This window comes from Amblyomma americanum, chromosome 5 (assembly GCF_052857255.1).
Source record: "Amblyomma americanum isolate KBUSLIRL-KWMA chromosome 5, ASM5285725v1, whole genome shotgun sequence".
NCBI classification, from domain to species: domain Eukaryota; kingdom Metazoa; phylum Arthropoda; class Arachnida; order Ixodida; family Ixodidae; genus Amblyomma; species Amblyomma americanum.
This window is the reverse complement of record NC_135501.1, coordinates 73,886,673-73,947,620: the sequence shown is the minus strand read 5'-3', so window position 1 is coordinate 73,947,620 and position 60,948 is coordinate 73,886,673. Positions and strand designations below refer to the sequence as shown.

The window sequence follows — 60,948 nt, the reverse complement described above, 5'->3', positions numbered from 1 at the left end:
TTGTTGTGTCACAATCAGAAAGATGAAATTTTTGCATCCAATCGATGTGCGTGACTAACAAGCGCGAAGTTAACAGAGACACTAAGTTTGCTGAGACGCATGAATTAAGTATACCAACTAGAACAACTCTAAATGCAACGGGACGAAGATCTCAAATATAGGGTCTCTCGTGACTCCAACAAATAAACTTCTTTTTTCCTCCTGTTGTCAGAGGATGCTGTGCATTTTTTCTATAAGCACATCTGAGTATCCTGTTACTTGTCCGGAACTGTCCAGAAACGTACGACAGATCAGTAAATGTGGGGACAGAGGTAACTGAAATTGGTATTTGGCGCAGCGACTCTCCTGTTTTGACCATACGTCTGCAGAATAAAGATTCCCGGCGTTAAAAGTGCTTCAGGAAATCAGTGCAGGTAGCACCTTTTCGTACGGCATATTTTATTTCCAGCTTCAAATAATTTATTTGAATGCCGCGGAAGACCATGGAGCACGTCTTGTCTGTTGCAAAGTTGGTGGCCAGTAATTTGAAGATGTCTCGGCAGGAAGTCTTCACAGCATATTGTGCCTAGCGAAAAAAAAATCAATATATGTAACAATGCTTAACAGGAAGGCAGTAAAATGCTAAAAAATTATCATTGTAACATCCTTTAAAAACCGTTTGGTATGACCTTGGCTATTTATTCGCTATCTTCCAAGGAAAAGTCTAGAAAAAGAGCAATCTGGGGCACACTGTAGTAATTCGCTAGTTAGGTATGCATAATATTTTCACGCTAATATTGGAGCACCGTGTAACTCAGTCTACTTTAAATTTTGCTTCATGCTCCAAGCTACACAAGTCCTGATTATGCACTGCGTCCTTGAAACACGTTGTACCGGTATGTACACTATATTAAACTTCTACTAAGGGCTATATATAGGCTGAACAAGGTCTGATAATGAACACTTAATTGTGGTTTCTAAAGAAACAAAATTTGTAAGCAGTTTAACAAAATGCACGACAGTTTTAATTTCCATTTTTTGAGGGCAGTTGCTATATAACCACATTTTGGTACTGTTCAACAAATGTCGTTCTGCAAAGAATCACCGGACCTCTATATTTTGGAGGGATTACGTATAATTAGACCAAGAGGAATATTCAAAGAATAATTTTTACATTTCACTCCTATTATAAGGGTCCAGCTAATGTAGGCAGCGCTCACTTTTCCCGTGGAAACGCAGCCCAGAAAATATATTGCTTCATGTCTTTCTGCACGCACAGTGCATTTTGTGATCACGTACGGTCCTGATTTACTAACATACAAAATAACACCGTGTAGTCCAGCTATAAAGCAAATTTTGACAAAAAGTGCATTTGAATACGGCTGAATGCAAGATCGCTCTTTTGTTCGCGCCAGATGTGCGTTCCAATAAACCAACCTACAGGGGAGGAAAAAAATAGGACCTCGGCTGAAAACGAAGAGAGGCCTTAGGAAATCGCTTTAGAAGACGTACATGCCAGAAGAATTCAAGTCTATGACAAGAGGATGAAATACTTCTGAGCTGCATCAAGCTCCAGGAGGCAGTAAGTTAACAGCCGCAGCATTATACCTTCCTAGTTGTCCACGAGCGTCATGCAAAGAGGGTGTCGCAAACGCAGTCGACGTCAGTAGGCTATCGTTTAGGAACTAGACTGCGTGAACTTTAAATGTAGTTTCTTCCGAAGTGTAAAAGGTACAGAAAAGATTCGTAGTAAATGGATTGCTTAGCTCCCTCAGTGTTCTCAGCTCAAGGAGCTGTAACTGAGCAGTTTGGGAATTTGCCGATTTATGTATGAGCGGTCCTGCACTTCGCCCGATTTGGGCATACTAAGTAATTTAAAGCTTGTCTTTTAACTGTCACCCTTTCATTTCTATTCCTTAAGAACGAAGAATTTAACCGGCTCTCAAAGAAACACTGACGCAGAAAAGGGCTAAATACCTCAGTCCCGATTTTGCAAAATGTAATAATTTTTAGCAAGAGGAGACCCTGGACGAGCGAAGAGATTTCTTGGAGCGTGAGACTTAATTAAGCGATGCATTTTGTAAAATCCGCTAGAAGCGTTGCATAGGGTAAATTTTCCGCAACCCAAGATTGGCTCGCCGCTCCTCCACGGAACATTGTTCTACACGGTTGTAAGTAGCGTTGATAGTTGAATTTGTAGCGGGTGATCGGCATAAAGAGAATACGAAGCATCGCTCTTTTCGTATACCCCTGGTCCGGGCAGCTGAAGCCGTTGCGTGCAGCAATTCTGAACCGCAAAGAAACCGCAAGCTTTCAGGGCACTTCACGTTATTGTGCAAAACAAGTGGTCCCCATTCCCAGAAAAGATGCTAACTTATGTTTCATAGCAATACCCTGTCTATGATGAAAAAAAAGCTGTTTTCAGTTGTGGTTTCTCATCAGTTCGGATATTCAGCGCTTGGTCTAATAGTCGAACGGCCTTTTTGTGACCTAAGAACTTAAAAAAATAATTAAATTTTACAGGAGAGATGCTTTAGAACCAGCACTATTAAAGACGGGCTGCTGAGAAAACGCTGCTGCTGCTCGGAAGGTCTAATACCTATATTTCCACATGCTTTGCGCGCACAGTGACATCCGCTTTTCTTCCTCGTTGGAAGCTGATGACTAGGAAGTGTGTGTGTGTGCCCTGACAACTGCCGAGTGTGCGCTTTACTGTGCAAAATTTTATTGAAGAGACGCAGCGACTCCCAATCTCATTTTTTTTCATCCCGCTTTGAGTGACTACGAAATTGACAAATTACACGCGTTGCATACAATCTTCGCCACATCTTCGACCTCGAAGTTTACAGGACTCCTGTCATATCGTCTTCCAATCTGTCAGCCTATATAATATTCTTACTCCTTTTTCCCACCAGAAGTTCCTTTTTCCAGAAATTAACGTCCAGTGTCTTTGCCACTCCACCGTAGGGGGTATGTGCTAGCTTTATTTGAGGCCAACCAAGCAACTAACCACTGCCGAGCTGGTTGGTTGTGCTCTCATAATTCACCCGTGAAAAATTGGTGCAGGTCCCGTGTAGATCCATGCAGTTTGCCCCAGACGAAATAGACCAGCGCAACGAGGATATCGAGGACACAACCGAGCCTACAGCCTCTAAGGCCAGCCGCTGCCTGCATTGCCTTCCACCCGAGTTCACTCCGCATTTTAGACGCGCTGGCAGAATGCCCGTCACAACGGCCACCCAGGCTTGTAACCTTTCGGAAGCTGCTTCTGTCCCGTTCGTCGTTCACTCACCACGCACACGAAGACCTTTCCACGGCGACCTCTTCGAGGACATCGAAGATTGGCTGTATCACTATGACTGTGTCGCCACCTACAACGAGTGGAACGACCACCGTAAGTTGCGCAACGTGTACTTTGCTTTTGAGGACTCCGCAAAGACCTGGTTTGAGAACCATGAGTCGACCCTTCCGACTTGGCAAGAATTTTGTTGTCAGCTCTTGCGTGAATATGCCTGCCCCGAACGAAAAGAGAAAGCCAGCAGGCCCTTCAGTATCGGATCCAGAGACCCAAAGAGAGATGCCGGTTGAAGACGTGATTCACCTTTTTCGGCGTACTGACCCGACCATGGCCGAAACAAAAAAGGTGCGTTACCTAATGCACGAAGTTAAGGAACATCTGTTTGCGCATCTCTCTCGCAGTCCACGCAAAGAGTAGATGAATTTGGCCGCGAAGCTACTACAGTAGAACGAGTGGTACAGCAACGGACAACCCAGTATGACCGCACGCTGCAACTCTCAGCTGTCGATTGTCCTTACCTACACAGTGAGAACAGCGATGATGATCCCCAGGAGCTTGCGCGCCGTATTTTGCGGGAAGAATAACAACAACTTCAGATTGTGTGCCTTCAGGCAGCTCCCACCTCGTCTCCAACATTATCCGTGATGAGATACGGAAGGTGATGCAGCCACTAGTACAACAACGTCCCGACCCTCGTGTCTTGTCTTATTCTGAACACTGCACTTTCCTGTGCCTCCTTCCCCCAGCCGCTTTTCTCCAGAGACCCAACTACCAGAGCAGCACTTCTGGACCCTGCCCTCTGCACCCCGCGACCAGTACTGGCAGCACACTCGGAAAGCAGCCATCCGGCGGACCGTTATCAAGTGTCGCCCCCTCTGTTATCATTGCGGAGAGCCGGGACATCTGTATCGCAACTGTTCCTACCGCCGGATGGGCCTGCCGGGATTCACCCCTGACGCACCTCGTCCTGGTTATGGTAAACACCCGCTGCACATTCAGAAATATCTCACCTGCAGTTTTCCTTCCTCCAATTCGGCACAACGCCAGTCCCGGTCGCCTTCTCCTCGACGTTTTTCACCTAACCGTACTGTGTCATCAGGGGCAGCCAGGTCACCCATTCCGCGTCGCGGAAACTAAAACCAGCGACTTCCGGGGCTGGGGAAGCTGCTGATCGCATTTTCGAACATTCTCCAATGACGCTCCGTGCTACATCTGCCACACCGCCAATGTTCTTCGACCACACCGAATTCGTTTCCTCTGACCTCCCCGTGTGTTGACGGCCATTCGATACATTGCTTTGTGGACACAGGCGCCGATTACTCAGTTATGAGTAGGGGTTTGACCGCCGAACTGAAAAAAGTTATGGCGCCTTGGCACAGGCCATAGATTCGTACGGCAGGTGCTCATTCAGCCACGGCGAGTAGGAAATGTAGTGCACGAGTTGGAATCCGCGACGCTACTTTTCCGACGTGCTTCGTTCTTTAGAGTCAGTGCTCTCGGAAACTAATCCCCAGGATAGACTTCCTTCGCGAATATGGAACAGTTATTATCTTCTGGGAGCTTCTAGTTATTTTTTCTGTGGTTCGGGCGCTGCCGGGCGATGAAGATGAGCGGTCCGTCATGGCTTTTTGTATCTGCGATGCTGATGTCCGCTTACCTCCTCGCGCCAGCAAGTTAGAGTTATTTGTGAAGACGGCCGTACCACTCCGGGCATCGCTGAAAGAACGTATTCTTGGTGCTTGGGCGACATATGTGTGTAGCCCGAAGTATTACTGCGCTTCTTCAAGGGATTACACACCTCCTTGTTACCAATTTCAGTTCGGAGCAACATAGAATACCCCAGGACAGTACGGTTGCTCATTTAGAAAAGTTTGGTGCTCCCAGCGGGTGCTCCACCGTCTCTGGCCTGTCAGTGGGCGTCCCAAATCCGGTTTCTCCACTTACTGGCAAGCTCAAAGTTGACAAAAAGTTGTCGACGTCAGAGAAGTCGCGCCTTCTGGCCCTCCTATATTCGTTCGGCGACTGTTTCGCTCTCTGGTTCAAAATCGGTCAGACAGTCAACAAGCATCGGAAAGACCTCAAGCGTCGGACACGGGAAGACGTGTGTAACAGCACCGCTACCGAGTGTCTTCAACAAAAAAAGATGCGACTCGGAACCAGGTCCAGCAGATGCTTGACGATGGAATCATGCTGCCCTCAATAATTCCTTGGGCGCCTCGCGTTGTGCTAGTCAAGGAAAAAAATTGGACTTTGCGTTTCTGCGTCGACTACAGAACGCTGAGCAACGTGACAAAAAAGACGTTTATCCTCTTCCCCTCATTGATGACTCTTTGGATCGTTTTCGCTACGCATGGCATTTTTCGTCTATGGATTTTCGAAGTGGTTATTGGCAAATTGAAGTTAATGAACACGACCATGAAAAAACTGTCTTTATAACTCCGAATGTTTCATATGAATTTAAGGTGCTCCCATTCGGCCTCTGTTCTACACCCGCCACATTCGAAAGAATGATGGATACTGTAATCTACGGCCTCAAGTGGCAGTCGTGCCTTGTCTGTTCAGATGATGCAGTTTTTTTTCTGCGACATTTACGGAGCATCTGAACCGCCTTCATGCAGTCATTCAAACCATCCGTTCTGCTGGCTTGAGTGGCAGTATTTCGTTGTCGATTTGGATAATGCAGTTGTTTTTCTGAGACATTTACGGAGCATCTGAACCGCTTCGATGCAGTCCTCCAAGCCATCTGTTCTGTTGGGTTCAGTGGCAGTCTTGCCTTTTCTATTTAGATGATGCAGTTGTTTTTCTGAGAAATTAGCGGAGCATCTGAACCGCTTTCATGCAGTCCTTCAAGCCATCCGTTCTGCTCGGTTCAGTGGCAGTCTTGCCTTTTCTATTTAGATGATGCAGTTGTTTTTCTGAGACATTTACGGAGCATCTGAACCGCCTTCATGCAGTCTTTCAAGCCATCCGTTCTGTTGGCTTGAGTGGCCGTCGTGCCTTGTCGATTTCGATGATGCAGTTGTTTATTCTGAGACATTTAAGGAGCATCTGAACCGCTTTCATGCAGTCCAAGCCATCCGTTCTGCTGGTTCAGTGGCAGTCTTGTCTTGTCTGTTTAGATGATGCAGTCCTTCAAGCCACCCGTTCTGCTGGCTTGAGGGGCAGTCTTGCCTTGTCTATTTGGATGATGCAGTAGTTTTTTCTGAGAAATTAGCAGAGCAACTGAACGAGCCTTCATGCAGTCCTTCAAGCCATTCGTTCTGCTGGCTTGAGTGGCAGTTTTGCCTTGCCGATTTAGATGTTGCAGTTGTTTTTCTGAGGCATTTACGGAGTATCTCAAGCGCCTTCATGCAGTCCTTCAAGCCATCCGTTCTTCTGGCTTGAGTGGCAGTCTTGCCTTGTCTTTTTAGATGATGCAGTTGTGTTTTCTGATACATTTACGGAGCATCTCAATCGTCTTCATGCAGGACTTCAAGTCATCTGTTCTGCTGGCTTGAGTGGCAGTCTTGCTTTGTCTGTTTAGATGATGCAGTTATTTCTTCTGGGAGATTTCCGTAGCAACTCATCCGGCTTCATGCAGTTATTCAAGCCATCCATTCTGCTGGCTTGAGTGGAAGTCTTGCCTTGCCCATTTGGATGATGCAATTGTTTCTTCTGTGGCATTTACGGAGTATATCAGCCACCTTCATGCAGTCCTTCAAGCCATCCGTTCTGCTGGCTTGAGTGGCAGTCTTGCGTTGTCTATTTCGATGATGCAGCTTTATTTTCTTAGACATTTACGGAGCATCTCAACTACCTTTATGCAGTCCATAAAGCCACCCGTTCTGCTCGCCTGTACCCTAAGCCGAAGAAATGCCACTTTGCTCTTGAAGAGCTGAAATTTCTGGGAAAACCTTGTCAGCTCCAATGGCGTACTCCCTGACCCCGAGAATACGACTGCTGTTGCGGCGTTTCCGACACCTACCAACAAGCGCTCCCTGCGCCGATTTTCTGGCCGTTGTGCTTATTTCATTGGCCGTTGTGCTTGTTTCAGTCTAAAAATAAACTAGTTTTAGCGAGTGAAGTTATTTTGTTAGAAGGTCAGATAGTTGATATTGTCGGCCATCATAAATATCTCTGTTCATTTTTCTTCAAGATTAAGCTGGGACGTGCACATGGATAACCTTTCCATAAAAATTTCCTCAACCGCTGGTGTATTATCACGCTGTCGTAGGTTCCTTCCATTATAAGTCAAGCTCCAAATATATAATGCATTTAACTCTCATTTAACATATTTTTCTTTAGTTTGCAGCACAACCACGAGATCAAATTTAAACAAGCTTGCAGTTATTCAGAAGATTGTCCGTTGCTTCGCAAGCATTAAACCTACGTCATCTTGTGAAGAATCCTTTCCCTGCATTAACATTATTCTCATAGATAACCTATACGGCTTTTGTTTATTAAAGGCAGCCTGCTACTCCTCCCCACAACTAAAATCACTATAGCTCGGTTGGCCTCTTTAAAACAGCGCATTACAAATTCAAACATAAACCCAAGTAACACAGAAAAATGGGCGCTCCCGTGCTTTCGCACTTTCTACAAATAGCAGTCCTTGACCCATAACCTTCTCGTTGCGCCCAACAAATACTATTCTATTCAAGAATACAGTGTCAAGCAGCTGCATTCCTATTTTGCTAATACATGATTTCTACAGCTATTTTTGTTCTGTTAGCGATATTTCATATTGAATTCGACATTGATGTTATTAATCTTTTGTCGTTGTTTTGCTTTGTGTGAGATCACTTTTTGTGATATGCCTCACGTATGCTAAATGCTGTGTGTATGCTATGGAAATAGTAAAGAAAAATTTTGTTTGGAAGTTTTTGGGGGGATGTTTATCTATCTATTGTTTGTAAACACACGCTTTCGCCATGTATTGGGTCTCCTTGGCCCTGTCAAGCTCATAGCTTTCAGCTCAGGAGACCTTTCCAATTTCTGGAAAATAAAGTTATGTATGTATGTATGTATGTATGTATGTATGTATGTATGTATGTATGTATGTATGTATGTATGTATGTATGTATGTATGTATGTATGTATGTTTCGTTTATGGGGGTTTAACGTCCGAAAGCGAGTCAGGCTATGAGGGACGCCGTAGTGAAGGGCTCCGGAAATTTCGACCACCTGGGGTTCTTTAACGTGCACTGACATCGCACAGTACGCGGGCCTCTAGAATTTCGCCTCCATCGAAATTCGACCGCCGCCTTTCGGGCCAGCAGCCGAGTGCCATAACCACTAAGCCACCGCGGCGGCCGTATGTATGTATGTACGTATGTATGTATGTATGTATGTATGTATGTATGTATGTATGTATGTATGTATGTATGTATGTATGTATGTATGTATGTATGTATGTATGTATGTATGTATGTATGTATGTATCTATGTATGTATGTATGTATGTATGTATGTATGTATGTATGTATGTATGTATGTATGTATGTATGTATGTATGTATGTATGTATGTATGTATGTATGTATGTATGTATGCATTACCGGCGATTTGTAGCTAATTTTTCCAGTATCGCTGAGCCCTTAACCCGACTCAAAAAGGAAGAGGTGCCGTTTGTCTGGGGACTGTAACAACAAAATGCGTTCGCGGAACTTCAAAGACGTCTGCAATCGACGCCGATATTAGGTCCTTTTGATGACGGCGCCATCCCCCCCCCCCCTTCCCCGAAGTTGACACCGATGCGAGCAACGTCGGACTTGACGCGGTCCTAGTCCAATGGCAGGACGGTGGTGAGCGAGTCGTCGCCTACACCAGCAATATATCGAAATTGGTTGTTTCCCTTCGATTTCCTTTAAATTCATCGCATATCCACACAGAACCAAGTACTTAAAGTGTGTCATTGAGAATAAAATATTGGTTCTTGAAGTTGTGCAAATACCTCAAAAACGTTGTTTTCCAAAACGGCGAGGAGTTCTAGAATTCCTCATCACTTTTATTTTATCTTAGATTACACTGCTTTATGGCATAGTTCGACAAAGAGAAACAGACCCACATTGAACAGCGTAGCATGAAAGGCTATTACAGCGGTTTCGAAAGCGCAGCCTGGAATACAAAAGGCTTCTGACTGCAAAATTTGCGTTCTTCGAAAAATGGAGAACATACTTCCCGCACCGAAACACATCAACGTGTCCCGTCTGACATTCTACAGAACTGAATTTGTCGCATTTTTTCGGCGGCTGGTTCGCTACAGAATCTGTGAAACGGTGTTAAAAGAGCCAAGCGCGCAATTATAAAAAGGGGGTTGTGCACACATTCGACTGCATGTCATAGCAAATAGCCAGATCAGAACGCGGGAATTTTTTTCGAAGCCTGGCAGAATATATTTTTTCATAATAGTGCCCTTGCGACGAGGGTACATTATTACCTGACTGCTGTTCCTGGAGCCTGAAGAGCCGACACGTGTCATCCGAGATGCATTCGTTCATGCCAGTTCAGTAGTGTTGGAAAATGACGTCTCGGCTTTACACGAGTTTCAGTGCATCAAGTCGTATCAGAAACGCCTTCTGATGCTTTTCCTGCTTCGCAGAGCTCTTCATCTCGCAGTTTAAGACCTGTAGGAACCCGAATAGCGGTTTCACTTGCATCCCGAATGGAAGTGAAAAGCCAAAGACGCTGAGGTGTCGCTCTCGGTGAAGGCTGTATGCTGAAAAGCCTTGCATTTACGCACTCACGATTTCCTCTCCGCTTGGAAAGGTGTAGAGAGTGTCGCTTTTTTGCCACTGTTTTCATTTTTTCTTTCAAGCCACCCTTTCACGAAAAGAGCACACCCACGGACTTCGCTTAAACGTTTCACCTGTGAATCCATCATAGTAAGAAAAAGCAATGCTGCCTGACTGTCATGACGTAAGTATACGTTGTTTTGCAGAGCTTAACACTTCTTACAAGGATATTAATGTTTTAACTGCAGCACTTCAAAAAAAATCAAAAAGATTCTCTTCAGAATGCCTCCACAGACATGGCTGATATTTCCTGTGTGCCTCACTAGTGGTCTACATGATGTCGTTTGTTTTCAAGCTGTATATTGTTAAAACATTGCAGCAGGTTGCTCAACTGAGAGCACATATAGCAAATATTCGTTAACTTTCAGAAAATTGTTTAAGGGCTTGTGGAGCAGACCACCACCTCGGAATGCCTGCTCGCTATTACAAATTGTATCAACCAAAAACAGGCCAGGTGTATTTTATTACTACAATGATCGCAATTTTTAGGCAACGATAGTATCTGAAGCAATATGTTCATTGTAACGTGATTATGTTCGTTAATCCATCCTCTTCCAACACTTCGTAAACGTTCCTTGTGATGCGTTCCGCGCCGTCTTTTTGAGTACGCGGCGCAACCTGATTCGCTCGAAAGAGTTAGCTATACCTTGCACTACAAAAGCCGCAACGAAACAATTTTTGCTTTATTTGGCTCTCAGAACAGGGTCCGCGTCGGGTATCTAGAAATGTTTTAGTGCGTGGAAAATGGTAAACAATTCCTGTATGAAAATTGCAATGTTGCATTTGTCGCAATGGCAACCGATCTCGGTTGTTTTGCCCTGGATTTTGTAGACAGTTTTTCTGCGTGAAAGAATCTGCTTCATGCCACTATGAGGTACTTGTCGAGAAAATCTTGCACAATCAAAAGTCGTTAACGCATTTTAGAAAAAATTGCAAGTGGTTTGCCTCTGGGCTTGCATCCATGCAACACAGTCTTATAAACGATCTGTTGGAAGAGATCAATGTTCCATTCCCCGTAGCACATTTTTCTTCCAGCATCAGCGGCAGCGGATGTGCGTGGTATAAAGAGCCTTCACATAAAAAAAAAAATACTGCAGCGTTTGGTGTATCTACGCACTGGCACTTTTGATAGCGGCCTCTGAAGACTTAGACTCAGAGTTGTAGCCGGGATTCTGAAATAATGAATCACTGTCACAATCACTGCTTTGCCAGTCTGCTAGCATTTTCGATCGCCGCAGCCAGTATCATCGTCACTAAATTTAACCTTCTGTCAACCTCCCGCCTCTTAACCACGCCATGGTCTACTTGAATACTGGAGGGCTGGAAAAAATTCTTCCTCTACTGAAATATTTGTAAACCCACTGAAATACTGTTACCTTCTCACATAGATACAAATCGAAACGAAGCAAGTAAGTTTAGACGACATATTTTGCATTCACGGTTGCCTAATGATTTTACGCCAGATGGCAATTCGACCTTTTTTATCACATTGGCCCTTTTACCACCGGACAGCAAACCGCTTTCTTTGAAAGCGAAGAGGTTAAAAACAGGATCGTGAATTTGAATTGAAAATGATGCTCAAGGCCATCTTGTTTATGCATTTGCACAACACTGTGGAGAAATTGTCAGTACGCAGCACGACGAATTACACATTATTTTCTATAACATGCCCTGAATTTTCGCATAAAAGGTAACGCCAAATATGAACAGTCTGCGTAACATTTATGTACACCGTGCGAGAAGTATGCACCAGGGAATAAAAATAATTGAGCGACGACTGCGCGTCCCAGTAATGCGATTTTTGAGCGCAGCTGCTGCGGTATTTGCACAGTAGGTGACCGCAAACGAAACATGTGGTGCCGAATGAAAGCGGCTCTGGGCTTCAGCTGGGCAGCAAAAAGCTCTCCGCCGCAGGTCAGCCTATCCTTCAGCGAATGGACGACGGCGTGGGCATTCAGCCGCCATCTCTTACCTGGTGCCCGTGTTCTAGTTGTCGCCGTAACCTGTTCCCCCTTTATCCTAGCACACTCTCAGTTATAAGGGCGTACATTTCCGTCCGCTGTGCAACTCATTCGCTCTGCCGATTACACTGATGCCGAAGGCGAGGGACGCCGCTTAACCGGTGAAGTGGTTCTTAAGACCTGCACTCTAAAACTGAATGATGGTGACGATGATGAAGATGATTCTAGATATCCCTTTGCATCGGGAGATGAACGGCACGAAAAACCGGATTAAGACAAAAATGTAACAAAAATAAAAATAAAAATCTTCTAACACACGTCCATGGCACGTTTTGGGGCTCCCTGAACCTTCGAGGAGCGTGACGTTTCCGTGTGTGCCACCAGCTTCCATTGCGGATGCTCGTCGAGTCGAAAAAAACTTAGCGCCATCGATAGTGCCCCGAGGATGTTGGACCCGCCGGTCGCGTAAGGCGGTATATGGCCAAGTTAGGAACTGTCCCGTGCATCCGAAACCGACGGGTGTAGGCGTGTACATTCCAGCACGACGTGTGTGACGGTTTCCTCAGCGCTTCCGCAAAGTTCGCACGTCGTGTTCATAGCCTCCTTGTACTTTGCCCGTAGACAGCGGGTGGGGAGCACACCGCTCCTAGAAGTTAGAAAGCGACCGATTGTTGCCGGCCAAAGAGCAGATGCCCATATTTCTTGCACGTTTCTGCGGGTTTACTTCCGCACCACCGTAGGCTGCAAGAGCCAGACACGACGATTATGTGTCGATTTCTGAACGAGGAACTGCGCCGCTCGAGCGCTCTACACAACGATGACGCATACTGTGAGCAGAACCACCCTTTGAAAACTGACTCCCTAATACCGACAGATGCGAACAAAACACATATCCAGAAGTATTTTAGCCGTAGTCATTTAAACATTATGCGCACCTTTTCTGACTGTTCAGATATTTAATTAGCGGTTTTTCTAAGGTTTTACTCTTTAAAGCCATAAAATATCAAGATATGTATGGTTCTGCTAGACATTTAAAGAGCGCTGTGAAAACACAAGCTCTCTTTTTGGAAGCTTCCCGCTGGCCGGTGTTATATTTAGGATAGAGCCTTATTTAATAAAAGTAGCCACTCCTCCGAGGAAGCAATTATTGCCCATGCTGACAAGCTGTCTAAAACACGTAAGGTGCTTACAATTATGAAAATAAAAGGTGGGAGCTCATGCTTGGTACACTACCAACTTGCGAAATAAATTTTTTGTACAAAACTCCTAAAATACTGTTTAAACATTTGGAAATTGATTGGCCTGGGTATACCCTGTTTTCCGGACTCACCACGTGTACAAGACACGGCGGCTCATTTCGGTTGGAAATATGTTCTCAGGTTTTCCGAAAATGGTTCAGGGGAGCATCCGCGGTTTCCTTACGACATTCCCGCGAAGCACGCTATATTCATACATTTTTTTTCATACACTTAAAACTCTTTCGCTGATTCTCTGTTCGAATTTGCTTCTTGCGCACGTTCGACTGCACTCAGCATGAATGCTGCCGTGAAAACTTTTCGTCTTTTCGGAGCCATCAGAACCTATCATCAAGGACGACTACGGAGCCCCTGGCGTCAATTCGCCGCTCTCGGTGTTGTTAACTAAGTTCTGCGCATGTGTTCGAAAATCCAAGCTCTGAAGAACACGGAATCTTTGTACCGCCAACAGCATTTGCTTGCATTAAAAAAGGTGATTAATATCAGAATTTTTTTATTTGTTCTTAGCGCGGCAAAATGTCGCAGAAAGAGCGGCGCCCCTTTTTTCGACTTTGACAGCCATGATAGGGTTCTGCGGTTGTGGCATAACATCTTGATATAATAAATTATTTATATTCTGCCCAAATCAAATGAAACCGTCGCGGTTGCCCAGTGTTTGTGGTGGTCAGCTGCTGGCCCGAAAGACGCGGGTTCGATCCTGGCCGCAGCGGTCGCATCTCTATGGAGGCGGAATGCCGTGTGCTGTGCTATGTCAGAGCACGTTAAAAAAAATCCACGTAGTTGATATTATCCGGAGCCCTCCCCTACGGCGTACCTCATAGCTTGAGCAACTTTGGGACGCTACACCTCATAACCCAAACCAAACCCAATCACAGGAAATCAAACTTTGTTTTCTCTCATCGGGATGACGAGTAAAAGCCGCTTAATTACGCCTAGACGATTCCCGGCCCCTCTGTATGCCAAGTTCAGCCAGCAGTTATAGTAAATTCTTTAATATAGCAATGACAGCATACGATGCTCAATTTTTACACTATCAGTTAGCACACTAAACTTAGCGCCGTTCAGACCGAAACTTGTCGACCAAAACGCATGCACTTTCAGGCATATACACGTTTAAAATCATCTTGTTTAACACAGTTCAGTTTAAAACCAGAGCCTTAACCTTTTAAAATCATTAGAAATGAATAGCATTGCATGACAAATGAAAGTAAGCAATGTGATAACATAGGTATGAAGAACACGAGAAATTACAAATATATATATATTCAAAAATTGTCAAAAACCGTGGTATTGGTCATGAGGAAATAGGTATGAATTGCTAGTGTTGGCATCTCTTTCGGGGAGGTATCGCCGAGCACAAGGTTATCTAGAAGAACAGAACTGTGATATGAAATAGGCTTGCGACCATACTCTTTAGGACTGTGACTTCCAACCCATACGTCATATCGGCGTGTGTTGTACATGTAAGTGCGCGGTCCAACGCTTATATATTCCACGAAGACTTTATTACAGGCTACGCTCCAGCCAGAAAAATATTTAAAAGGCAGAAACTTCTATGAATTTGTCGTGAAATTATGCACTTTAAGCGTAGACTTAAGATATATCGTAAGAAGCAGGGGACGTCAACGCCACTGTTTAAAGAAATCAAACATGACCTATTATCTAAAGTGAGCTGCGTCAGGACTAAATTTTTGCACACTTTAGCAGAGTTTCTAAACACTGATGACAGAAATTTTGGCGGCATATAAAAAAAGAGTTAGCGACACGATTATCACGGAAGCTGCCGAAATAGCTGAGAATTTTAATCAGTATTTCTATGAGGTGTTTTCAGAATTAAATAAATATGAAATAAAAGCAACGGCTGCACCAGAGGATAGCATTGAATTAGCTCGTTAGGGTGTCGAGGCAATTCACTCGAAACTGGACACCAAAAAGTCTGCGCAGAATAACACAGGACGGGAGGGAGAAACACTTCTCTCTCCCATCCTGTGTTATTCTGCGCAAGGTTTTTAATTATTTCGCTACATTATCTGGCCCAACGTTCTACCATACTAAAAAGTCCGTTGGACCCGATGGTCTTCCGAATGTATTTTTGAGGTGATATGCAGAACAAATAGCAGGTTGCCTCAAAGACATCATTAAACTGCCATTAGCAAGTGGAAAAAATTCCTTCGGATTGGAAAATAGCACGCGTGGTTTCCGTAAATAAAAAAGGTGATCGATTGTCAGTTTCAAATTATAGGCCTGTTTTCATAACACACAGTTGATGCAAGACGTCGGAGCATATTGTAGCCGGCTACCTGCGAAAGTTCTTGAGTGATCATAATCTTTCGTCTGATAATCAGCACGGGTTTAGGCAGGGGTTATCCACAGTTATTCAGACTGTTTTGTCGGTGAACGAATTTGCGCGGGTTCCTGATATGTCAGGGCAAACGGATGTGGTATTCTTTGATTTCAGCAAGGCCTTTTATAGGGTGCCACACTGCAAACTTCTCTATAAGATGGAATGTATGGGCGTGCCTTTTTTATCATTCGAAGGAATCAGGCCTACCTTACAGACAGACGGCAATATGTGGAAATTAATAAGACCGCTTCTAGTGTTGTGAGTGTGCACTCAGGAGTTCCCCAGGAAAGTGTGCTTGGACCATTGTTCTTTTAATATATGCCAATGATTTAGATGCGATTGTTAAAGAAGATGTCTCTTTTTAGTTTATCGCAGACGTCTGTGTTGTGTTTAAACAAATTTCATCCGAACATGACCACCGCTGTGTCCAAAAAGCAGTTTTTGCAATTGAAGAATGGTGTCTGAAATAGGCTGTGGAACCTAATAGTGAAAAAACTGTTCTCTCGCCTATAACTAGAAAACGACTCCCAGTTTGTTTCATCACCTACTTCGAGGCAATATGAATTTGGAAGTTGATAAATATAAATATTTAGGTGCAAACATGAAAATAAGTTAAAATGGCCTGCACACATTACTAATATTTCTACAGCTGCATTACGAAAGCTATGGGTTTTGCGAAGAAAGCTAAAACTGCCCCAGCACATCTAAAAACATTGACTTATGAAACTTGTGTGCGGTCATTACTTGAATACGTCTCAGTACTGTGGGACCCATACACGAAAAAAGACAATGATCCTTGAAAAAGTGAATAGAAAAGCGGTTAGGATTATGTACAGAAAATACAAAAGGGAATAGCCTTCCTCGCAGTTAATGATCTCAAACAACATTCATACACTAGAAAACCGACGGAAGATTAATAGAGTGATATGATCTTGCTTAAAAGTTTAAAAGGAAAAAATAAACTCAAGCTTCCAAAGTGCATTACGCATCCTCTAGTGAGAAGGACTCAGGGTGTTCTTGAGAGTTCACGTGCTCCCCTTTTCGCCAAAACTAAGTCTTAAATAGAGTTTTTTCCCCAGAACAGTGCAAGATTAGAATTCGTTACCGGCATCTGTTTTTTCCTCACAAAATTTTTTGATGATTTTGATCGTCTTCTTACCTGCTAAAATTCTTTATATGTATGTTTTTTATCCGTGTGCTGCTAATATTGTATAATTTTATTCTTTTGGTTTTATTCCTATGGTTTATTCTTTTGGTATTTGTGTGCTGCTAATACTGTACAATTTTATTTTTTTGCTTATGTAACATTGTAATTTCATTCCTGCTTCGGTCAAGCAGTGGCCTGCAGCGTTCTGAAATAAATAAATAATAAATAAATAAAACGAAAGAGCGGCATCCACTTGTGAGGCGGAAAATGTAGATATTCACCATGAAAGAATTTTGCAGTGAAAGAAGTAATGAGAAGTATGCGCATGGCATGAAATACCAGCAATTTCACGTAGTGCACGCTTCGTACGGACTTTTTGAGTGTTGATCAATTTCACGAAATTCAATGGCAGTAGTTTCGTGCTCGCAGAAACATACCGTTATGAATTGGGTGTTTACTCTTGTTAGCAGGTTACAATGCGTTTAGTATTCCGCAAGCCGCAGTAATTTTATTGCGGATGTGTTCAATATGTTTCTTTCATGTAGGATTTTCCGAAACTGTTACGCAAATTATCATACTTTGTTTCATAATTGTACTTCCTGCCCAGCTGAACGTATTTTATCTTCGTGATTTAGGTTTGTGATCTGAGTGTGAAAAAGAATAGTCTGAATTTTTTTACTATTCAAAACAAGATGATTACATTGCGAGCAGTTTCTAGCCAATGACAATGCGGGATTTGCAGAGCAAATTAAAGCATGAGCATTTGCTACTCTGAAAACCTTAATAGTATCACCCGCATAACCGACCCATGAAATAGTGACATGAAGGAAAAAAATAACATTGGTATCAACATCAAATAAGAGAGATCCAAGAATACTTCCTTGCGATGCGCCTGATGTGAGGCTTCTATGTATGAATTGCTAACGTTGAGGTTTAAATTTTGGCCGGTTTTAAGCAGATATGAAGAAAAGAGATTGCATTGGTTCAATGTTGTGTAATGAAATCCTATATTTAAAACATAATTTGTGTTAGGAAACTTCATTATTGAATAAAGATATTCTTCGGCTTGATCACGGAATGCTCTCATTTTGAATGCAGTCTCAACACAGTCCCAGAGCCTCACTCCCACTACTCTGCCCTAACCGGCTGACTTATTGAGCAACAGGCGCGAGGCTTTCTGGCTGTTTTGAGACTATTCTAATTAAAAGCGTTTCTTAATCCGGTCATGTCTACAGGGCAAGCGAAAACGCAGAAAAAACGTTAGAATCAATATTCCTTAGCATGAAAGATGTTGATTGATGCGGTTTTTCAGCAGAAGCACATAGTAGACGTCAACATTTTTTTTAGTAACGAAAACTTTTACACACCTTTATTCACCAAAAAAGGTGCGCTGTAACGCCATTGTACGAAGTACAGGTCTTTAAGGGAGTATAATCCGCCAATTTCTGATGGCAAATATTCCAATGGTAGCAATCAACTTTTCCTTTTTGAAAACATATTGCACGTTTTCTACACTTTTCTCTCAAATTCCAGTTGTCCTACTGTGTCTCGTTTTTGAATCAGAGAAATGTATCTTCAGTCCTTTTAATATTACACTTTATGTTATATTACACCATTTACAATGCACCACTCTAATACGCATTTTAATATGCTGGGCAAAACTCTATAAGACATGCATAATCTGATTTGGAAGCACTTACAATTAAAGTAAGATGGTCACTCGAAATGCTGAACAATATATTTTGCAAGACACGAATATCGGCGAGGAATGTAAAGTGAAAGGAATTATTAGTATCTTAGAAGGCTGCTGGATTTTTTAAGGTCTTACAATAAACGCAAAATAACAGGTATTCAGTAGTTGTTCAATCCCTTTACAACGACGACCAGCTTCTTGCACTTCGCCAATCTAAAGGAGTCAAGGTTCATTGCATCGTTTGCAATTGTCAGGAAATCTGCAACGTTAAGGGAACTGTTTAAGCATTATTTTTTTATTGAAACACCAATGCTATTCATCGCAAAATTAGGAAAAACTTTAACTCTGACCTAAAATTATTTCAAACAGAAATCGGATGTAAATCTATTCATTAGAAATTACTTGCCCGCACTGCACATATTAAGTTCGGAATTATTTTATCCAGAACGATATCTTCCAAATGTTTTGAGTTCAGCAGTCCTTTGGGGTATATTTGCGATGCGCTTCGGTACGAAACCAAGATCGAATATTCCTCCTTAGTTTACCAGACAGCTTTTCTTTAATGTTTCTCTTTAACGATAGTCACCAACCATATTATTGTCTTCTTTCCATCATATCTTGGGGAATGGTGGTTTTTTCGCATGTCTCGTTGAATGGCGAATATCTGTTAGTATGCGAGCGTTACAAAATAATCAAAACGTTTGAATTATTTCTTGTTGCTTTTGAGCGCGCCATAGCCAACAATACTGGAGAAAAGCATTTTTAAACATTAAGAATTATAGGAAAGCATTTTTTTCATATATTATAAGATTTCACTACAACAATCAATATATCCGCAGATCTCCCGCGAGTAGGATTGTATTTTTCTGATATTACGTTCTTTCCATCGTCAAACACTTTCCGCATTGATTTTTTTTATGGCAGGCTTAACTGCTCAAAGCGTGCAATGTAGAAACGTTAAAAATGAATATTTTGCTACGCTTCCAAAACTGGACCATTGAATTCAATATTTCCATAACAGTAGCTTGCAATATTCTAACATTCAAAATTTTTCGAAGACTTTTGACATGAAAAAAATATATGCATGAGTATCTGTATTTGTGGATGACTTCTTAGCCTTGTAATGTCTCCAGATTGGTTGAGCTTCCGTAAAAACTGCGATGTTAAGCTCGTGAATAAATGATGGCACGCTAAGCACATAGCGTTACACATAGAATCGGGCACCGCGGATAGTATAATGATTGTTTTGTTGGAGGTAAAAGTTTACTTTGTTAGCTCAGCGATTTATTAGATATCGAAAAATTAGCACTAAGACGGGAAAAATTGTACTATGTATAAGATCCACGACAGATTAGCATATCTAAGCTCAAAATATTGTGTGAATCAGGACTTGTAGGTGGACACTACCGCCATGTGTTGCTGCTGCAAAGGCCCAGGCGCGCTATCTCGGAGCGGACAGAGTCGCCCCGGGGCTAGTCAGGATCGTTTTGGAAACCAAACCACGTTACTCGTCTGATCGACATAAAACTGAGGCTTACACTCTCAACGATATTCAAAACATACGCAAATTATGCCGAAGGGCTATTGTTAAGTTGCCACATTTCCACGACATTGTAAATTCTAACTCGTTTTTCTCCAGTGCCGCGTTTCTGCCAACGCATGCAGCGCACATCCCTGTGAGATTACCGCTACGTAGCTCAAACCGCGAATGATGTCTCCAGTTACCAGCGGGACCCAGTTATGCGCGTTTATTTTCGTGATGAAGATGGGGGCGCGAAGCAAACGGACACACCGAAAGAAGACAACAGGGAAGGCGTTCGTTCTGTTGTCTTCTCCCTTCTTCTGAGTCTTCGCTGCGCTGTTCGCTGGTCGCTGTTCTGTTGACGTGGCTGAGCTGCCCAGGCTGCGGGGCAGTGGCTAAGTACCTGGCGGTGTTGCGTTAGCTTGCTAAATTTCTCCTTCTTTTTGTCTGTGCCTGTTTGCTCCTGTTCTGGGGTGATTGGGTGCGGGACGAGAGCTTAATGTCTACTTCTTCTCCTGGCCAGGGGTATTCCCCTTGGTCGGCATCTCTTCCAAAAGACCAGCTCCCAATTGATCTTTTTCCGCAGCGGTGTTTCAAGCATTCCAGTCGCATTGGTGCCTTCCGATGGAGGTGCTATCCGACTGAACAACCCGGAGGCAGTGCAGGCGGCCCTTCAGTCCACATCAAAGCACTTTATGCACATTACCGATGTCCGGCAGTTCGGCAAGGGTGGTATTTTGTGCAGGTCGCCGGATAAAGACTGTATTGAAGATCTTCTAAAGTGTACGACCTTCGCCAGCCACCCGGTGAGCGCATTCATTCCGCCTCATCTAGCATGTTCCAAGGGCTTGGTCTGAGGGATCGACTCTCGATGGAGCCCTGCGGAAACGCTTGAGAACCTCTCGCCTACGGGTGTGATTGCTGTCCATCGATGCAGCAGGATGGTTGACGGAGTAAAAATTCCTTCGGACTCCGTCATTGCCACATTTGCAGGAATATTTTGCTCGTCAGAGATTAAGGTGTGGCCATTGGTTTTTCGAGTAGATGCCTTTAACTCTCGGCCCCTTCAGTGTCAAAACTGCTGGCGATTTGGCCACAGCGGCAAAGCCTGCAAATCGGCCTTACGCTGCTGTGCCTGTCGGGAACGTCATTGCAGAGAGAAATGTCCTCAACAGCAAGAGAAATGTTGTTTGTGTAGCGGGGCTCACCCTGCTGATTCGCCTGACTGTCCTGCACGAGCACAAGAAGTTCAGGTGCTCGAGCTTATAGACAAGCGCAGATGCACGCGGAGAGAGGCTTTTGCCGCAGTCAAGGAGAGAGCCTCAGCCTACTCTAGTGTGGCCGCCAAATTCCCACCCATAATGGATTCTAGTTGGCCCCAGGCTATTACAGCGGCAGTTGAGGAAGCTGTGGCAAATGCAATGGATCGCATTATGGAAACCGTGTCCACGTGCATTTCGCAGGTCATAGCTGCTCAGATGACCAATCTTCTGCAGGCGTCCACCGCTCCGCTCTTGTCTTCTTTGGCTTCGGAAGCTACCCCTCCTTCTGTAGTAATCGATTCCGCTCCACAGGGCCAAAAACAATGTGAGCAACAAAAGACCTCTCAGGCCTCTCCTTCGAATAGCGTTATGGACGCATCCTCTATGGATTGTATGGATATGGAGTCTGATCTCTGCGCCCAGAAACGAAGTGGGTCTCCTCTGAATATTGCAGGTCCATCTTGCCCCCAGTCAAAGACAAAGAAAAGTAACGCAAGTCAAAACGCTAAGACCAGGATTCTAGAAAAGGCAGTCGCGGCTGCGGCACTTCCGTCAAGATAGGGTTCTTAAGTGTACTCCAGTGGAATTGTCGATCTATATTCTCAGCTTCAACAGATTTAAATTGCCTATGCAATCAGCTTCTACCAGATTTAGTTGCTTTACAGGAAACATGGCTAACTTCAAATTTCAATTATCATCTCAAGGATTACCATCCGTTCCGGCTTGACCGATCATCACGAGGGGGAGGGTTGTTAGTGCTCATATCTACAATGTTTTGCCACAGGGCATGAATTTCTTTTCAATATGCGGACAATGAATGTGAAATCCTTGCAGTTGACCTCTGTTTCCCAGGTCAACAGCTCTTTACGGTAGCTAATGCATATTTCCCGTCTGGTGTGCGTGACACTCGGCCCCTTGACTCACTCATGTCTAGTAGCCGATCTCAGGTCCTATTACTTGGCGAATTCAATTCGCACCATGTGACTTGGGGGTTTAAAACAGACAGCTTTGGTTCTAGACTATTTGATTGGGTTTCTGGCAACAACTTGATCTGCAACAATTCCGGATTGCCTACGTTCGTTCGCAATCAATGCCGCTCTGCCTTGGATTTAACTTTTTCCTCCCCAGGAGTCTCTGTTATGTCTTGGGCGCCTGTTGACTGTACAACAAACAGTGATCATCTACCGATTAGTTTCAAGTTTGCGTCTAAATTAACTCTTCCTGAGCGACATAAGCGCACGTTAATAAATTACAATTGCTTTAAAGACACGCTATAATCAGCCCTCCAAATCACTTCAGACACTCGCGCTCAGAGAAGTGCCGAAAGCAAGGCTGCACATCTATGTTCAGTACTGGACCATGCAAGGCAAAAGTCTGAATTTTTGGTTAAGAGAACAAAGGGTGCAATCGCGAACAAATGGTGGAATGCTGAGTTCACGCGTGCATATAGACGACGCAAAGCAGCTTGGAAGAAACTTCTCATCAATCAATGCCCAAAAAATTGGCTGGATTATAAGTATATTGCAGCAACATTTAAGCGCACTGTAGCCCGTGCAAAGGAGGAGTATAATACAAATCATTATGATTTCCTTCCCCAATCAGGAAGTAAACGAGCTTTGTTTAATTTCATGAGGCGCAACAAGGTGATTCCTCCGGCTGCCAACATTGAATCCCTCGTTCAGTCCCCTGCTGAAATCGCAAAGGCCTTAGAGGATATTGCGTGTGGCCTAGAGCTAACTTTACATCTGCTTTACCTTCTCCTACTATATTCACATGCACCTCAAGTGATTTCACTGAGGTCTCTATGCCTGAGCTGTCGCAGATTGTTCTGTGCTTATCCCCAGCGGCTCCTGGCCCCGATAAGGTGCCTTCATCTTAATAATAACTGGTTTTTGGGGAAAGGAAATGGCGCAGTATCTGTCTCATATATCGTTGGACACCTGAACCGCGCCGTAAGGGAAGGGATAAAGGAGGGAGTGAAAGAACAAAGGAAGAATAGGTACCGTAGTGGAGGGCTCCGGAATAATTTCGACCACCTGGGGATCTTTAACGTGCACTGACATCGCACAGCACACGGGCGCCTTAGCGTTTTTCCTCCATGAAAACGCAGCCGCCGCGGTCGGGTTCGAACCCGGGAACTCCAGATCAGTAGTCGAGCGCCCTAACCACTGAGCCACCGCGGCGGGGTGCCTTCATCTATGATCAAAATTTTGTTCAATGAATCTCCTGCAGCCCTGTTGACTCTAATTAATTATTCTATTAAAGGTCCTTAGATACCGCATGAGTGGCGTCTTGCTGAAATAGTTCCATTGCTTAAAAAGCAAAGGGAGGGCTTAACTTTAGACAATATACGCCCTATTTCGTTAACATCGAACCTAGTGAAACTGGTGGAAAGGGTCCTTCTCAGCCGTGTCATGTCATTCATTTTAGAAAATGCTGTATTGAATCCATGTCAAATTGGTTTCAGGCCGGGTTGTTCAATTCGGTGTGCTCATACTGACCTTGAGAGTCGTATTAAATTAGCTCGCAATAGAAAAAAGTTTGCTGCGCTTGTCACCTTGGATGTCAGTAAAGCATACGACAGCGTGGAGCACTCGACTCTATTACTAAGATTACAGGAACTCAACTTCCCAAGCTATTTTGTAGCCTGGATTGCTGTTTTTTTTGGAAAATAGAGAATTTTACTGCTGCCAAAATGGTGTTTCCTCAAGGAGATTTCCACAGAAAAGAGGTGTTCCGCAAGGATCAGTTCTCTCACCTGTGCTTTTTAACATTTTTCTAAGCTCAATTCCATGCATTCAAAATGTGAAAACTTATGTGTACGCCGACGATATTGCATTTTTTGCATCAGCAGGTGACATTCACACTCTTTAACGAACCCTGCAAAATTACCCTAATGTTCTTGACAACTGGCTAGCAAGAATTCATCTGTCCCTTAATGTGAAGAAATGCGCATTGATAGTATTTCCAGTTTCTGTTCCTGTAAATATCTGCCTGGTCTATAGAAATAACATAATACCTCAAGTTCAGACGGTGAAGTATCTCGGTGTGATATACGACTCTACTCTCTCCTGGCGGCCACACATTGAGCAAGTTTCTGCAAAAGGAGTTCGGGCCATTGGCATCCTGCGCAGGCTTTGTAGTGCTAGGTCAGGCATGAGAAGGCATGCGCTTCTGATGATTTATAAAATGTACGTCCGCCCAATTTTGGAGTTCGGGTGTGTTTTATTCTCAGGAGCTCCTGCCTATAAACTTTGCCCTCTTGTGCTTTTAAAGCGTGAGGCGTTGCGCCTTTGTCTGTGGCTTCCAAATTATGTCGCCAATGCTGTTCTGCACCTAGAGGCGCGAATGCCTTCGTTATCAGCTAGGTTTCGCCTTTTAACAGTTCAAACATTTTTAAAATTGTGCGACTCACCTCTTCACGCTTCCAGTATAATAATTCTTAGTCAACCTTCCGCCTTTATTAGTGCTGCCTGGTCTCGATTTCATACCCCGCAGATATGTTACGTGCAGTCCCTCCTTGATCGCATAAATATTCATTTCACAGATGTCCGCCAAATATATAACAACTCCTCATCTGTCCAGATTGAATTCGATGACATTTTCCCATCGAATGCAAAGCTGCAGCCCTTCCCGCTTCTTTAGGGTCTATTGCAGGACCACCTAAGGTCCTTTGCCTCTCATGTTCTTATTGCTACCGATGCCTCGCAGGATCGCGAAAAGGCAGGTGTGAGAATTTTTTCACCATCACTGGATTGGTCTTTTTCTCTCCGTCTTCCTAACTTCGCTCCAATTTTTCTGGCTGAATTATTAGCAGTAATCTTGGCATTACGAAAATTAGAATCTACCGTTTCCAAGGTCGTGGTTATGACAGACTCTCTGTCCATTTGCTCTTCCTTATCTTCACCCACTGACTCTCGGCCATTACGCCTCTTTAATTTCCTGATTCCGCTCCATCTAAATTCGGTAAGGTTGCTTTGGGTACCAGGTCAGATGGGCTTTCACTTAAATGAGGTTGCAGATTCCTTAGCAAGAGCTTCTCTCAGCGGCCCAATTGTTGCTGTCCTGCCATCGTGTGCATATACAGCTGCGGTGAGGTTTCGCAGCTACACAATATTTCAGAAATTTGCTGCCTCGGCTCTTACATCATCTCCCGAATATCAGCATCTTCTGCATCCTTGGAGTAGCAAAGACTGGCGCTCACGCAGACTAGAGGTCTCTTTCACGTGCTTGCGTTGCCGGGTTCCCCTTCTAAATTTCTACCTTCACAGATCTGGCCTGGCAGCTTCCCCACTGTGTCCTTTTTGTGCCGAACCTGAGACAATAGATAAATTCCTGCTGTTCTGCCGCCGCTTTTCTGATTTGAGTAAGCGTCTTTTGCAAATTCCATTTCATCAACTGGGCTTGCCTGTGTCTTCCGCGGTTGTTCTTTCCATTGGCGCTTCTTTGCTTGGACGAAGCGACAGGAGTGTGCGCTCTGCTGTGCAAAATTTTCTTCAAGAAACGCAGCGACTCCCATTCTAAGTTCTCTTTCCCGCTCTCAGTCAGTACGACATTGCAACATTACAGGCATTGTGTACTATTATGCACATTAAGCAATTGTCCCGTATTCAATCTCCAAGTTAACAGGACCCCTTTCTTTCCCTTTTTCAATCTATCAGACTACATACTATTGCCACTGCTTTTCCCGTCAAAACTTTCCTGTATCCAGTAATTAACCGCCTGTGTCTTGGCCCCTCCCCCGTAGTGGGTATGTGCCAGCAACGTCTGAGGCCTTCCTTCCTTCCTTACTTCCCTGTGCCTTCGTTTTGTCTGCGCCGCAATTTTCATCATAAAACGCTTCAGGCAGCACAAATTTCCATTCTGCTGAATTTCATTTCCTTTTGTATCCGTCTCAGAGGGTTCACATCGGCCGGAAGGTTTTTGCGTGGTAGGAGGCTAATCGTGCTTTTCGTCGCACGGATAGAAGTTGCTCAAGACGACGATGTGCAACGCACGCACGAGAGTGTATAGCAGTTTAACCCAACGCGTTATCGGCTGCAGCAATAGCATATAGTGCTCTCGGGCAGTGGCCAGCAAAGCTCATCTGACGGCGCGGCCGTGGGTTCGAAACCCAGTTGCGGCAACGTTTATTTTATTTCTTGATTTTTATGAGATGTTTTAGAAAAATATCGCGTTCTTAAAGTATGACAGTCAAGTATTGCTTTCGCACTAAAAACTAGGTCATTAGTAGCAACAGAGATAGGGCAACTTATTGTCACCGAAGAGGAAAATTAAAAAGCTAGAAAACCTGCTTTAAATTATGCCTGAAGTGTCCTGAAAACCTTTGAAGAATACTTGGGCGTTCGGTGTGCACGAGAGAAGGCGAAGATTACAGTTTTGTGGCATTGAATTGTCCACCCAGAAATTGATGGCAGTAAGGATTCAGCTGTGTAAAAAGATATGACTCAAGATAGCTAAACAATGCCACAAACACACCGCATTATTGCATAAAGAAGGCTGAGTTCTGAATACAGTGAAGCTATTTTGAAATGAAAACAGCTGCCATTGACGCCTAACTATGTAAAACATCACAGTATAGTAATGAGAAAAGGGTGTTTTTGTTACCGAGATTAGGCAGTCAGAGTTACGACTAATACAGTTAAAAGAAGAAACATTGCGACGAAACACGGACACACGCAGAAACGACACACACGAGCGCTGACTCACAGCTGAAATTTTATTCTGATGGAAAGACACTTAAATACAGGACATGAAGGGTTGGGTAACAGGGCTGCTGCAGCGATAACCGGCAATCAGTGTGGTCGCCTCACAGGATGGCAAAAAACAAGAACAAAAGAAAAATACGCGATAAAAAGACGGTGTAAAGAGCCGCGAAAAGGTGGTCAGGTAAAAATAACAGAAACTAAAGTAATAAAAAATTGCCCAAAGCGGCGGGAATGCACTAAAAAAATAAAAGACACTGAGAAAAGTGAATAAAAGTGAATACATAAAAAATGAAGAGAGTAAAAGCTTTAAAAACGTGCCCAAAAAGGAGTGATTAAAAGCGTGAAAATCTTGTAAGACGCTGCGGAGGATAAAACAAGACAAAGGCAGTACCAAAGAGGAATTAGTGAATTATTCAACTGCATGTGGTTCAAAAGAAACCCTAGGTGTTCTTCAAGTCACTCAGACAAATTCAGCTCTTTTTTGACAAGGAGAGGGGTAGAGTGCTCACGCATTCTCCACCGGCATAAAAGATTTTGACGCTTCAACGATTTCCCTCATCAAGCTATTTCGTTCTCGGCCAATAGCGGTGCAGCGGAGGCAGGATGTCTCCCACTTCAGGTAATTGCCGCCCAGGAAACTATGCGTACCCATCTCCGCCATGTCCTGCAAGGGAAGAAGCACTTCCTACACCGTGTCCACCTAACTCACAGCAACTCTAGCTTTGGCCAGGCAGTGCAGCTCCTGCCCCTTCCTACTATTAATCAGCCTCAGAAACTACTACCTCTGGCCTTTCCTCCATGGACACTCTCTCCTCTTAAGGTGAAGAAGTCTGTTCCAGGTGTGAATGCAAAGAGCCGCATGCCACAGGCAGCACTTCTGCAAGCTACTCTCGCCTACTTAATCGAAGAATATACGCAGCACACCCATATCTTCACCGATGGTTCAACTACTAAAGAAACGTCTTCTTGTGGCCTTTATGTGCCCTCAACAGGCCATGCCCTTTCTTACCGGCTGCAGCGGAGGACCTCCTCTACAATAGCTGAGCTTCACGGCTTTAAGGAAGCTGTTTCTTACATCTTGCGCCGAACCGCCGGCCGTTGGGTTATCTTCACCGATTCAAAAGCATCTCTGCAGATCCTGGCCAACCTGCTGAAGAAAACGAATCACCAGCCAGTTTCCATGGACATTGGGTATATCCATCATTTAGCTATTGCCGCAGGCCACTGCATAACATTTCAGTGGGTACCTGCTCACTGTGGCATTATGGCTAATGAAAAAGCAGATGAAGCGGCCCGTAAGGGCCATCAACATCAGAGATACATTCGAAGTTTTCTCACGAAATCTGATGCGTCCCAAATGGCTAAAAGTCTTGCATACGAAGAAACGTATCGGCTTTGGAGTTTGCCGGCACATCAGTACCAATTTCTTCACTCAATCGACCCACATCTTAGATGAAGACTCTCACCCAGAATTCCTCGACAACTCAAAACACTGTATCACCGACTTCGTCTGAATGCTGCATATACAAATGGTCTGCGATACCGTTTTGGACAAATGAACAGTTCGCATTGTGACAACTGTGCTTCGATAGAAACTGTGGAACATATCCTGCTTGAGTGCCCTGCGTATGCTAACGAGCGTGCGTAATATGAACATTGCTTGCAGAAGCTCTGCCCAGTGCCCCTAGCAATGGACAAAGTTTTAGGCCCCTTAGCCTGCTTCAGGCAACAGAGACTTGCAATGAACTTTCTTTTTACATATTTAAAAGACATTGGACATCTCGATAAGCTCTAAATTCACTTGCAGGTTACCTTCATGCATTCTTCTTGCAGTGAACTTCGTCAGCCCATTCGTCGGACTATGCACTCCATCATTCCGTAGGTTACATCAATACTCGCCACTGCATCCTTAGTACCCATTTCATGGCTGCATTTTATCTTCGTTTTTTTTTCCACCTCTTCCACGCTGCTCTCCTTCAGTCCTTATCTCCCAAATTCCCCTCCCTACGCAGAGTAGCATGCCAGCGATATTGAAACGCCGGCTAAATTCTCTGTTTCTTCATTAAAAAGTCTCTCTCTCTCTCTCAGCGATTAAAGTCAGGGGTGCGGATTCTTGCAGGGCTCTTTTCTCTGATGCTGCTCTTCTTATAGTGCTTAGCCAGGTGCCCAGAAATGGCTATACTTTTAACGTTGTTTTGATGTTCCTGGAGACAGATATTGAAACACCTTCCCGTTTGACCGATATACCTCTTCTCGCATAGCACTGGGACAGGGTAAATAATTCCTGAATCATAGAGAACATATTGGTCAGTGTGTGTCACCCTACACCCTCGGGGTTCCAGCGGGTTATTCACGTTGGAACAGAGAGTGTAAAGTTTGTTGGAAGCCGTGAAGAAAGCATCCACGCCGGCGCACTGTGCGACTCCACGCCGGCGCTGTGCGACTGCGCGACGGTACGCCGGCGCTGTGCGCTGTGCTCCTAACAAGCTTTCCGTCCTGTGTTCCAAAGTGAATAACCCCCTGGAGACCCGAGGGTGTAGAGTGACACACTGACCAATATGTCCCCTGTGATTCAGGAATAATTTACTCTGTCCCAGTGCTATGTGAGAAGAGGTATATCGGTCAAACGGGAAGGTGTTTCAGTATCTGTCTCCAAGAACATCAAAACAACATTAAAAGTATAGCAATTTCTGGGCACCTGGCTAAGCACTGTAAGAAGAGCAGCATCAGAGAAAACAGCCCTGCAAGAATCCGCACCCCTGACTTTAATCGCTGCACCGCTATTGGCCGAGGACGAGATAGGTTGACGAGGGAAGTCGTTGAAGCGTCAAAATCTATTATGCCGGCGAAGAATGAGTGATCACTCTACCCCTCTCCTTGTAAAAAAAAAACTGAATTTTCTGGGTGACTTCACGAACACCTAAGGTTTCTTTTGAGCCACATGTAGCTGAATAAATCACTGATTCCTCGTTGGTACTGCCTTTGTCTTCTTTTATCCTCTACCGTCTAACAATATTTTAACATTTTAATTACCCTTTTTGGGCACGTTTTTAAAGCTTTTACCTGCTTCATTTTTTATGTATTCACCTGTATATTCTCCTCTGTGTCCTTCGTGGTTTTAATGCATTCTGCACTTTTTGGGTAATTATTCATTGTTCTTGATTTGTTATTGTTACCTGACCACCTTTTGGCGGCTGTTTACACCGTCTCTTTATCGCTTATTTTTCTTTTGCTCCTATTTTTAGCCATCTTGTGACGCAACCACACTTAGTGCCGGTTACCGCTGCAGCAGCCCTGTTACCCACCCTCTCATGTCCTTTATTTAAGCGTCTTTCCATCAGAATAAAATTTCAGTTGTTATTCAGGGCTCGTGTGTGTCGTTTCTTTGTGTGTGCGTGTTTCATCATGCTGTTTCTTTTTTTAAATGCATTACCAACTTCTGGACTAAAACAGCATGTCACTGCAGATGACAAATATTTCTAGCCTTTTCTGCTGTCATACATATCGTGACTCGGCTATGTAAAAGAAGAGGAGGTAAGCAATTCATTCTTCTCTGTGATAAGTGCTCCATTTGTCCCTCAGATATATGTGTATTCCAAAATACCTAACGTTTGGGGTCTAAAATGACCTAGTATAACGCATGATTGATGGGTTTTTCGAGCATGAACCATTTTCATCCAACCGCAATTTCACTGCTTGAATGCAAATGTTCATTGAATACAATATCTGATCTATTGAATTTACACTTCGCGTCCTGAACTGCTTACTTCATGAGTGGAACACTTCCAGAATGCACCCATTTACCCCAAATACACGCCTCCTCCTGCCTTACCAATACACAAAAAACTACTGTGGTCTATATTCAGAGACATTAAGTACCATTACGATTGATGCTCCTCGTTGCGATCAAACCAATGCATGTACTGATACTTCTGGTGTATTATATAACAGGATTCCTGAGAAACGTACATTAAAGGTAACTGAAATGTATTTGTAGCATGGCGGTTGTTTTTATCCATCAAGTGCTGCCTTTGTGAGTAGCGAAACTGGTCTGACAAGTTCAAGCTTTCTTTGTGTCAAACGCATTCTTCGTGAAGTTTTACTCATTCTACGTTGTAAGTAGTAAGGGCTGGACGAAGAAATGGCAGTCGCATTAAGATTCTCACTTTTAATTCGGGCTGTTCAGTTTACTGCCTTTTTATGAGCATTATTACGCAATTGCTACCAATACCAAGTACGCAGGTAGTGGCTAGACATTAGTATATCTGCTCTTCGACAAAGAAAAATTCACTAGACTATTACGACGCTAAATAAAGGGAAATCTCAGATCAGTTGGTAGTTTTTGTACAGACGCTGACTCGCAGATTGCAAGGGCTGGACAGGACAGAATTCAAGTCTTCGTGGCGCTCGCAGCTAGATAGCAGTGCCGCCTACTATGAGCCTCTGTTCGAGTCACGCGTTTCGAACTAGGGGCAACATAGGGGGCGGGTCACATTTCACCGTTATGGCCGTGCTATTGCCCTGAGCTCTGCGCTTCGTGCTTTCATCTCTATCAAGTTACCCTCCACAACCGCTTTCTTCCTCGTGCGCTATTTCGGTTAGGATATAGAAGCTCAAACTATTAATGTACCATTAATGGATATAGAAGCTTAAACCATTAACGCTGTATATTTCATTTCCTAGAACATGGCGCTGCTAGAATATGATGTGCTTTCTTCTGAAGAAATAAAAACTGCAACTTTAGGGCTTACAGGGCGCAGGAAATTCACTATATACTCAACGCCCGCCGATGAAGTGTTGCAATCACTACGACGCCGAATTTGATCCATCCTGGAAATTGCGCCGCATCATGCATTTTCTTTTGCTACTTAACTGCCAGAATTAGGGCCACACAGTAGGCGGCGATTATAATATTCTTTTCACAAAGCAACGAAGCAAATGAGAGTGTATTCGGAATTTTGTGCATAACGTGGTCTGGAAAGGTTAATGACCAATCACCGCTTATGTACTATTCATTGTTTCTTTCAAAAATATAGAATGCTTCATTTTTCCTCACAGTATAGCAGCATATCAACTAAAATGTCAATGGCGCTGCAACTCCTTCAGTTCCTACGCAGTTTGGCACAAAACCCGCACGAATACTTGGTTTAAACAGCGCAAAAGACGCGGACGCAGAAAGGACATACAAGACCCACACACCGCTCCGCGTCTTTGGTGCTGTTTAAACCAAGTATGAACCACCAACTAACCCGCACGTCTACCCTTGTAACACATGCATAATTTTGGAATTCATACAATTTCATAGAAAGGCAGCGCGTTGTTTTTATCATGCCTAGATACCTATTTCTGGTCGCCTTGTGTTTTTAAGGCCTTGCAGACTAAGCCCCTAGGTTGAAGTCCAATCACTGAACTAAGATACGGTGAATTCTTTATTGGAATGTGTTCGCAGATAACCTTGGCTCTGAAGACGCATGCTGGGAAAGGGGAACGTCGACTAATTTCCGTACAGTATTCAGCACATAATTTCTATTCCGCAGAGCTTAATACTCATTACATCACAACTTATTTAACAACATTCCCGACAACCTGTACTACTACTACAGGGAAGTCGGAATTAAAGTGCCTGAGCACGTGACGAAACGAATTCGTGAATGTTTTTCTATGTGTTTCCTGGCACTAAGGTGCGTTTTTCATGTCCGTCGTGCAGAAATTATGCAGGTCTATTATCCGTCATGCTACGATTTCACTGGCTTTTTAGAGGAAGCGTAGCCTATAATTATCGCCTAAAAGGCTCGTGCTGAGTGTATTCGCTTAGTTTGTTTCTACCAGATATTTGTAGAACTACTTTCGAAAAGTTCATTCCTGGGTGGTCAAAGACAGGAGTACACTGGCTTGGCAGCATGCGATACTAAAGAAGATGTGCGCCCGAATACAAGCTAGATGCTTTATTTGTGGTGTCGCATATATGGAGAATAACCAGGGTGTGCTGCGGATGGAGACAGCATTTGCTACTATAATCAAAGTAGGAAACTGTATGATCGCAAGAAATGAAAATTTAATAAAACTATGCACCCAAAAAGCTCGTTAGAGGGAAAATTGGGTTAAATAAAGTGTGTGTGATAGTCCATGGCATGGGCTGTTTTGATATCGACGTATTTAGTCCGCTGTGTATATACCGGATATTCTCGTACTTTTTCTCATTATATATACGCACCTTCACTGGAATTGGCCTAATTTTATCTAACATTTGTATTTTGTCATTGCAGATAAGACCATGTATCAGTGCAAGATAACGAAGGTCGTTACCCTGATGCCATTCATGGTTATTTGCTCTTCAGCGCTTCAGAGCGTGGTGCCTCCTGATCTTGAAGGCGATGACGCCAAGTCTGGTGGCTGGGAGCTGCTCGACAGACGCGACCAAGTATTGTTGATGTTGGCTACGGAAATAGAAACGAACATAACAGCAGGCAGGAAGTTCTACGAAATCCCCACAAGAGTGACAGAAGCGTACAAGCAGGTACGCTGCTAAAAACCGTCACCATGTTTTCTGTGGAAGGTTATCCCTCTGTGACAACCATAAAGAAGAAGCTACAGTATTATTTCTGTTTTGTAAGACTAATTTCATGAACATCATGTTGCCCTGACCCACACCTGTAAAACAGGCGGCATGAAGCGGGCGCCTCTAAGTTCTCTTTATTCGTTACATGCCCTAAAGAACTATGCTCAGGTAAATCAACCTAAGCCTAGAAAAAAAATCTGCTTCACGGCTGGTTTACAAAGGACTGAAAGCGAAGGCAGGATTATTCAGTGTTTTGAAATGCCATCAAAGGTTATGCGCATAAAATACGGTACGAAGAGAGAAGACATGACAGGACGAGCGCAAGCTAACATCTAGTTTATTCAGAAGCTGACATCTCTCTTTTAAGTATCAAGCCAACTAGGCCGACAACAACTTTGCTGAAAGATTGTTCAACATGGGAATATCTAAAGCATGCAAATTTATTAGAAGACATCAATTTTATATTAGAGGAAACAGGTTGGGCTCCATTGGCGACTCAGAAAACTGCATAAAACGAGCAATAAAATTTTTCTAGTCCACATTTTTGGTTTTCTCTGGGAACTTCTTTCAGCGAGATAACATAATGAGTGTCGTGAAGTGGTACATGTTGGTTACTCGCAAACAATTTAGGGCTGTTGGAAGAATAATGCCGAAGAATTCAAGTAAAACGTGTTCAAAGACAGTGAATTAATCGCCAACGTTTGCGCGATTGCTCGTTATGGGATACATTCAGTGGTAGTTATGCTGGGTGTCCACTCTTTGTAAGTTTTTGATTCTTTGCATGATATTTTCAAGGAGAGCGAGCGCGCCAGGGTTGTGAAAAAAGCATTTATTTTAGGAAACTCAAGGAGCAATAACTGGCTCACTCTCAACAAAAGCCTCTACGGTACAGAGAAGAGAGCTTTAAATAAGAGATAAACACGGCGTCGTAGTGGACGGCTCTTGACGGATTACAACTAAGACTTGGTTCTCTTGCGGGCTGTGTTATAGAGCAATCTTCAGGTGTGGTTCTCTTTGGTCTGCATCGAAAGGTGACCGCCGAAACTGGGAGTATATTTATCCTTGGCACGCCTTGCTATACGCCGCTTCATAACTAACTTGCCGCCCTACCAAAGGCAGACACCTCCTTACTGAATCAGGAGAGCGCGTTAAACGTGTTCCTCCGCGCCTAGTAAGTCGTCTTCGTGTCATCTGCTCACGGCGTATACATATATGGCTAATAATTATTATAAATGAACGCTGCCTACGTGCCATAACTGTATTCACGCTTATGTACGCTAAACGAATTCAATTTCCGGGACGTTACACCGTATGTAATTTTCCCTCCTATAGTTTAGTGCATCCAAATGGAGATGCAACGATAAGCTCAGCCTATTGGCGCCACCTGGTTGTTGGAACGGGAAGCGTTTTGAAGCCGTCGAGTCATCACTCTAATTAAAAAAGTGAGCTAAATGCTGATACATGAGATGAAGAGAAAGCCAGGCTCCGCATTTGTAGCCAGTCAACGTTCTGAAAACGGCAGTAACAGCGACGATCTCAGTCTGAGGTGAGGGGTCTTGCGTCGATGGTCACCGCCATTATAGAAACGATGTTTTGGAGTTATCAAGAGTTGCGCATGCTAAACTCGGGATGCAGCGTAAGTAACGGTAGCGTAGTTTAGGACACGATATGACACAGAGGCTAGCGCATGCGCACTTTAAACCACGCCATCTCATATGCCCGTATGCACTACATAAGCACTACATTCCGCTGCGTCCTAACATGCCTGTGCACTATTCGAAACTTGCACTCATTGTCCACTCAATGCAAGGAGCTACTAGTATGAAATATAGGTATGCGCGCTGGGGATTTGAAGGGGAGGTGATGACCGTGGCCCTTTGAAACGGACACACAAGATGTACCATGAACAGACAGCACACTGTGTGAACGTCATACATATGTTACAGGCAGCTGGTCAGATCGAAGCGGTGTACTAGGTTGCATCCAACTTGTAGGCTTCCATCGCTGATGAGTCGGCTCTCGCCTTACCACCGGGTAGCCGTCCCGGATAGGTCAACTGGTAGAGTCGGTGGAGTGACTTCGCCGCACAGGCGGTCGTCTCGGGCTCGAAACCAGCAACTAGACGAATGTTACTTAAATTATGAAGTTTCAGTGAAGCCTGCATAGCTTTTCATAGTTGCCCCGAGGCAGCGGTGAAATGGATGGTAATCGCTAAATAGCCCCTTATAACAAACGCACTGCACTTTGCGTAATTCCCGTTTATATTGTACCAACACCGCTTCTATTTGGAATTGATTAGTTCTCTTGCTCATCCGTCTGACAACCGTCCCGGTTAGACGAGTTCGTAAAGCGGCGCTACGAGTTTGTAGCGACCACCACCTCGACAGGTGGTGGTCACTAGTCTGAACCGCTGATAAGGGAAAATTTTCGTCAACTGCGAAGTATCGCTGAAAGCTTTATAGATTCTTTTGTAGCAGCAATGCTGTGCTCGGTAGGGCTAGGCTTCGAGAAGACAGTCGAAAGGTTAAATGATGACGTAAATGCACAGATAGGTAGAAAAGAAACGCAATACACTCAACCAGTTAGTGACTTCAGTGCTAATGTATGCAAGAACCAAGTATACTAGCAGGCAGTGGAGGACTACGGCATGAGTTCTAGCTTTAGCAAGGGGGGTAGGATTACAGTTCGCCGATATTTTACAGAAGATGAACTGGTAGGTTACTCGCAATAGCCCTAACGGCGAGATTTAAATGGACTAGACTGTACACTCTGCGCACATGCCTGCATTACTCTGAATGTGGAAGTGTTCGGAAGAAGTAAGTTGTATTGAAATAGCATGGTCAGGTCAATATTTAGCTTATATTTGAAAACCAAACTGAGGGAAACTTAGAAGGAAGATGCACATAAATGAGCTCGCAGTAAGAGAAAAATCAGATGAATTCGGAATTTTCCTGAACAAGAGGAATTCTGCTTGAACGGGGCTAGTTGACCTTAGTGTTTGGGGAATAAAATGCTAACCACAAAAAGTGTTATCAGTGATTCGCAATAATGGTTGGCGGTAGTGCAGGTAGACATGCTACTGGCAAGCTCTCTCTAGAAATGAGAGATCAAATTAGGAAACGACAAAGCGTTAAGCTGTCGAACAACAGGAAAACAAAGCTGGGAGAACTCTCGGAGGTTATCAGTAAGCGCAAGGTAGCTAACATTGCGAGTAATATTGTGGAAAAGATTGAGCAGACTCTACAGAAGGAAGGTAGCCTAAAAGATTCCAAAATGTAGTTCACATTTTTAAAACACTGATGCCTACTTTAAATCACAACGAGTGCGATGCCATTGCTAACAGAGAATAGTTTTAGTCACAGAAATATTCTATAGAGATCTCAACCGTAGCTGAAATAATGGCCGTGCTAATGGCAGGGCCAGTTGCCGGGAAAAATTGGACACCGATTAGATAAAAGGCTAGATATAAAACAAGGCATAACTGCAATGCAGAGAGGGACAAGTTGACTAATTAGGATCACGTGACAACAGTGGTCCCGAAAGAGGATGATGATGTCGTGGAGTAGCATTTATATGCATTTTTCAGGACCTCGAGTTAACCAGAATAATAAAAGAACAATGACATTTCTTTTAATTTCTAAAAACTGAACGTCAGGCATGAAAAGTTACGGTAACAAAAGCTTTTGGCCCGATATTTAACTGGTATTTACTTAACTAATCGCTAAACGTCAACAGAAGGGCCAGGCTAGTATTCAGAAAGCCTACGTGACAGTAGACTATATATAAATCATCAATCGCATTGTTTAGATGTCAGAATAATAAAAAAATGACGTCTATATAGACAGTGCATGAGGAATTTCTTAGCAGTTTCTGATCTTTCAATGATTTTGCATCACTCAGCAGATGTGAAGCTGAATTGCAAAGTATGATCAAGGGTAATGACAGAATTCCTTAGCAATCTTCGATTTTCTAACAACTTTTGCCTTACAATGTAAATCAAGGACTGATTGGCAAACCATGATCGAGGGCTTTAACAGGTAAAGCAGATCGATGCGCGTAAATATAGATATGATCAAACCTAGAGTAAAACTCAAAAGTCTCTGAAAGGAAAACATATTACTTGAGCACCGAGGGATTGGAAGCGCTACGAAAGCATATCTAGTTACGGCTGTAGTAATCGAGTTAATTACCTCGAGTGTTTAACAACTAGGATAACAAGACAGGGGTGGTGCGCATTTCTGCCCTCGCCGTTAGAAGACGTTCCACGTCACACTCGCGGTAATACAGGACGTTCTACGTAAGCCGCTATGGACGAGGGTGGCGCTGGTAAACACTCTCAAGGTTCGCTTACACCCAATAAACATGAATACCCACAAGAGCAGCAGATTGGACAGCCGTCGCCGTAGCTCAGTTGGTAGAGCAGAGGACGCGATATTAGGAGGAAGTGGGTTCAGATCCCACCGGCGTCATGGTTGTTTTTTCTGCAGCTCTATAAGTAACTTTCTTTAAGCGATAGATGAATTGAAGTATTATTATTCCATTGATCAGCACTACACATTAAAAAAAATTACATTCTCCTATGCACCTTGGATTCGGTGACTGTTGGCTCCCTTCACAAGTTTATCAAATGAGCCCCTGATTTCCTTAACTATATATATATATATATATATATATATATATATATATATATATATATATATATATATATATATATATATATATATATATATATATATATATATATATATATATATATATAGTGAAAAGGTCCCAACTGGTTCGATTATCTGGGTTTATTCACCAACGGTTTCAGACGGTGGACCGTCCTTCATCAGGGTTAAGTCGACGGAATACACAGATGTGCGCATTTACGGTCCTAAATGCAGAGGGAGAGGAGGCACTTTCTCTCTCTCTCTCTGTGTCGGCGTCCACTAAGGGGAAAGGAGAATGGATGTGAAACAAGTTAAAAAAAGCTAGTTAAGATAGAGGTGACAGACATGCAGCAGAGCTGAGAGGGTTGGATTTTCGCCGAGAAGACTTAAGCAAGAAAGGTTTCCTTCTGCGGAAGCGAGAAGTTCGAGCACAAGGGGAAACTAACGAAAACACGGAAAACAAGAAAAGAACAAAAAGGAAAACACCAGAATACACTGAAACAAAGCACAAAGGCCGCATCATTTCGCCTTGTTCAAGAGGCACCAGTGGCCGTTACGAGGGCAGCGTGTCGCCTCAGCGGCGGAAAAGCGGTCGTCCAGACGCCGTGTGGAAACCCGATCCCGCAACTAGCCGCTGCAGACAGCAACCACCGGCCGTTCGTCAGAGGGCGCCTGCGCCGCGCGTCCCACCGCTGACAATTCCGAGAAGGGAGCTAGGAGGACAAGGAGGAAAAAGGGAAACCGGCATGGAGTAAAGAAGAGGAGGGGGGGGGGGGGGGGCGCATGGTGAGCAGGATAAAAGGAAAACAAATGGAAAATAACAGACGGGAGCTTCTTTCGCAATTGGAAAGGTTTTTGAGAAAGGCAAAATTGCCCAAGTTCTCATTAATGCGTTGGGTTAATGTCCGGCATTTAAGTATGAAATACGATTCCCTTTGTTCTCTTTGGCGGCCGGTTTGAAAACCCGACTGTAGGAGGATGACCCGGATGCTTTCAGATATGAGTGCTGCGGCAGACATAGGTGCTTAGAAAATGGTAGGTTTGGCAGTGTGCGAACGTGGGCCTTGTGGTTGTTGAATCGCAACCTGAACGGAGTTTCTGTCTGGCCGATGTGCTGCATGCCGCACACGCTGCAGTGAAGCGCGTAGACCACATTTGCACTGTTGCAATTTAGAAATTCTTTGATTGTGAAAGTAAACATTTCGGACATTAACCCAACGCATAAATGAGAACTTGGGCAATTTTGCCTTCCTCAAAAACCATTCCAGTTGAGAAAGAAGCTCCCGTATGTTATTTTCCATTTGTTTTCCTTTTATCCTGCACACCATGCGCCCCCCCCCCTCCCCCCCCCCCCCCTCCATGCCGTTTCCCCTTTTCCTCCTTGTCCTCCTAGCCCCCTTCTCGGAATCCGCCTTTTTCACGACGCGACTGCGCATGCGCCCATCCCCTGGCGGCGGTGTCGCGAAACATATTGGAAGGGTCGCGCGCCACACGAGACCGGCCGTGGAAGTGTAAACAAACCGGCTTCCGACGCGGGGTGCGTTGCTGCAGCCGTCGGGCGTTCAGTGCGACGCATTTGGCAATGCCTACGACATGTGTTGCATACGGCTGCATTGTCCAATATGTAAAGGGAAGCAAACTCGGATTTTTTCGCTTTCCGAACGCTTCCCGGGACCACCTTCAACGCGAAGCGTGGATAAAGGCCGTTCGCCGGCTCGACGATCGTGGCCGCCATTGGGCACCGTCAAGACTGTGCGGGAATCACTTTGTGACAGGTGCGGACGAGGTACTGTGGTTAAATGCGTGTGCAGTCTATCATGAAATGTTTTTTTCATGGGCAGGAAGGCCTCGAATGTCACCGCGGCACCCAGACTTCATTCCGATGCTTTTTGCTTTCTCAAGCAAGAAGGCCAAATGGGCAAGTGCTGTGAGTCGCTTTCAACGCGCGCTGGAGCGGACAACGAAAAAGAAGCTACGAGAGCATTCACGCATGGTGCTACAATTTTCTCGTAATCTCCTAAGGAAATTTCCTTGTTTATGCCACTACATCTTCGCCAATACCCCCATGTGGGTATGTGCCATGTATTAAGAGGCAGAAGAAGCAGAAGGTGCGTTATGCGTGTGTTCGCATCATATCCATGATGAAAAGTTCTGCGTGGTTTCGTCGGAATGGCTCAATGTGCGCTTCTCGCGCACGTCTTTATGGACGCGCATGCTTGGTTTAACCTATGCAGCGGTGTGCTGCGGGAAAATAAAGTAAAATGCTAGCAGAGCTGCCATGTTGCGAGTACGCTTGTGCTTTTATCGCTCGTGTAGCTATTCGGAAGCGCTTGACCACAACGATTTCTTGTGAAAACTTGGTTTGGTTTGGTTTAGTGGGGTTTAACGTCCCAAAGCGACTCAGGCTATGAGGGACGCCGTGGTGAAGGGCTCCGGAAATTTCGACCACCTGGGGTTCTTTAACGTGCACTCACATCGCACAGTACACGGGCCTCTAGAATTTTGCCCCCATCGAAATTCTGCCGCCGCGGCCGGGATCGAACCCGCGTCTTTCGGGCCAGCAGCCGAGCGCCATAACCACTCAGCCACCGCGGCGGGATTGTGAAAACTGTTGTCCCCAGTCGTTTTCTGTGCTACGGCGTGCACGATGTAGTATCCACCTTTCGTGGATGGCAGGCATATACAGCGGAAAATGCCATTCTCACTGATCGGGGATATCTCGTTGAACATTATGTTCCGAATGTAGCCTTCATCTTTGAAGCGGCGGCCCTTGCTTGGCTGGCGATCGCATCGCATGCCGCATGATCGGAGATACTGAAGAATTTGCTCTTCGGTGGGCTCAGCAGCCTGCCTCGGACTTCGCACACAGCCACCAGTCAATCCTAGAAATCCTCCAGACATCAGGTGCTGCCCAGGACACGCCATCGTTGACAGATTCCTACAAAACGTGCTAGCAGCGGCACTCACTCCGGCCGGGTTGGGCGCACAGTACCCTTCCAATGAGCTTCCAGCGCTGTACGCGAGGTGGCAGCACAGGAACATGAAAAAGGCGGATTGTCAGCGGTGGGACGCGCGGCGCAGGCGCCCTCTGACGAAAGGCCGGTGGTTGCTGTCTGCGGCGGCTAGTTGCGGGATCGGGTTTTCACACGGCGTCTGGACGACCGCTTTTCCGCCGCTGAGGCGACACGCTGCCCTCGTAATGGCCACTGGTGCCTCTTGAACAAGGCGAAATGATGCGGTCTTGACAGCTGACAGTAAATTACATTACAAGAGTTCTTAACACCTGCACCGCTGGGGAGCGGGTCATGCTATGTGCGCCTTTGTGCTTTGTTTCAGTGTATTCTGGTGTTTTCCTTTTTGTTATTTTCTTTTTTTTCCGTGTTCTCGTTATTTTCCCCTTGTGCTCGAACTTCTCGCTTCCGCAGAGGGAAACCTTTCTTGCTTAAGTCTTCTCGGCGAAAATCCAACCCTCTCAGCTCTGCTGCATGTCTGTCACCTCTATATCTTAACTAGCTTTTTTTAACTTGTTTCACATCCATTCTCCTTTCCCCTTAGTGGACGCCGACACAGAGAGAGAGAGAGAAAGTGCCTCCTCTCCCTCTGCATTTAGGACCGTAAATGCGCACATCTGTGTATTCCGTCGACTTAACCCTAATGAAGGACGGTCCACCGTCTGAAACCGTTGGTGAATAAACCCAGATAATCGAACCAGTTGGGACCTTTTTACTATATATATATATATATATATATATATATATATATATATATATATATATATATATATATATATATATATATATATATATATATATATATATATCAGCAGACAAGTTAAAGGAAATGAGGGGCCCGTTTGACAAATTTATGAAGGGAGCCAACAGTCACCGAAACCAAGGTGCATAGGGGAACGTTAATTTTTTTTTAATGTGTTATGCTTATCAGTGGGATATTATAGTACTTAGATTAATAAAACGCTTAAAGAAAATTACTTATAAAGCAGCAGAAAAAACAACCATGCCGCCGGTGGGATCCGAACCCACGACCTCCGAATATCGCGTCCGGTGCTCTTACCAACTGAGCTACGGCGACGGCTGTCCAATCTGCTGCTCTCGTGGGTATTTATGTTTAACATTAAAAACATTAACACATTAACACATTAAAAAAAAATTACGTTCCAATATGCACCTTGGTTTCGGTGACTGTTGGCTCCCTTCATAAATTTGTCAAACGGGCCTTTCATTTCCTTTAACTTGTCTGCTGATAGCTTAACGAGGGTCTCGGTTCTGGCAGTCTTAATGCCAAAGGTAGCATAAGAGGGCTCTCGCACAGTTTCCGCCCTCGCCGTTAGATGACGTTCTACGTCACGCTCGCGGTATTACAGGACGTGCTACGTCCGCCGCTATGGTCGAAGGTGGCGCTGGTGAACACTCTCAAGGCTCGCTTACACCCAGTAAACATAAATACCAACGAAAGCAGCAGATTGGACAGCCGTCGCCGTAGCTCAGTTGGTAAGAGCACCGGACGCGATATTCGGAGGTCGTGGGTTCGGATCCCACCGGCGGCATGGTTGTTTTTTCTCCTGCTTTATAAGTAATTTTCTTTAAGCGTTTTATTAATCTAAGTACTATAATATCCCACTGATAAGCATAACACATTAAAAAAAAAATTAACGTTCCCCTATGCACCTTGGTTTCGGTGACTGTTGGCTCCCTTCATATATATATATATATATATTAGTACGCTACAATTTGAACACAGTTAAACATAAGCTATATATTCTAAGGTCATGTGTGCAATGTAATGTGGAATGTGTATTTTCCTGTCGTTAATTGCATTCTTGTTCAATATAGGGATTTGCGCTTTCAGTGGAAGTATCACATAACAAGGTGGCTGTACTGTAAAAGTTGGAGAATATGCATGTTTGGAAGAAACCAGCGCGAAAGAAGAACTGGACGGAAGCGAGGAACGCGAGCGCTTGTTCGTATTCCCTCGCTTTCGTCCAGTTTGTTATTCTTCTCCTTTCGCGCTGGTTTTCTATAACATAGAATAAGAATTGGGAATGCAATGCAATGTTCACTGGGAAAAAATAAGCATACCGTACAGTCCATATCGCACAGAAGGAAAAAGTTCACCTTTCATCTATGTCTGGGCGCTTGACAGCAAAAGGGAAACGAAAGTACAGTGTTTCTAATTCCAGCTTGATGTACAATCTGTGAGCTAATTTTTCTAACATCACATTGCTATAGTAAACGTTGCACTAACTATGTATTGAAGTAAGGTACAATTTTTGAAGGTGAACGCAAAAGCAAGTCCCTTTTCTGGTGCAACAAATTTTGAACACCGAGATCCTGCAATAATTTTAACACTTTGTTCCGCTTTTTTTGGTAATCCCAGGCGTCATTTTTTATATAAAGCTCATAATCTTTCCCGAAACAATAGCCTAGGTTAAATTCGCAATACTAGTGTATTTTTTTGAACTCGACTTTGAGCGTCGAAGCACATTCCTCCTCTATGTTTTACTCCTAGACTGGAAATCAGACCAAGTACCATCTCATCTACGTGGTTATGGAGTCAAACTGCCCAATGGAGAAACCTTACAACGATAAAGTGTGCCGGCCGAACCTCCGATACGTAAGGCTTCTGGTTCCCAACTGCGTGAACTTAATGAGCTAAAAGCTTTTGTTAGCGAGTTATCTATTCTTTGATCAGCACATGCGAGCGTATCACGTCGAAATAAAATACGACGCACGCCTAATAAAGATATTATTCACCTCAAGCTCTGAACCAGTTAGGTCCTAGTGATCTGTAACCTTTCAAAAACTGTAAAGAAAGGTGACCTTTCAAACTTACTTTAGTTTTATGCTACTATCCTTTGTCTTTCATTTATTTATCCCCTCACCCCTCCCCCGCATGTAGGGTAGCAAACCGATTATTCTTCTGGCCTAACTCCCTGACTTTCCTCCTCCTCCTCTTTCTCTTCCTCCTCCTCAAGAACTGGCCCATTATATGTGAGGAAATAGAGTAGCAGCATATCGAGTAACGCCTTTAGAAATGCTGAAGAGATACAATATCTTGGATAGAATGAAATTAGCGGAAAGATACGAGTTGGTACCCAAAAGAAACCGTACTAGTTTTTTGGTTGGCATAGCTTTTGTAGTACCGCGTTTCGTCGCTACGAGCTCATAGAACGAAACTTCCAGAGTCAGTAAGCCGAATGGCGTCGCTGAAGAATGTCGGCACTAGTTTCGGCAGTGTATACAGTGCACACAGTTTTGTGTAAGTCGCTTTTGCAGTGGCTAATTTCACGAACAGCCTGCGGCTGTGAAATTCTGCTTTTTGCTGATAAAAAGTTAACAGGAAGTCTTGAAATGTTAAAAACGGCGTGCAAGGACGATGCTATAGGGAAAACTCAAGTGTTCCTGAATATAATCTTTAATCAAAGCAACAAGCAAGCAAGTGGAAATCTTCAAATTGCCTCGCCCAACAAGAGCTCGTCAGGTGAAATCGAACCTCAAGACAAAGTTGATTTGTTTTTATATGTGAGGGGAGCCGTCCAATCAGAGTTCATTAAACAGGGACAGACAGGTAACCAGGCATTCTACTTTAAAGTTTTGAAAAGATTGCGCAACAGTGTGCGGTGCAAGCTGCCTGATCTGGTAGACGGGTTACTGAATTTTCGATTAGGACGACCCCTGCTCACAGAGCCCTGCCTGTACGACAGTTCTTAAACCAACATGGTATGACCGCTGCTCCTCACGCGCCATACTCACGCGGCCTTGCCCCGTGCAAATAGTTAGTTGTTTCCTAGTATGAAAATACACATGAAAGGAAACCATTTTTGTGATGTTGATGTCGTGAAGAAAAAACGAAGGAGACGCTTTCAAGGGTGCCAAAAGATGAATTCAACCAGTATTTCTGAAAGTGGAATGAAAGATTAAACTGTACTAGTGCAAGTGAAGGTTTGGTTTATGGGGGTTTCACGTTAAAAAGCGACTGAGGCTATGACGGACCCCGAAGTGAAGGTCTCCGGAAACTTCGACCAACTGGGGTTCCTTAACGTGCACTGACACCGCACATTACACGAGCCTCTAGAATTTCGCCTTCGATGGGGATTGAAGGTATGTGCTTATAATGTGAGTAAATCTGTTCAAAGAAAACGAAGTTTTGTTTTTGTTACCCTCTCGCATGTGTATAAAATAATCCCGAAAATGCAGATGTTGAGCACGACAGTCTGAGAGAGAGGATGGAAACCTTATAGAAGATAACCTTATGCCCGCATGGCTACAACAGACAGACAGACAGACAGACAGACAGACAGACAGACAGACAGACAGACAGACAGACAGACAGACAGACAGACAGACAGACAGACAGACAGACAGACAGACAGACAGACAGACAGACAGACAGACAGACAGACAGACGGACGGACGGATGTAAGGACGGACGGACGGACGGAGACAGACAGACAGACAGACAGACAGACAGACAGACAGACAGACAGACAGACAGACAGACAGACAGACAGACAGACAGACAGACAGACAGGAAGACGGACGGATGGAAGGACGGACGGGGAGACGGACATGTTAATGAAACGAAGGCAAAAAGGTCGACCTGAGAAATTTACATCTGGCCTGCTAGTTTGCACTGGAGAATGAGAGGAGGAGAAGAAAGAGCGTCCTGATGGGTGGCGATGTGGTGAGCAAAGGGACGGGGTCTATGCACGCTCATTTATGGCATCACAACCGCGAGTCGAGCCCCATGTAACTCAAAAATAATGAATACACCCACATCCATTGGCGACATCAGATACGACACCTGTTAGTTCGCGCGTTCCATTATAACCTGTCTGTCTCTGTGACAACAAATTTCTTTCGTAATACTGCTAGCCTCCTTGTAGCAACCATTATCTTAGATCTAATGAAGAAGCCAGGACAACGAAAAATGAGAAGAATTTCACTGGGATATCAACAATTTTTTGCAACGTCCCAAAACAACTTAGGCTTTTAGGGAAGTCATAGTGAAGGGCTCCGGAAATTTCGACCACGCGGGATTCTTTAATGTGCACTGACATCGCACAGTACACGGGCCTCTAGAATTTAGCCTACATCGAAATTCAACCGCCACGGCCGTGATCGAACCAAGTTCTTTCGGGTCAGCAGCCGAACATCATAACCAGTGAGCCGCAGTAGCGGCTGGTTATCGACAATTGAATTGCTTACATAAACGTCTTATGACTGTTTGCGCTATGAAGTACATTTCCTTGCATTGACATGAGTATGGTTGTGCATTAATACTCATTATAGAAAAATAATACTACAAAGTTATACTACTCAAGTTATTACTACTAAAATAATTCCACTACAAAAAGTTCCTACAAATTTTATTCATCCGTTGTCTTTTGGCAGAGAAGGAGAAGAATTTGCAGCGCAACTATTTTGGAAACACCGCCAAAGAATCAGCACGAGGTGTCGCAGTATGAGTGCGACGCTCTGTGGATTGACTAAATAAGCTAATAAAAGAATCTTCGTGGAAATGGAAGATAATTTTTGCTGTCGAAGCGCTGTCTAAAGGGAAAGAAATTGTGGCGGTGACGTTTTCTGCCGTTTAACCAGCCTTTCCTGCTTCTGGTCGGTAGGGTGAATGAGCCCCCTACCACGATGGATTTTTCCAGGTAAAATTTTGAAAAAAAAGTAGCTGCCGCAGTTTTTTTTTATTTAGAATGGTCTAAACCAAAAGCGTGATGTTGTTTTAGAACTGCGCTTGCTGGAGAGCACCGGCGGATGTTTCACTCTTTTGATGGTCTGTATTTATGGAGTACGAAAACCGATCTCTGCCTAGTAAACGCCTTTTTCTTTTAAGATGCTCTCATAAGCTATACTCTGTGGGGGTTCTTACTAAGCCGTCGAGCCTCCTTTGAGGTCTAGGCCTTGAACTCCGAGCTCCCGGTATCGCACACCACGTGCGGCCGTTCTCAAGACGGCGCAGCGGAAATGTGAAATAAACACAACACGGAACAGGACGCTTTGCCCGGGGCCAAACGGTTATTGGGTTCTCCCAAGTCGCTGGCTGCTTGAATCTTGATCTGCGACCCTTGCCGTCTGGCTTGGTCGTGCGGCTGACGGGGCAAGATGGCGACAACAAAGAGGGAAGAAGGGAGGTATTTACCTGACGTCCTCTCGCTGTCGCGGCACGCTGAAGTCTCTCCCAGGCCATGGCCGGTGCCCGCCGATCTCGGCGCACTTGCCCGTTGTCACATTCGGCCATTCAGCGACCTCTCCAGCGGCCCCTGGCGGTGCGCGCTTGCGACCGGTTTTTGAGGAAAGAGGCGGCGCACAATCGTTTGCGGGTAAGTAGGCTGCAAACGCTGATTCGTGAAAAAAAAGTGACGTCACGTCTGTAACGTCATAGTCACGTGACTTTTAATGACGCCTTGTCCGGTTGGGGAGAGACTCATTTTCTCTAGATTTTTCTCGGAATTCCTCACGCTTTTGACAACGCGCGCGGGATAAAAAAAAGCACATCTTTAACTCCACCCCACCTAGTTCGACCACTTTGGCGAGCGGGGTGCAATTGAATAACCCTTGACTAAATGCTCCCGCCATTCACGTTCCCCCCCCCCCCCCCGCGACACTTTCCCGAACTGGGATGTTTTGTCGTCTTTTTTATTTTTGTTTTGTGTGTTTGTGTTTGCATGCACAGTGCACCGCATTGACTATTCCTGCCGAAGATGCTCCAGGGAAGTCTCCTGCCCTGCATGCGCTTTATTCTGTTTATTTGTTTACTCGTTTTGGCCAGCGGCACGCGAGTACACGGATCTCCGCGAATTCGCCACCGTCTGTTTCTGTACTCGCCGCCGCTCTGCCTTGAGGGGTGCCAATTCTCTTCTTCTTCTTCTTCTCCTCAAGCCAATTCTCCCCTCTCGCTCCTCGTTTTCCTTCTTTTTTCATTCTCTTTTTCTTCTGCCCGCTCCCAGCGGCTTCTAGGTGGACAGGGTGCGACCGCGCGTTTTCCTTTTTCTATTTATTTTCCTAGTGTCAACAAAATTCTGAAGAAACAGTTCAACATTATCGAACATAACGATCGACTGTCAAAAATTTTTCCAACAGTTCCACGGGTTACCTACAGACAGCCAAAAAACACAGAATTATGTAGTTCACTCTACTCTCAATAATGGAAAGCCTGTGGTTTGCCTACCGTGCAGGAAGAATTGCGGTCAAGTTTGCCAGCACATGCGGACAACACTAGCTCAAAGCACACACTCTAACTTCAATCACTCCATCCGTGAAAACTCGAATTGTGACTGTAGTAACTTAGTATGCATGCTCGAGTGTGGCGATTGTCGGATGGAATACATTGGCCAAGCCGAGAATTTCTTCTGAATTAGATTCAACGACCACCGCGCGCACACCAGATCTCTTTCTCTCCTCCCCCTGTCGAAACACCTTTCCCAGGAAGGTCACGAGTTTCACAAACTAAATGTTACGCTGCTACAGAGCGGCTTAAAAAATACCCGTGAGCGTGAGCAACGAGAATCATACTTTGTGCATAAGTTTAATACTGTGCAGGCCTTTATGAATGAGAACCCTGGTACTCTCTCCACACTTCAGAGGTCAGAGTCCTAGCCCTACTGAAATTCACAGCACCCCGACTGCATCGCCTGAGGTCATGCTAATTTGCGTGCTTGCTTCCACATGCCGCAATCTCCTCCCCTTGCCATTATTTCTTGCTCATGACCAGAGAAAACAGTTGTAACATCAAACAAATTGCCTATTCTCCCCACAACTTTTAATAATATTATACATTTTATTTTTCTTTCTTTATTTTTTTCCTGCTCTGCAGATATTAGAGCGTGATGTTCCATATAGGGCGGTAACCCATTGCAATAACGCACACTTGGGCGATTTAGCGCCTTCGTTTCCCATTTTCTCTCTGGTACTCTCCTCTCTCTGTCAGTTTCTAGGAAGGAGCCTTCTTTTTGTCTCCGCGACGGAAGGCGCGGCGGAGGCGCCTTGGACGCATCTTCGCCTTTCGTAACTTCACTTAATTGAGGTATCCTTCGCTTTAAAATTGCGCTCGTGGCGGGAGGCGTTCCGGAACGACGCTGACCTCCGACGCCGCGCGAATGCAGAAGCAAGGGATAAAGTAGGGAGTGAAAGAAGACAGTAAGAGGAGGTGCCGTAGTGGAGCGCTCTGCGATAATTTCGGAGTGAAAGAAGACAGGAAGAAGGAGGTGGAGTAGTGGAGGGCTCCGGAATATTTTCGACCAGGTGGTCGAAATTATTCCGGAGCTCACCACAACGGCACCTCCTTCTTCCTGTCTTCCACCTGGTCGAAATTATTCAAGAGCCCTCCACTACTGCACCTCCTTCTTCCTGTGTTCTTTCACTCCCTCTTTTATCCCTTCCCTTACGGCGCGGTTCAGGTGTCCAACGATATATGAGACAGATACTGCGCCATTTCCTTTCCCCAAAAACCAATTAGTATTATTATTATAGCTTTGCGCCGGCAAGCAGTAAACTCAGGCGCCAGACGCCTCCAAGTAGGTAGAAAACAGTGCCTTGCGCAGGTTCCATGGATTGGTGGCTGGCCCGGGGATTCCAGGAACGTACGAGGAGGCGTAAGATCCCGTGAAACTTATAGTAAAGGTTTACCTCGTCGGCGCGTTGTTCTATTGTAGATGCAAGATCGAACGACAAACCGCAGGGACCGATGTCATGCTGACGCCAAGTTTCCTCTGACCCCCCCCCCCCCCCTACTTTTCCTGCGCCTGCATACGTGGTGTCAACCAACATGCATGTGACTGAAACTGAAACTCTGAAGAAGAGAAACTGAAACTCCAGCACAGTTCATTACCTGGTGGACACAATGGTATCACGTATTACTTAACGTCTTCATAAAACCGCTGTTTGTTCTTCTATAAGATTAGCAGCATTAGTATATGTTTACTATTAATTACACCCAGGTAATGAATATGATTTACCAACTTAGGTAGTGTTGGTTCTGGTGTAACGCACGAATAATTTATAGGCATGCCTTTGTGTATACGTCAGAAATTAAATTATGAAGCAAACCTTGAAACCGCCTGTGCATTTCTCATACAAAAGAAAAAAATTATCTTGCTTTCATAGCATGCGTGTCATCTATATCATATGTGATTGTAATCTTGAGCTATAACTTGAAATGACCCATGCTGGCTGCCATCAAAAATTACTTTTTTAATTGTTCAACAAACCTCATAGCTCATTTCTGTCACGAAAGGAATGAAATGCTTCACTTATGTCTCATTGCTTTGGTGCAGTCATGGTTCATTATGCAATGTAAAATTTGATGTAGGAATATTTTTGTTACTTGTCGCGCGGTTTGTTCCTGAAATTCAGCACATGCAGCAGTGTTGCGTTCCCCTGTGGTTTTATTTTTTATTAATTGAGTACAGGTGAATAGCCACCAAATTCTTGGCCGATCGCCTTGTGTGGCTATGTGCCATCTATTGATAGGCTAACAATATGAACAACATTCGTCTTTCACTTTCAATCATATATGTGCTGCACTATACTTTTTCTTCTAGTTTGTATTGATTCCAACCATAATGATGTCAGAGTTTAAAGACAAATCCTCAATGCTTGCAGATATTTACTATGTGCCCAATTTTTATTAATGCGACAATGATGGCACAATATGTAATGAAGAAGTTAATACATATTTCACCACTTCAGTTCGCAAAAAGACTATGAGAGTGAAAGGGCAAATCACTCACAGCCAAAGTACCTTTCACATACTTCTAAGCTGTGCAGATAAAAGGACTAAAAAGGTAATTTTCCCTAAACTCATTCCATACTACGGCCGGTTTTTAGGCTAATTGTGAGAAATGTCTGTGTAAGCATGGAGGAAGGGTTGAGGCGGAATGCTGTCATGATTCATGGAAGAAAAAGACAGTAGGCATGGGAGGCACTGGCCACGCTGTCAGCTTCCGCAAGTTAGGTTCGCGCAAGCTCCGCTGCAGGTTGATCTGATCTCCTTGCAACGAGTTGCTGATACGCAGGCTGACCCCGTCTTCTATTACGACTATATTTACCCGTCCCATGCAAAACATATGCTCGCAAATATCCTAAACGGTCTTCTTTCTGAACACCTACAGAATTTTCCTCATCATACTGTTCTCTGCACTGATGCCTCCGGCAGCTGTTAGGAGGCGGAGATTGAGATATATTCGCAAGATCTGGCTTGGAGCTATTCAGTTCGTATCCATGGTTATACTCCTATATTATTCGTAGAGTTTTTGGGTATTGGTCTGGCTTTTCTCAAAATTCCCAGACATGTAGCACGGGTTCTTATTCTTGCAGACTGCCTTTCAGTTTTAGGCTCTCTCCAAAATTCCGGAAAATCTTTATTGAATCGGCCGCTTAGGTTTTTTTGTTCCGTGCACAGTGCGTGAGATCCGCTTTGTCCGAGTACCTGCAGGCATTCGGGTGTCTATTTTAACGAGGTGGCTGATTTATTGGCAAGGTCAGCTCTCAGCGCTCCTGTAGTCTTAATCTATCCCGTCCCTCACCTCATTCTGTTGGAAACTTCCCGTTTCCAGTGGTTCCAACATATTTCAGCCAGCTTGAGTGATCCGTTGCTCAATACCGTGGATTTTCACCACTTAAAGTACCCATGGGATATCCGGTGGTGTAAATCAAGGCGTTTTGAGGTGTCAATGACGCTTCTGCGATGCAGAATCCCTCACTTAAATTTGTACTTACGCAGATACGGGTTCCCTGCGACAAACCTTTGTGTCTCATGTGGGCAAGTTGAAACATTAGACCATTTTCTCCTCTCTTGCCGGCGGTTGTTCAAGGAAATCAGTATTTGGAGGTCCCTCTTCCAGTCTCTTCCAGTTCTTCTCTCGTTCGGTGCGAGCGCCAAGGAATTCCCGTTAAGCAGTGTTTGTGACTGCCTTCATGATTACATAAGTGCAACTGATCGGTTACCTTGTTAGCTGTATACAAAATTCTGTCTCATGTCCAAAATGCGTGATTCTATTCCTGGTAATTCATATTTCTCAAAATTTAATTGAATTTCCATATCTTTATCTTGATTCAGTCTTCTACGCCGGCGCTTCACGTCTTTTTTTTTCTCCGTGCAAATACTTCGTTGGCAATCTCCACTGTACCTAGGCCAATCCCCCCGCGTGGGTATGTGCTATATTTACTGAGGTGAAGAAGAATGTGGACAACAAACACTATCTGTACTTGTGCTCTGTTTTGTTTGTCTGTTTGCATTGTAAGCCATTAAAAAGTAGAAAGGCATGCATGTAATGGGCATACGCTGTGCACATGAACGCGGAAAGCTGGTCATGGCTGTCAAAGCATTGCGAACAAAGCAACGGTACCTTCAAGAAACAGGATATGGTTGTGACCCCTCACATGCAATGATTTTCACACAATTTGAAAATGTGGCAAGTTACAGCAGTCCCGTGGTTATATTGCTGCAAAAAAAGCTAGCTCATTTATGCGGAAACATTTTTAGAGGCTGCCAAAAAGGAACATGTCAAAAAGTTACACATAGCATCCTGTTTCATTGATGATGTTTATATGTGTGGTAAACGATATGAACAAGCAACTCTTTGTGGGTAACTGCCCTGCAATCCACGCACTGTCATGCAGTACATACACAATCACAGTCCAGTGACTGCAGAGCGGTCTGCAACCAGTAACTTGCAACTATACTATGCAGCAAGCTTCTTTGCACGGCATTTGTTACAATTATCGAACGATGAGATGGAATTGACATGGCTATTTCTACACAGTGCATTTCCTAAAGACTCCTTTCTGCCATACTGTACTTTTTACCGAAAACACTTCCTACACAGTCATTTAAATCGCTACGCATAAAGATGTTTGTAGCAGGTGTGTGAGCCCGAACAAAAAAAATGCTTTTATTTACTATAATTCTTCGGTATTCCTGATTATCACTACATGTGCATTTACATGTTGGTACAACTTTTTTCAGGCATCACAACTGATGCACTGATGTGTTTGGTACAGATTCATCTTCAGACATTTCATACCTCTTGGGTAAAAAAAAATACGAAATAATAGTTGACTGCATTAGTTTTGACTTAGATAACTAGCATCACACAGCATGCTCTTGAAATTTCTCTAGCTGTCTCTAATTGGCTTCATTGTATAGCTTCATATTAATTTATTTAAGCTCCGCACACTGCTATTTTCACCGCACATGGCGACATGGCACGCGGAACCCCGTGGGAATGGGCGAGGAGGATTAGGAGGTCGGCTGCTACATCTCTGGAATCAAAACACAGCTATAGGCACCTGTAAGTCACGGTTAATTTCGGAAAGGCAGCTTTGCCCACTTCCTTTTGTCGTCTTGTCCATCGTGCGTCGCGTCTCGCTGTGAACCCGACAAAGGGGAGGCCATCAACCCCCCTCCCTCTCTCCTCCTGAAGCGGGGGAAAGATCCCGCAGATAGTTTCCTAGAGACGTCCTTGTTTTTTCGTGGGGTCAACGAGGGGTCAAACGACAAGCCCAAGTGGTGCGAGGCAACATTCTCTTTTCATTATAGAGAGGCAAGCTTACAATGCAAAATGAAACCTTTTCTTTCCCTTCTAAATCAAATTTCATTTCATTTCATTTCACTTTATTTTTAAAGAATGCAAGTTACACCATAGAGAGATGCAAGGGCTAAAACTGATAAAAAGCAGCTTGACTGGGCCCAAGCACCTCTGAAATTGCAGTACACGATAAACGCACTTCAAGCAATATATATATATATATATATATATATATATATATATATATATATATATATATATATATATATATATATATATATATATATATATATATATATATATATATTATAACATACACAAAAAACGGCGCAAGTGGCATATAGAATGCAATGAAAACAATGAAAACAAAGATAGGACCCGAGTATAGGCATACATGGCACCGGCAGACGACAGAGGCACATAAAATGCGACCTGGCTATATATTAGCAAAATACATTTTTAACTCGCTTGGTTAAACACTAGCCAAAACTTTGTACGTATTAAGAGTGGTCGGTAAATTGCGTTCAAGCGTTTGTAGTTTATAATTATTTCGAAAATATAGAATATACCATGCAGAGATCGGTGTTTCGGGTGTAGAGTCGATTCGAAGCGGTCCTTACATGCTCAGTACGTATTAGGAGAAATCTATAAGCAGGAGAAGAATGGTAAAAGAACCTCAAAATGCGAAAAACATACATATGTTCAAAACGAATGATGTTTTAACTTCTAAAAGAAGTTTGCGTTGGATAGAGATAAGGAAGGTTTGCAATGTAGCGGATCATTTTCTTCTTTAGAACCTGTATTTTTATCACATTTGTTATTGTGGTGGTTGCCTAAACAGAGTTACAATAATTCAAAACGGAACCGAAAAGAGCATGATAAATTTGAATTTTCACGTGAGTGGGACGCAGCCATCGACATCGTGATAGAACACCTGCCACTGAAGAGAGCTTCTTACAAGTATTTTCCACATGCCGATCCCAGCTGAGATGCGACGAGAAAGTAACTCCAATGATTTGTGGCTGTCAACAATTTGAATTTCTTGACCTGCGTATTTAGGAGCGCGTTGAAGTTCGACTGGCTTGTTCTTTGCACGGAAAATTATTACCTTAGTCTTTCTATGGTTTACTTAAAGGAAATTAGAAGAGGACGAGTTCTCTAGTTTCGTTAGGATTACGTTGCACTCTTCAATTAACTTGTTTATGTCGTGACCAGAGATTTGTATACTGCTATCATCGGCGTATATAATAAATTTAGCTTTGTCATAAATATACACAATGTCATTTATAAAGATGTTAAAAAGCATCAGGCCCAGAATGCTGTCTGGAGGCACACCATTTCGTACCGCCAGAAAAGAACACTGATGGTTGTGGATATAGACAGGTTCTTTTCAATTTTTCAGGTATGATTTCATGAGGTCTAAAGGTGTTCCACGAACTCCGTTTTGAGAAACTTTATGAGTTAAAATTTGATGGTTTAGGGAATCGAAAGCCTTACTAAAATCAATGATGCTTCCGACAGTGAGAAAAGCTGCTTCAATGTTTTGCAGGATACATTCCTTAAGTGATAACAAAGCTGTTTCCGTCGACTTTCCCCTTCGGAAGCCAAATTGAGCCTCAGACAGAATTTTTTTGCATTAAAAAAGTTCACTAGACGGGAAAAGGTTACTTTTTCCAAGCAGTTTGAAAAGACTGGAATCACAAACATTGGTCTATAATTGGACACAACATCTTTATCTCCAACCTTTAAACACAACTGTCATTCTTGCTTTCATCATTTCTTCCGGGTAAACTCCCGTTTCAATTATTAAATTGAAGATGTATGCAAGCACAGGTGCAATAAAAGATAGTACATATTTGACTGGTTTTATCCGAATATTGTCGCTTTGCTATTTTTCATATTCATAAAGGTTGTACATACTTCGGTCTTATTGGTGGGCTCAAAGAAAAGGCTTTCGAAAGGGCTACAAGATGAAGGAAATTCAAGTAGATGCATCATAGGTAAATGGGTAGTTAACAAATTGCTGTTTAAATGGTCAGCAAGAGCCTGACCGGATTATTCAGAGCTCTTATAAATTATTCGTTGAGCTGGCACATTTCTCGTATTGATAATAATAATTGGTTTTTGGGGAAAGGAAGTGGCGCAGTACCTGTCTCATATATCGTTGGACACCTGAACCGCGCCGTATGGGGAGGGATAAGGGAGGGAGTGAAAGAAGAAAGGAAGAAATAGGTGCCGTAGTGGAGGGCTCCGGAATTATTTCGACCACCTGGGGATCATTGACGTGCACTGACATTGCACAGCACACGGGCGCCTTAGCGTTTTTCCTCCATAAAAACGCAGCCGCCGCGGTCGGTTTCGAACCCGGGAACTCCGGATCAGTAGTCGAGCGCCCTAACCACTGAGCTACCGCGGCGGGTATCCTCGTATTGCGACGTAACAGGTTATTTACAACTTTCCACACAGCGTGACAATTTTTCATTCTAACATCAGAGAACAGTTTTTGATGAGACACAATCTTAGCACGCCTAAGCTCAGCATTTAGATTATTTCGTTTTTTAATAAAATAAGATTACAGATTCTAGACAGCGAATATTTAAAAAAGCATGGTACAACTTGTTTTTGCACTTTACCATTCTTTTGAGCTCAGGCGTGATCCGTGGTTTTCTTATTTAGACTGCTTCATGCTCTTAAAAGGAAAGTGCTTAGAGTATATTTCTACAAAAACCCTGATAAACGCTGAATATGCATTATTTGAGGCTTTTATATCGAATAACTAGGAGTCCCGTCCAAGACCATTTCAGCTTGTTATCTGGGTACCTCCAACCTTTTTTTATTTGCGTGTAACTCCAGCCCTTCTTCACCTTGTCATTGTAGCCGCTATTGTTTCTCAAGTGCCATACGCCATCTTGATATTAGCAGTTCCTAATTCAAGCCTTCTGCAGGGTTTCAAGGACATATTTAATTAGAAATGAGGAGAACACATGAACAGGGTGGAAAGCGTGCGATCTGCCAGGAAACACTGAGGCGGCCCCGAGAAGGGCTTTTATTAAGGATGACAGCCGTTTTGTGCCTCTTCACTTGGCAGCGACGACACAGCGTACGCGGTCCCGATGGTTTTGCCCCAGCTGTCGAAGCAATCCTCGGACACGAGCAAGAACTTCGACATCTGATGTTTTTATTTAAAAAACACAGGGACTAAAGTCTTGCTGTATGCAGTGCGATTGCCATGTGGTTCCACTGACGGCGAATAATCATCCACCTATAACGGCTCTTTGGACAGATTCAGGAAACGACTGAAAAGAACAAAAGTAAAGAGCAAACAAACTTGTGCTGCAAACAAGTTAGAACGCAAAGAAACGAAGGCGCGCTGCGCTGGGCTAATGCTGTAGCAAGGTCTGATATGTAAATTTTCAAGGCTGGCGTCGATTTCTACAAAGCGCCAGTAGCCGCTATGGAAATAAACGAAGGCGCACTGGAGGTGGGTAAGTCTGTAGCTACAAGCACGAGTTTTTATTGCGAAGCAATACTACTTTAGGTCGCACTTCAGCCCGTTCCGTGGCGAGGCGGTGGTAGGCACCATTGACCTTAAGCGTGACCTCGCTGCGTGACGTCACACCACGTGACCTAGAGTGACGTCACACCAGCTGTGTAAAAACGGGGCCCCATCTCACGCCGTCGCGAGGCGAGGCGGTAGCCACCAACGGCGGCCTAACTCCCGCTCCTCTCACCAGGGGCACTACGGTCAGTGTGACGTCACACCAGCTGTGTAAAAACGGGGCCCCATCTCACGCCGTCGCGAGGCGGTAGCCACCAACGGCTGCCTAACTCCCGCTCCTCTCACCAGGGGCGCTACGGTCGGTGTGACGTCACACCAGCTGTATAAAACAGCTCCGCTCCTCTCGCCAAGGCAGTCATACAGCCAGATGTTACGATGGTGCCTACGAACAAGGCAGCTCGGCAGAATGCAAAGAGGAAGCATCAGCGAGCTACGGAGACGGAAGAAGAACGAGAAGAACGACTTTCTAAGCGGCGTGCCCAGTATGCAGCTCGGCGACAACGTGCAACCTCCTCTGTGGAAACAGCAGAAGCAAAGGAAGAAATTATGAGTTTGCCCGACAGTGAGTCTCCTTCTACTAGTTCAGAACGCGACTAAACGGCAGAGGCGTGTCCAAGAAACCCCGGAGCAGCGGCAGCAGCGGCTCGAGAAGGAACGTGCGTTTCGAGAGAAGGAAAACGAAAAGCGAAGAAAACAGTGCGCAGAAGAAACACCCCAGCAGAGACAAGAGCGTTCGAAGAAAAGACAGGAGAAATCTCTCACCAAGGCTGGCCCTGCTTCGCAATCACCAGGCTTAACCAAGCTAAACCACGGCCGTTTTTTGTCTCTACCGCCGATTTCCACACCGCGCGATCGTCATATCTTTTCTTGGACTTGCTGTTGCAGCTGACAGCGATCATAAAGGTTAAGGCCGCCGACTGTAGTAGCAGAGGCTAGCCATTGAAAGGAACAAAGCCGTGCACTTTGTCAAGCAGGCAACGAGGCCTAGCGCGAGTATTAGAGCCGACTTCTAACGCTTGCCAACGCAAAGAAACAAAGGCGCGCTGCGCTGGGATAATGCTGCAGCGAGGTCCAATATGTAAATTTTCGCGGCTTCCGTCAATTTCGACCAAGCGCGAGAAGTCTCTAAGCAATTAAACAAAGCTGCACTGCACTGGGTGAATGCTGGATACTTAGGCCAGGCGCGATTTCCACAATGCACGAGTCGGAACTTCTGGACTACCTTTGCAGCTGATAGCGATCCTAAAGGTCAGATTGTAGTGCCAGAATTATCGTGGCCACTTTTACCCTGGCTTGCCACTGCAATGGAAAAAAGATGCACTGGGGTCGATGCCCCGGCCTCTCGCCACGTAGTATCGGTCCGCGACAAATAAGGACAGCATCGGCATTCCAGAAGCATCCAGGAAACGATACTGCAAAAAAAGTTACATTACAAGCGCCGCAATTTGGTGAGTTCTGCACGAAAAAAACTTGCGAAAACGTTCTACAACCCTTACCTCGGTGTTGAGAACGTGCACGCCCGACAAGCGCTTCGTCGTGGCTGTCAGACGGCGGTTCAGCTGGTGACGCCGGCGGTCCTCAAACCCCGCCTTATGTGGGTCGTCGTAATGGCGTTGCAAAACTTTGAACACCAGCACGACACTAGCCACGTGCTCCTGCAGCAGGAAAACGAGGTCCTGGAATGCGCGAGGTATGTAGGTAAGCGGTACAGCACTTCATGAGGCGAAATTTGAGATAAAATGCGTACCTCTATGTCGCTGGCGATTTCTCGCGGGTCAGCGCCTTTTGTGGGTCGTCGCAATGTCGTGGAAGCAAGATCTTTATAGGAATTTGAGCTGGCTATCGCCTACGTGCCCACCACGCAAAAAAATCCATACCTAGACAGCTCCAGAAACGCGCGCGGCGCCGCCTAAGCTCACGAAGAGAATGCCCGCGGACCACGCACGCGCGGCGGACTGCCGACCGGCCCTAGTGATTCCCTAGGCCCTCTAGGGACAGGCCGAGAGAGGCGCGGCGACACCACATCCGGTTGAGAACAAGGGCGAAGCGAAAAAAACGCCACGCAGACACGCATCCCACCGACCAATCGGAGTTTCCAGCCTACCGACCCGCAAACGCTGCTAGGCGGCGCAGCGCTCTCGAGCAGACAAGCGTTTGCGCTGCTAGGCGGCGCAGCGCTCTCGAGCAGACAAGCGTTTGCGGGTAGGTAGGCTGGAAACGCTGATTGGTCAAAAAAGTGACGTCACGCTTGTAATGTCAATTGGTCACGTGATTTTAGTTGACGTCGTGTCCGGTTGGAGACAAACGTTTTCCCTAGGTTTTTCTCGGCATTCAACACGTTTTGGACAGCGCGCGCGGGATAAGAAAAGCCCATTTTTACCCCCACCCCACCCAGTTCGACCACCTTGCTGAGCGGGGTGCAATTCAACAACCCTTGCCTAAATGCTCCCGCCACACACACACACGACACTTTCCCGAACTCGGATGTTTCGTCGCCTTTTGTTAATAACTGTTTGTGCAGCCCCTATACCCTCACGCCCCTAAGCCGCAACGTTTGTGGCCTGTTTTCGTTATGAATTTTAAATGTTCCGCACTTTGCTGCTATGGTTCCCTTCGCAACCGGCCATTTGCACTCTATGCGTGTTGTCTGCCCCCATCCTTTAGGCGGGTGCATTGCTCATATATATTAAAATTATTGAATTGCGAGGGTCGTGAAAGCGAAGAATGTCCGGCGAAGTCGGCGGCCGCATCGGCCTCTGTGTGAAGATCTGTTGTGTGGTGGGAGGTAACGGGTGGTGTTTTAAGGGCATATCATTAGGAGTGTCATGAAGCAGATATCTGTCAGGTGACGTTGGCTTCGCTGCGTCTGTGAGGCCCCTATCTGATGTGTGGCGTTTAGAGGAATTTGCCTATCTGCATCTGCCACATATAAACCGCCCCCTCTCCACTTCCATGGACAGGAAGGAGACGCTGGATGCCGAATGATTAAGCAAAAATGAAAACTACTCAGACAACAGCAGGCGTATGCGTGGAAAATATAAAGATCCCGGAAGACCTATGACTCTGAGTGCTAAATGAGGCTTGTGAGCGCTATTCCTTTTCGCGCTGCTCGGGAAGAGCAACCTAGATCCGAAAAGACCCACCGGCAGCTATGTTTGAAAAAAACCACCTTGGAGTACAGTGCCGTATCGCTTAAACAACAGCGCCACTCCGCCAGTAGTGGCGTGGGGACACGCAGGGAGCTAAGAATGTGTCGCATATGGCGTAGTTGCGTAGTCAAAATATGAAAAGAATAAAAATTGCCGTAGATTGCAGAGTTAAAAACAACGAACTCAGAGTTAGAATAGAATCAAAATTGTAATAGACTCCAAAATGGCATAGATTGGCGAGTGAGGAATGAAGGAATAAATTGGCGAGTGGGAATGCAATCGCATTCCCACCAAACCAATCTAATTGATCGCCAGTGAATATCATTCCATATCCATTATATATGCAGCCATAGCATTTCTGGCAGAGAATATTACGCACTTGGGTGATTGTTTTACAACAAGACAACCCCGAAGGGACGTTAGAATAGAATAATTTTAATTTTAATTTTACTTTACTGCGCAAAACTTAGCGTTTACAATTTATTTAAGCAAAGCTAACATTTTCATACAGAAATGCTTTTTCACGGG

At 44.5% G+C, this 60,948-nt stretch overlaps 1 protein-coding gene and 1 pseudogene across 1 annotated transcript; one reads left to right on the top strand and one right to left on the bottom strand.

The window, feature by feature from the left end:
• Positions 1 to 1,459: 1,459 nt before the first annotated feature.
• Positions 1,460 to 46,663, top strand: LOC144133966 (uncharacterized). The gene is made up of 5 exons (XM_077667007.1): positions 1,460 to 1,561; positions 10,073 to 10,173; positions 33,209 to 33,459; positions 43,680 to 43,784; positions 46,565 to 46,663. The coding sequence occupies exons 3-5, from the start codon at positions 33,217 to 33,219 to the stop codon at positions 46,661 to 46,663; spliced, it is 447 nt and encodes a 148-aa protein (XP_077523133.1). The 5' UTR covers positions 1,460 to 1,561; positions 10,073 to 10,173; positions 33,209 to 33,216.
• Positions 46,664 to 58,513: 11,850 nt separating this feature from the next.
• Positions 58,514 to 60,948, bottom strand: part of LOC144133965 (uncharacterized) — an 11,408-nt pseudogene continuing 8,973 nt past the window's right edge.

Bases quoted from the DNA above. Each gene is read 5' to 3' on its own strand.
- LOC144133966 (XM_077667007.1), top strand. From the start codon at position 33,217: ATGTATCAGTGCAAGATAACGAAGGTCGTTACCCTGATGCCATTCATG. The intron at 33,460-43,679 runs GTACGCTGCTAA...TTTTACTCCTAG, and splicing joins TGACAGAAGCGTACAAGCAG to ACTGGAAATCAGACCAAGTA. The intron at 43,785-46,564 runs GTAAGGCTTCTG...GTCTTTTGGCAG, and splicing joins GCCGGCCGAACCTCCGATAC to AGAAGGAGAAGAATTTGCAG.